The 66,966-nt window shown below is 27.7% G+C and overlaps 6 protein-coding genes across 7 annotated transcripts; 4 read left to right on the top strand and 2 right to left on the bottom strand.

The window, feature by feature from the left end:
- Positions 1-11,991: 11,991 nt before the first annotated feature.
- On the bottom strand, positions 11,992-22,168 carry LOC111041602 (actin-like). Its single transcript, XM_022325904.1, has 5 exons — positions 22,123-22,168; positions 19,757-19,872; positions 16,760-16,999; positions 15,232-15,623; positions 11,992-12,385 (listed from the first exon to the last, which is right to left on the bottom strand). The coding sequence occupies exons 1-5, from the start codon at positions 22,166-22,168 to the stop codon at positions 11,992-11,994; spliced, it is 1,188 nt and encodes a 395-aa protein (XP_022181596.1).
- Positions 22,169-23,180: 1,012 nt separating this feature from the next.
- LOC111041603 (elongin-B-like) lies at positions 23,181-24,888 on the top strand. Its single transcript, XM_022325905.1, has 5 exons — positions 23,181-23,329; positions 23,447-23,534; positions 23,621-23,714; positions 24,450-24,591; positions 24,648-24,888. Exons 2-5 carry the CDS (start codon positions 23,532-23,534, stop codon positions 24,694-24,696), a joined length of 288 nt encoding a protein of 95 aa, XP_022181597.1. The 5' UTR covers positions 23,181-23,329; positions 23,447-23,531; the 3' UTR covers positions 24,697-24,888.
- Positions 24,889-29,718: 4,830 nt separating this feature from the next.
- Positions 29,719-36,532, bottom strand: LOC111041605. The gene is made up of 3 exons (XM_022325909.1): positions 36,185-36,532; positions 35,323-35,403; positions 29,719-30,834 (listed from the first exon to the last, which is right to left on the bottom strand). Exon 3 carries the CDS (start codon positions 30,785-30,787, stop codon positions 29,822-29,824), a length of 966 nt encoding a protein of 321 aa, XP_022181601.1. The 5' UTR covers positions 30,788-30,834; positions 35,323-35,403; positions 36,185-36,532; the 3' UTR covers positions 29,719-29,821.
- Positions 36,533-36,639: 107 nt separating this feature from the next.
- On the top strand, positions 36,640-46,655 carry LOC111041604 (PHD finger protein 14-like). Of its 2 annotated transcripts, none has more exons than XM_022325908.1 (18): positions 36,640-36,909; positions 39,598-39,759; positions 39,864-39,979; positions 40,046-40,163; positions 40,223-40,351; positions 40,406-40,643; positions 41,205-41,309; positions 41,525-41,700; positions 41,759-41,930; positions 42,000-42,132; positions 42,215-42,371; positions 42,635-42,797; positions 42,865-43,003; positions 43,077-43,122; positions 43,291-43,454; positions 43,510-43,718; positions 44,232-44,340; positions 46,513-46,655. In XM_022325908.1, coding segments are annotated over exons 1-18 (2,358 nt in total). In that variant the 5' UTR covers positions 36,640-36,908; the 3' UTR covers positions 46,534-46,655. The 2 variants fall into 2 exon arrangements, with proteins under 2 accessions (XP_022181600.1, XP_022181599.1); XM_022325907.1 differs by having other exon boundaries at positions 36,641-36,909; positions 43,071-43,122.
- A 4,959-nt stretch (positions 46,656-51,614) lies between these two features.
- On the top strand, positions 51,615-55,654 carry LOC111041607. The gene is made up of 4 exons (XM_022325911.1): positions 51,615-51,711; positions 51,817-52,039; positions 53,140-53,402; positions 53,505-55,654. The coding sequence occupies exons 2-4, from the start codon at positions 52,008-52,010 to the stop codon at positions 55,307-55,309; spliced, it is 2,100 nt and encodes a 699-aa protein (XP_022181603.1). The 5' UTR covers positions 51,615-51,711; positions 51,817-52,007; the 3' UTR covers positions 55,310-55,654.
- Positions 55,655-60,196: 4,542 nt separating this feature from the next.
- LOC111041606 (microprocessor complex subunit DGCR8-like) lies at positions 60,197-65,426 on the top strand. Its single transcript, XM_022325910.1, has 3 exons — positions 60,197-60,714; positions 63,085-64,028; positions 64,128-65,426. The coding sequence occupies exons 2-3, from the start codon at positions 63,100-63,102 to the stop codon at positions 65,140-65,142; spliced, it is 1,944 nt and encodes a 647-aa protein (XP_022181602.1). The 5' UTR covers positions 60,197-60,714; positions 63,085-63,099; the 3' UTR covers positions 65,143-65,426.
- Positions 65,427-66,966: the final 1,540 nt, after the last annotated feature.

The following is a 66,966-nucleotide window of genomic DNA, read 5'->3' as shown; positions in this document are numbered from 1 at the left end:
TAAAACTCCTACTGCATAACCCAGAGACAGCTGCGAGTCAGAAGTGTATTTGATCAAATTCTCGAACACACGATCTCGAGAACCCTCCGACGATCAGGAGGAAGGTAGTAACGTAAATTTAGATCATCTTGAATATTAGTGTCGGCAGGCGTCGTACTAACATTTACGGTGATCGTCTATAATTTTATTTTATTCTTTTAATTTATTTTATTCTTTTATTTTTGCGTTATTACAATAATTTCACAATGAATATTTAGTAGCGCTAAACTATTTAATCTATTTTCTCCAATAGAATTTGGAAGGTATGTTTTAAGTCTCTTTAATGTAGAAAATGACCTGTCGCTGCTTGCTGTAGTTACGGGAAGTGTAGCTAGTATTTGGAGACGTTTATAAGTAGATGGAAAAATGATTGGTTTACATGCTATAAGAGCTTCTAATGCATTTTTTGGTTTCTCTGCTCCAACAAGCGTTTGTGTCCATCTCAATATACTTCTCTAATTACTGAATTTGAACTACATTGAAGATCTTCACTATACTTTTCTGCCAATTTTTTATGTTTTCTTCTTTATCTGGCAAATTATTGTTTGGTAAGAGACAGCGAAAATTGGCAATTAGATGAGATTTATGTGGAATGAATCTATCATGAAGTTGACTAATAAAGTTATCTAAAAATGGAATAAACAATGATATTTTATAGTGATCGTTTGGGCAGGTAGTTTTTACATTAAACCGATTTTTTATACAGCTCTGCTGTACATTAGGTGTCTAAGAGGTCGTTGTAATGGATGTTATTAAATTTGAATTTAATGATATCAAATCATTGTATACGAAAAACGATTCTAAGCGGAGACGGTATGTCAGTTTAAGATATTTTATATTGTTATTACTTATTATTAATAAAGTAGTCGGTAAGTTGAATTAATATTATTCTTAAATTATCAGTGAATGACAGTGATGCTGGAAAAATATTAAATATACCTTTGTATGTAAAATTGTTCTGTTTACAAACCGAATTACAACAAAATGATAAACGTTATTATTTGTACTAATGTGCAATTTTGTCCAAATTTGAACTTAAAATGTCTGTCAAAATAAATGTATTCATAAAATTTTTCGATTTCTTAGTTACGGAAAAAACTGCTTAAGCGGAACCAAATGTTCGAGGTTTTGAAGAATTTTGTCAAAAACTGAACTCAAATGCTTATAAAAATTGTCTGTACCTATGGATCTTTAATATTTTTCAAGTACTATTACAAAATTCACGACGAACATTTTATTAAATTGCCCAGATTTTTGTCCCAACGAATAAGAATTACTATCGATATTCAATATTTATAGAAACATAATTATAATGTCTGTAAATCAGCTTAAAACAAGTCAAAATATTTTGAGATCTATAATAATATTAAGGTGTTCAGGAATTGATGAAAAGGAAAATATAATAAAAGTATCTGCGGTTATTATATTATATTTGTTAACCTTTTTTATTTTTTATTAATTTAAGATTCTAACTTAAAAATGTAACTTTATGACGTGCTAACAATTTATTTTTACCTAAACCAATATTATTAATCGTAATTCTTCAATCAGGATTGCGAGTAACAGCAAAATAATAAATTATAATAATCCTTTTTTCAGATTAAAAATCCACTTAGATCGCACAAAATTTTTGGTTCAAAACCTTAATTTGACTTTTATAATAAAAACATTATAAAGTATATTTTATATTATGCGCATTATTTTGAATTTTAAGGGCATTTATATTATTATGAGCACTAATCATTATGTTATATTTTATATATGTATATTATTGTTTTACCGTGACCCTGCAGTGTTTGGAAGGAACAAGTTCCAAAAGAAACTAATTCCTGGAAAAAAATACCGAAATTATTAGGTCCTTTTGAGCTCCAATTTACAAAGATATGTAAATAATTTAAATTAAAATATTTTTTCTTAGAGTGTTTATTGCTAATTAGTGATCGTTATTGAATATCGAATTTAATCGTGTAATATAATCAGTCGATGCAATAGTTAGTTTTAATTTTTAATTGGTCAGTCTGGTAACAAGTTCAAATTTAAAGTCGTCTTTGACCACTTATTACTAATCACACATACCTATCTGATATTATACACACTTCAATATAATTATAACAGTGGAATATTGACAATAATTGTCTATAAGTTGTCAGTTGTCACAAGGTCGTGGTAATATTATACAGGGTGATGGCTTAACAAACTATAAAGTTCATAGTCCAGGGCTGGCGCTAAGTATTTTGCCATTATCAGTGCAATTAAAAAAAATGCCGGCTCTTTCAATAAATTGTTGTCAACATTTTCTGTTAAACTTTTGCCTACTGCAATTTCAGAAGGTACAGTGGCATCTATACAACTGATAAAGAGTCAAAAAACCTCAATGGGTTATACTACAATTACAGCATTTGAAATATTTAATGAAAACGAAGAATCCGTCAAAAATTTTTTGATAGAATTAGACTGTTTTAATTTCAGCTTCTTTTTTACGTTTTATCTTCCTATATTCTACACCCGAAAGTCGCTGTCTACCGTCCGACATCGTGCAGCTTTTTTACTTTTTACTATATAAATAAAAAATATGTTTTGTAAAATAAGCATTTCACTAAAACATGGACAAATTTAGTCTGTATTTAATATTTTTTGCCGAGAAACTTGGAAATTAAAAAAAAGGATACCTAACTTAAATTTTTTTAAACATCGGTTGAATAATACAAAATATTAACACAATGTGTGAAAATAATACAGTTTTTTAATACTCCTAACAATAAAATATTAATTGATTCAAGCGTAGGTTAAGAAGTACACTCAAAATTTAAAATCAGATATCGGGATGTATTCTTATTTTTAAATTGTCCATTGTATTCAAATAAATTACTTAATATTAATAATTGTACAACTATTTAAAATAAAAAAACTCACCAAATTATGAATATGAAGTGTTGAATGTTGGTCGCGACTAAACAATAATATGCATAATGCACAGCTCACTATACTACGACACACTGACAATAGACTACGTATGGTCCGATAGTCATCACTCGTCACAAATAAGCTAGTTTATTAGTTAGTTTAGTTAGTGCATTCGGGAGGTCGAAATTTAAAATTCCCTAGTAGTTTTCAAAGCGGGAAAAACACTAATTTTTTTCATAAAAAACCGGAATTTCTCGGCAAATTCGGTTTTTGATAAAATAGATTTTGTTTTTTGCTATAACTCTAAAAAAAAATTTCGTAGATACATGATATTTTTACTGAATATTTATATAAGAATTTTCTATACAGCATAAAATATAAATAAAAATATTTTGACCATTATTAAATGTAAATATACCTTATGAAATTTTCAATTATTATTAATTTTTATTAATGTCGAAAAAAAGTGACCGCACTGTAAAGAAATTTGAGAATTTAACAATAATAGTAATAATAATGATACTAGGGTCCTCGTAAGTTGTTGTAAGTGTAAATTAAAACAAAGTTGAGTCGTTGAGTGTAAATCCACAGTATTTTTTTACGAGTGTCTACAAATAGGATTTTGACAAAGTTCGTAAAAATCACGAAAGCTTACACATTTTTTCGAGTTAGAAATCCATAAAATGTTTTCTATTTATATCTAAGGTTTGAAAATGTAATACATTTCCCCTTTAGTTTTCCTACATTACCTTTCAAGTTATTTAAAAACTAACTATCCTATATACTTCAAATTTTTCTTCAAATATTAATTTTTTCATTATTTATGAATGATACAATTTTCATAAATTTCGACTTGTTTTGAGTTATTTATAGACATTTGAAATATGAAAATTTTTTTTTTATTTTCAAAAGTAATTAACAATATGTATCCATACTAGACACAATAAGAAAATGTGGCAAAGGTTAACATATCATGAGGTTTTGTTGAAAGAAGCCACCCATTGATAGCACTTTCTGTTAGCTTCATAATTATGTATTTATTTATATATTTTTTTAAATTAAATTAAATTTTATTCAAGAGATCTCGACACCACTTACGCTTCAGACGTATCGGAGGATTTTCAGGTATTGTTAATAGTTATCAAATCAAAGTTTTTTGTTAGTTGATTTGGATGATTATTTAGACGATAATGGAATCTTTTATAAAATATTTTAGCTTCATCGTTTATTGTGTTAAGTTTTAAGTCGGTGTGTAGTGCATGATTTGACACGTAGGGTGGAGCATTCATTAGTTTTCTAAGCGCAATATTTTGAAATATTTGAATTTTCAACATAATATTTGTCTTTTTCGCATTGCCCCAAAGCTTGAAGGCCGTATGTCCATAGTGGTTTCAATAGTGTTTCGTATATAAGCAGTTTAGTTATAATAGAGGTGTGATTATCATTGGATAATAAGGGTTTAAGTAAGCGAAGACGATGATTCAATGATAATCTTTTGATTCTGATATGATGAGCCCAAGTTAATCTTTGATCTAAAGTGAGGCCAAGGTATATGATTTTTGGAGAATATATTGAATTGGAATTCCGACATTTTTTTAGTTTTCTTTTCTCGAAATGTCGATACAATTTTTTTGTTAGGTAAAAATAATTGAAACTTGAATACAAGGTCTCTCATGAGTAGTTATAATAGCAGTTGAGATGTATTAAAGATCCATTGGCACAATGTTTTTTTATCTATGTATTTAAAGTTTAAATGTTGACAAAATCTCGAACATTTTAGAATTATTTTGTGGTTTTAAAATTATAAAATGTTCAATATTTAAATCTAGAATTTAAAATTTAAAACAAAGAATCTCATAAATCGTTCTTACTGTAACCAAAAGATCTAAAAATATTTAAACACAATTATTTTTTATAGACATTTTGAAGTTCAAAGTTTTGACGAAATTACAAAATAAAACCAAGAACTACGATTTTAATTATTTTTTTGTAATTTTGAGTTTTTGTTTATTATATCGTTATATTTATGAACACAATGACATTTTCAAGTCTCATTAAAAAAAAAAAATTTAATTTGACGAACGGTACCATCGCTACATTCTACATATCACTGTATACATATGGTCAACTCCATGATCACAGGCCTAGAGTGTGGCTACACTCGCTGAAACGACTAACTACGTCACTTTGCATATTATATTTAAATATTTATGGGTGTGATATTAGTTTACACTAAAACACACAACTCCTGCTTAACTTACTTTAATTATTATTCATATACGAGTAGTGATAATATTATAATATACTAGCTGATCCCGTGCACTTCGTTGCCCGTTGAAAATTCCAAATCTATACACGAGATTCGCTTGTTATAATGCGAGCAATATATTATGATTTACCTGATTTGCCCGATTAATAACCACTGGCAACCGTTAACAAATAAAAATACCAATTTCTACTAAATAAATTTGTATTTTACCTATAGGCTATAACCAATATATATAATAATAATACTATTATAATATAATAATTAATAATATATTAATATGTATCCAAAAATTATTGATAAAAATATAATTTTAAGACCATGAATTATATATATACGTGAACATTATAATATATATATATATATTATTTATATTATTATAAGCTGTATTGTAAATAAAACGATACTATATTATTTTATTAATAATAATATATTCATATATAGGTTAGTAATAATAATGTAGTAATAATTTAGTTTTTTCTTTGAAATAATATTATAAATGTATTCCAAATAAAACAATACTATACTGTTTTAATAAAAATAATATAGTATTATTTTGTTGTTACTTTGAAAATAATATTATACATTTATTCTGAATAAAACAATACTATATTATTATATTGATAATAATATTTTCGTAATTAGTTAATAATAATATAGTATGATTTTTTTTTCGATACTACAATATCATAACACATATAATGTTAATAAAATAAAACAATATTATTTCAGATATGATGAATTAATAATATTGTAGTATTATTATCATTACGCTTTTGCTATCTAGGATATTCAATACACCAATACACGACATATTTCTCCATGTTGATCCATTTTTTCGGTGTTGGCCGGGGGCCTCATTTTAACGATTAATTATGTCATATGGACAATTTTATAAGCAAAAGCTTGCTGTAGCTTTTTAAATTCAAAAAAACATTTCAGAACTCAAAAAATAAATCATCAAAAAAATTTTTTTAAAAAAAAGGGTTTTTCCAAAATTGTTTTTTTGTAAAAACTTTCTCCTGGCCATTATGAACAATTAAAAAAAAAATTTGAGCCAAATCAGCCCAGCCGTTCTTAATTGATGAATTGTTATACATTTTTGGCTCCATTTTTATATATCTAGATGTGTTGAGCGGTCTATTACTACTCGTATAATAGGTATTAGTGTATTACTTTATTTTGTATTTCACGGTTGCGAGATATGACTATCATTGTTTTAATATATTTTATATTACGCTGTTACGCTAATATTGTGGGCTTATACATGTATATTTACATCCTCATATACATACGTATAGTTACGTCACTGAGGCCGTATGTATTACAAGTAACTAATAAGCAGGGTTAGGATTTCTATACATTTGGACGTTTTTTTCTCTAGATCGAATTGATTGATTGTCAGATATGTCCTCGCTGTCCGAACAACTTTCTTTTGCGTATTTTGAACATAATGCATAGGTATAATTGCATTATACGATTTTTTTAAATCTTTTGAATTTCAAATGGTATTTATTTGTTGAACGGTCTATGTGTTGGGTTATTTGTAGATTTGTCGTAAATTGACTTTATAATTTTATCTTGGTCAAATGACTTATTATACATGGATACCTGTACATTATTTTTGTTTTTCAGTAGTGCGGCAACTGTAAGTCAATACAAACAAATATTTATTATTTATTATCATAAAAATATTAAATGTTATGTAGATGATATAAATAAATTGCTATTAATTATTAGGTATAATAATTTAATGTTCTATTAGGTAGTAATAATATTTTCAAAATATTTAGATTAATTGTATGCTATTAACTATTTATACCACGAACCTATTCACACTGTTCTACTGTAAGTGGTACTTATTGATTCAAAAGTTAGTATATTAAAGAAATACACACACTATTATAATAGTTGAATAATAATAGCATAATAAGTGCGATGTTTTCGTAAAAATTAAATATATGATTATGGGTATCTACCGTAATACTATTAGTAGGTAAAATAAATGACTTTTATGGTATTATATCCGAAAACATATCATGAATCAATATACTTGATATTATGGGCTGAGTACTTTAGGAAATCAAAATATTATAGGTACAATTATGTATAGTTAATATTTTAATAATATTATAGGCAGACAGACCATCTTCGCTCAAAATCGTTTTTCGTATGGATACAATTATACATTAATACAATATCATTGAATTTCAATTTAAAACATTCATTACGATGATCCACTTCACACTTGACACATATACGAGTACCTACTGCTCAGCAGACCGGTGTCTACTATGGCACCGTTTTATTCAATTTTATTTATAGAATTTTTGATTGACATTTCGCAAGTCAAATGTAATCAAGGTTCCCTTGAAGTTGCTCTCGCGTCTTACAAGTTACAATGTGAAAATGGGACAAGAATTAAATGTTGACATGCTTTCTGAGCGCAAAATTCGATTCGTGTATTAAAGAATCAAAAAATTCAACTTTTATCAACTTTTTTGATTTTTAGGGTATTTTAAAAATTTTAAATTTGGTTCCCGAAATATTATTAAAAAATGCGTATATTTAGATACATTTTTTTCTCAAACTGTGTACTTACATACCTACTTTACGTTTGATGACGGAGAATAGTGAATACAGTAGCAGACAGCAGTGAACTGTTAATTACAAAGAATTGTACCTACAATTTTAGCGAATCTTTTCGTTATCAATTGATAAATAACTTGGTTGTAAGTAAATCGGTACTTATAAAATTGTAAGGGTAATTGCGGAAATCCGACGATTCATAAGACTTGATTTAACTACGATAACATCGATTTACTATTACTATTGTGTTTCGAGCTATAAATTGAAGTATTGAACAATACGTTATATGTGAAATATAACACATTTCTTCACATATGTTTAAAATAATAAACATTTTTTCTTTTTTAAATTAAATCAATGCTTTAATGCGTTAAGTATTAAGTGCCTAGTATTTTATAAGGGCATTTTCGAGATTTCAGTTTTTGACTTGGAGGGGCTTTACATATTTAAATGAAACAGACTCGTGGGGGTCTTTGCTGTCCTCTTCAAACAACTTCAAAAGTTTAAAATATATTACTTTATGTCATGTATCTAATATAACATAATAGATTTATCATTTTTTTCTCACTCACTTTCCTACATTTATATACACATTATAACACATCTACCTATTACTAAAATGAAAAATATTTCTATCAAAACCAATTAACATTTAGGTACTTATTTATGTTTTATAATTGATAATAATAATTATAACTGTTAGATCGAAATTTCAAATGTATAAAAAAAAACTATGTTATCGAGTATTGACTATATTCTGAACATATTGAAATGTTATCAATTATCAGTAAAATGTATTGTAATTTGTTTATAATTTGTAATACTATTATATTAAACATAAATTATATTATGCTCTATGGGTGGATTCGATATCTACTATGGAAAACACACGAATAATATGAATCGTTGTTTAGACTAGAAAATAATTTCTTCAAAGAACTTTGACTGAATTATGTATATTAGATAACTAATGAAGGATTTAATATTTCCATCAAACTACAATTTTTTGGAGTGGCTATTTTTAATATTGGAAAGGCTAAGCCCCTCCAATAACCCCCCAAATTGCGCCTTTGTCTATTATTCTTTCAGACTTTTTTGGTTTCGCCTATTCGTTGTGCCCTCAATTTTCTACTCTCAATTGTCGGCAACTCGGAAACAATAACTCGCTACCTGATGGCTGAGACTCTGAGAGGTTAATATTAATATGTTTTTATAAAACAAAATAATTTATTATTATTATCTTGTAATGCAATGTCGGTATTGTAATCGATCGGAGCGCTGTTTGTGTGCCTGAACTCGGTGACAACTGACCATCTTCAGTTCCCTACTTTGTTGTACCATTACTTTTAATTATTATGGCTTCTTTCGAAGTTATCATCGCTCGTCTGTACTGCAATTATTATTATATTCCTCCTTCGTGGACACCGTCTCAATAGTAGATATATCTAGTGTGATTTTTATAATTTTGTTTTGCATAAAAAAGTCTAATTCAATTTTCAATTGAATCCATATAGGTTAGGGTACCATTGTTATTTTATATATGGACAATATGTGGACTATAGGTACATATACATTGATATACATACAGAGTGTAACAGAAAGAACTATCAAATAAAATAACTTTTGTTCTAATCTATATAACATTTTTTTTGTACAATGTACCCCCTAATTTATTGATTCTTGTGCTAAACTTATAACATACAATTTTTATTTTTATTTTTGAATACTGAAAATAAAAAAGTTGACAAGTGGGTAAGTACTGCTTTGTTGTATAGTAATTATCGAGTATGTCATTGTAATGGATGTGTTGGATTTGCATTCAAAGATATATTATTGTATACAAAAACGATTCTGAGCGGGGACTGCAGTGTCAGCTATTCAGCAATTAAAAAAATAATTAACAAAAATCCAAAAATATCATAACTCTCCGATGAATATTTTTTTGTTAGAAGTAGAAAAACTTGTGAGGTATCTTCTTTTAAAATTTCTAATATCAGCTATATTTAACATTTCGTGAAAATTTCAAGTGACAAATTGTTTTTGAATCACATTAAAATATCAAAAATCGATTGATTGGGAGTTCGTTAATTTATCAGTGAAAAGTCGAATATCCTAAAAATGTTATATTACTACTTTTCGGTAAAATTGTTTTTCTTGTTAACGGTATAAAAACATGGAGGGAATCTTCTATTAAATTATCTATGTTATAATGTTACCTATGAAAAGAAAATGTTGTATGAATTTCTTACTGAAAAATAATTTGCAATTTTTATGATTTTGAAGAATTCCGTTGAAATTTTAACTTCAGACAATCATAAAAATTGATTGTGGATTTATGCTCAAATTTTATTTTTAATAACGTTATTTACAACATAATATGTGAAACCTTGTTTTTATTACATCATCAAGTTTTTTAAGCACGCAAAATAAAAAGTTTATGATCTATAATAATTGAATAAATTGAAAATTTCTCATGGCTGTAAATAACTCAAAAAGAGTCTAAATATTTTGAAAATTTGATCAATGATCATGTATGGAAAATGGTAATTTTAAATAGGTTAAAAATTATCTAAAAAAATAAATGATGTCGTAAAAAAGTTTGTTGTTAGATTCCAGAAAAAAAATGCAAACGCTTCGAAATCCAAGCCCTAATGGTAAATAATAACTAGAGCTCTGATTTATATGTATTTACTTAGCCAAAGTATGTATTATACAACAAAAGTATGTGCTAAAAAAATTAAAATATGTAGGTATTATAAAAAAAGCGGGTAAGTGGATGTCACTCTGCTCTACAGTAGGTTATACGTGGTTTACTGCAATGGACTAATGGGTGTTGTTAAATTTGAATTTAATGATATAAAATCATTGCACACCGAAAAGATTCTGAGCAAAGACGGTCTGTCAGCCTATTATATTACTTAGTATATTTGATGATATTATTGTGTAATTATATAAAACTGTGTTTTTATATCTTTTTTAGATTTTTTGGTTACAAAATAATTTACGCATGTGATACCTTGGTATAAATTTGCAATCCTCAACTATATAAAAGTTGAACACTTAATACATTTTTAAACTACAAAACAACTTTAAATTTTAAATTTTAAAAATGTTATCAAAATTTAAACTTTGAATGCTTATAAAAATAAATAAATTTCTATGTATTTTAAATATTTTTTAACAGCTGTTGTAACAATAAACCAGGAACCTTGTATTACATATTCAAGTTTTTTGACCGATTAAAAATGTTTTTATCGACATAAGTTTTAAAAAACTAATAATAATTGAAAATGTTATATGCCTATTAATAACTCAACATGAGTCAAAATATTTTGAAAATCGTATGGTGTATAGAAAATGCTAACACAACAATTCAGTAAAAATGTCATGTACCTACGGTAATTTTTGTTAGAGTTACACTAAAAACCAAAATCGATTTTCTCGAAAACTGGTTTCGCGTAAAAATTCCCGTTTTTCTTTAAGTTTTTGTTTGTATTTCCTGTTGCTTTTGAAAACTATTAGGAATTTTAAATTTTGACTTCCTGAATGCACCAACTAGGTTTATTTTCCTACCAGAAAAGTTGCTATTAAAGAAAATCGAAGCACTTTTATTGTTTCAAACCTTGATGACAGACACTCAGACACACACAAAAAAAATTATTTATTTATAAAAAACACACATCATTGTTAAATCATTACATTCATCGCTCCTCTCAGAATCTAAAATGTTATTAGAGTAATAATATAATACGAGTAGTGCATGTTACAGATACCTAGGTACTAGATTAGTATTAGTGTATTAGTATTCACTATTCGTTATGATTTTTTCAAGTATCAATGCTTACATACGGGTGTACTTGAGGAACTTACGTATACCTATGCATGGTGCATACTCTTATGACCTTATGAGTGGGCGATTATTATTACCTACTAATTTCTTGTGGCCATGTATGGGAACTTACATTTATTTATACACTATGATTGAATTGCTTGACTACCGACTGGTCTGTAGACGGATTCCAGTGGGTACGCAAATGGGCGGCCCTGACCGATCGATAATAATATTATTACACGGCTCGACCACACCGAAATAGTTAGGATAGAGACATAGAGTATGTTATAACACATTGATGGAGAATCATTGTATTTACTAACCCATCATAATAACAATTGACATCGAAATTGAAAAACGTTCATTCTTGTATGTTTCGTATGTTCTTTAGTTGCACTATCTTCGAGCCTTGCTCGCCATAATCGGCGCGATTGATGCACACCCGTTGAAAGTACGACGACGATGCCACCACGGAGCCACCGATCCAAGTGGAATACTCGCGCTCGGGCGGCGCGGTGATCCTAACCTCCGTGCCGGGCAACCCCTCGTCGATCATCGCCTTTAACCGTTCAGGAAACGCCGAGAACAGCGTGTTGCCGCCGGCCAACAAGATGTTATCGTACAGGTCGTTTCGTTCGTTGACGTTACAATCGCCAATAGAATCTTGTACCATGTTGTGAATGCCATCCTTGACGGGCTGGTTGACGGCGTGTGTGAGCAAAGAGGGATTAAACAGCGCTTCGGGGCATCGAATGCTGAAGATTTCGAAGCGAAGAAGATTTTTTCGTTCAACCCGGTCCACAGTGGTCCAGAATAAGTTTACAATGGAACAAAATTTCATATTTCGATTAATCATATGTTTTTAATTTTTTGTTATATAAATATTACATATTTGTTTTTAACGTTTATCATCACATAATCTAATTACCTGTACTATTGGACAATTTCACGTTTTATTCATTGATTTCATTTGAATAAATTGTTATTATTATTAAAATTAATTTTTGTTCTTGATTTGGGTTTGTAAATGTCTTAAAAGTAGGTATTTACTTAAAAATAAAAATAAAAATAAAAACTTATTATTTCAATTTGTGTCTATTATCTAAATATATACTCATATAAATAAAATCGAAGTGTTTACCCGGAGATAATCTCTGAAACGGCTGAACCGAAGTCCATAGGACTTTCACTGTGAGTAAGGGTATTTTTCGGAGTATAATATAAGCCACATTTTATACCAATAAGAAACAAAAATGTAGGGCTAATACATTTTGTATAGTGAAATCTAATTGACAACTTTGATTGATAAATTGTATGATAACATAGTAATAGTGTCATTCTTCAATTATATAATGATTCACTCCTCTAGGCACTATCAAAGCGTAATAACAACTTGTCCTAATTAAAAAACAATTTTTTTTTTCTGTCCCATTATTAACTTATTTTCATGGCTATACTGTGGTATTCGAGTGAAACGACGATATTATTATTATTTAGTATTCAGAGCTTATTACTATAAAGCACATCTGGGCATATTTAGGGTTGGTTTGTAGGTACCTAGAAGTGAGCTAGTTGAGAATGCTACTGAAATTATTGCTCACTTCCCGTCCCAGACTAGAGGCCACACAGTAGACTATTTTGCAGTCTTGTATATAAAGTATATTTGAATAAAAGTATTCAAACACATCGCAAGTACTCGAATGCCTATTGTATATACTTTCTGAATGTATTCGTATTAAAATCAAATACTAATTTACAAATACTTATTATTATAAGCTTAAATTTTTTCTATTTAAATTTTTTATCTTCTAAAAATAAAATAAAAAGGTGGGCAAGTGGGTACCACTCTACTGTCTAAATACATTATAGATGTGTTAAATTTGAATTCAAATATATAAAATCATTGTAAATATGTAGCCATGTACATACCAAAAAGTAAAAAACGGTTCTAAGCGAAGATGGTCTCTCAGCCTATTTTACTATCAGTAAATTGTATGATATTATTGCTATTAGTCATTCATTTTACTATTAATACAACAGTAGGCAAAATTAGTTTTTGGTTATAATATGAAATAACTATGAGAAACCTTGTTTTAAATGTTTAATCTTAGGCTATCCACATTGAGTGAATTTTAACTTCAAAATAATTCGCAAATGTTAGAAGTTTTGATATGTGTTGTCATCATTTGAACTTTAAATGCTCATAAAAATATATTGTGTCTAAAATATTTTTAATCTGCTATTGTAAAAACTTTTAATGAACCTCATATAAAATTGTAGAGGTTTTTTAATGTACCAAGCAAAAAAATATTTATCGACCATAAATTTAAAAATACTATTAAAAATTGTACATTTTCTATGACTATAAATAGCTTAAAAATAGTCAATATATTTTGAACATTTTACTGAACAAAAAAAATCATTGAATATTTGAGTTTAAATTTAATACCATCAATTACAGTGACCTTGTACAGTATAGAGGGGTATCTATCTTTTCAATTTTCAATTTAAGCCCGTAATAACAGATATACCGATTACATAATGTCTGTAAGGTATCGCGTGACCAAAATTTTGCCACTTAAATATTGCGAAACCAATAGGAGGTACCTATATACAAATAATATTGCCAGTCAATAATCTCATTTGTATTTTTTGCATCTAATATTATTGAACGCATATTATTATCTTAACTATAAATTGTTAATTGCTGCATGTGTTTTTATATTATTTTACTTTATTGTTTTTTTAGTCTATTTTTATTTGAGTGAATTGTATTTGAGTTGAGTAAATATACAATGTTTCAATTATATATTTTTCTTTATTTTATTATAAATAAATTTCCATTACAATAAATATAGATGATTTAATGTCAGGGAAACTTTAATAAATAAAAAAAGTTAACTATTGAATATTATATATATCGTGGAATAATTATGTATAAGTATGTACTGTGTGTACAAATGGATACCAAACTTTTTTTGATCAGGTCACCTTAAAGAATAAAACAAAATCGATTGTGTATTCCTTGAATAGATGAAATACAATTGTTTATTATTTAAATTCTTATGACAAAAAATAAAAGTAAAAGAATAAACAAATAAAATGTATAAAAAAAAGTTCATTCGTCTAATTTGTAAAAAAATATATAATTTAATCATTTAACTCATGGTGTGAGTAAATCAAGTTTTAATTTATTTAACTATAATTAAAATATAAAATAATTTAGTACCTATCTATCTATACTCAGTGGTATATTTATATGGGGTCCAGTATCCCTGGACCCCATATAAAGAATATAATGTAAATTATGTTTGTACAAATATGTTAAGGATAACAATAAATAAATAACAATTTTCTGATATCAAATACCTATAAAATGTTAGAATTAACAACATTTTTGGATCCCCTCTTGGAGAAAAGTTGAAAATACGCCACTTTACATGATATATTATAGGGTACTAACAATCAAATATCTATTGAAGATTTTATATTTGAGTTATACCTATATAGTACATTATAGGTAATTAAGTTGCTGCGATATTTTAATGGCGATGTTTTGGTCACACGATAGTTTGTCGGTATTATGTAATAAAATACTAACGCTTCATTATTGATGTTTACTATCATTCCGTCTGGCAGCGTGTATCTCTGTTCCTTGTCCTTGCCAAAATTTGCCAGTTCTTTTTCAAAGTCTACAGCACTGTAGCAGAACTCTTCTTTTATGTGTTTAATTCTTCCCCAGTCTTTCATCGTGGTCAAGCTATAACCTCGGCCGTTAATCATTTCCTTGAGGAACTGAGTCAAGTGCCATCCGCCGATTGGCATACATCTTAAAGCGTGCGTGATCGGAAATCCTTCGTAAATGGGAACGATTTGTGTGCTCTGGTATCCGGAATCGACCACCAGACCAGTGGTCTTGCCGATGCTGTACAGGGCAAGTGACGACTTGTTTATCAATGACATCTGGGGCACGTTGAACACTTCGAACATGACCTATATAGATAAAGCAATTAATAGGTAAAACGGATATCGAATACCATAAGTATTCATAACACGTTTAGTACATAACTGTGACCATCTTATAACGATGCCGGTCATAACTAACTACATAACAGGGTAATCGACGTTAATTTCGAGGTCTGCAGTGCAAAATGCGGTTTATTTATATGTACATTTATTAAACGACAACTGGTTTTAACCTGCATTTGTACGGTTCCTTGGCCGCCGTTATAGATGATACTGACTGTAGTAATAAATTATTACTAGGCACTGGATGTTTATGACTTGTGTATTTCTTTTGGAACACCATAAATGATGATTTACAAGTTACAACCTATAGCTTAACATGTGTTTAAGCAACAAAGGTACCTACAAATGTCGGAATGTACATACATAATTTTAATTTTGCATTTTTTCCTTAACAGTTAATTTTGTGACTTTTAAAGTCATGATGTGAAGTTTTCCGGAACTTACTGTTTTTTTTTAACAATGACGAGTTAATTTATATTTGTCATTATTACGTTTTTATATTTTCCATAGATAAAAAAAAACCAAAACTACATTACGTATGTTTATAACCATAATTTTAAATTTCAAGATTAATCAATAGTTTTATAAACTTCAACATTTTAAAAATATTTAGTTCATTAACAAATTAAATTTTTCGGATCATTTTTATAGGTTTTCTATGGCATCAACATCCGGAACCTAATTGTTACTAATTATTAATCTGGTACGATTCAACAAAATGAACAGTGTACAATTTCTTAAATGTCTAGACATGATAGTGCCATAGTGGTATATAAGTGTTAATTTCATTTTGGAAACATACCTATATAGGTATTGTATAAAAATATTTTGATTTGAAGTACGAAAAAAATTTTTGGTTTTATATCCGCTCAATTTTTTTTAAATATTAGAAAAATCATTTTATAGATAACCAACAACAATTTTAATGTTTGAATCAAGTTTTAATAATTAAATAAAATTAAACCTATTTAAATAAATATACTTATCATAATCAATCTCTTAGTGTAATCTTGTTATGTTTTATATGAGTTAAATATTTTAAATACAAATGGTCTTAGACTTTTAGGTATACCTAGATATTTGAATAATATGATATTGACCTCATAAAGTTTTTCACGACTCGGAATTGGATTATGAACCGGCTCTGTGAGCAAAATCGCATAATTTTCTGGTGGTATCATTAACTGTTCGTAGAACATATGAAACCAAACGTCTTCCATAGCATCCCAATCAGTAATAATGCAATCATCTATCGGAACACTGGTTTTTAAAATACCCTGGTTGTCTTGGCAAAACTGACCACCATAAACGGGTCTTTGTGAAGATCCCAGTAGGACAAGCTATAAACATAAATGATAATATTATACAAAACCATCCAATACTTAATATATTAAGAATTATTTTTTAATTATGATTTAAAAAAATATATATAATAGGTAATTTAGTTTTTTAATATAATGTGGGTGTATTTAAAGTTTATTTTAATATACAGGATCATTCACCGAGCATGCACACCCACTTTTTTCTTCAATAATGCAGTTATACAAAATATGATTTTTGAAAATTTTAAATAATATTCTTACATCGTAGGTATTTTTAAATTCATGAGATTTTTTACTACTTAAGGAGTATTCTGTACTCCTGTCGAAATCCCTAATTTTGAACTGTAAATTATTCAGTGGATAATTTTTCTACAAAATTTGAGGTATCAGAATCAAAATTCGTACGAGTAAGTAATTTTTGAGTTATTTACCTTCGTGTTCTAGGATAAAAAGGTTCATGATAATGATCAATGGCTTATAAAATATAGAGGCTATGATTATTTGAAAATATTGGTCATTAAAATGTGTTTATCAACATTGATAATTTGTAAAAATAGCCCAAATATGATAAATCCTAGTTTCAATATTATGTACGTGTATTTTATATTCTTGTAAAGCAATTTTAAGGACTATTATCCTTAGGATAGACATTTAACTAATTAAGAAATAACTAATTTGAATTTTAAATTAGGTTCATACAATTTTAAAAAAAATTATGCACTAAATAATTTACAGTAGTTAAAATAGGGGTGAACCACTCTTTAATTACATAGGTAATTATTATAATATTTATTTGTTGAACCTATTTAAAATATTGATATTTTACCAGATTCTAGGCCATAATAGCAAAAAAAAAAATGCCAATATATTTTAACCAGCCAATTTCTATGAACCATATAATTTTCTAAATAGTGCATAAGTTCCGAGGGGGATTAGTCTTTTTAAAATTATTGTCGATACAAATTTTTCGCCTGGTCAAAAAACTTTGAAATATAATGCAAGGTTTCTCATAAGCTTCTGTTGGTATAAATTAAGAAAAAATTAAGTGCTAATCCACAGTCATTTTATATGAACGTCTAAAATTAAAATTTTGACAGATTCATCAAAACCGCGAAAATCGGCAAAACTATTTCGAGTTAGAAATTCATAATAAGATGTTCTATGTATAACTGAGATTTGAAATTTGTATACAAGATTACGCTCAATTATTCCTACATTTAACAAAAAAAGTTGAATGGAAAGTCAAATTAATATTATTCGAGCTTTGAAGTTATTGACATTAGATATTCACCCGTAAATTAACAAATCCTCATACAACGGTTTTCTTATTTTTTTTTACTTCAATTTTTTATTTCTATATTCTACACTTTAAAAATATGTTGACTAGTTTTGAGTTATTTATAGACATCTAAATTTTTTTAAATAATGAATATGAAAGTAAATATATGAATATCAATGAAACTTTTTTTTTGAATCTAAATGATTGAAAATGTAATACAAGGTTCTTCATTACTCATAAGTAGTTTTAATAGCACCTGTGAAGTATTAAGCATCCATATCATGGTTTTTTTTTATAAGTATTTAAAGTTCAGATTTTGACAAAATGTATCAAAATCTTAATTTTTGTAGCTAAGAATTAAAAATTTAAAACAAGAATTCTTATAAATTGTTTATAATATAAACTGTTTCTTTTTTCGACATTTTAAATTTGGGTGATATTACTTATATTTATATTAAAATCAAGAATAACGATATTAACGATTTAAAATATTTTTCGTGGGTACTGAACACTTTTAAAGTTCATATAATTATATTGTATACATTATACATATTAAAACATTTTCAAATGCAGTTTTTTTCGGTAAACATTTATTTAATTATTTAAAGTATTAATGTAAATAGTAAAATGTATTATTTAATTACAATGATATCATATAATTTACTTAGAAATATTATAGACTTCCAGAGTAGCAATCTTCGCTCAGAATCGTTTTTCGTATACCTACAATGATTATTGAATTTAAATTTAACACATCCATCACAGTGACTCTGTAAACAGCTTATGTTCAGCAGAGAGTTACCCACTTACCAGTTTTTTAAAAATTTAATTTAACGAAATTTAAAAACTAAATTTCTTAAAAAATATTAATTTTATTACAATTTTTGCATCGTTGTGATTTCTAAAGTTTTTTTCTTTTTTGAACGACACCATACATTTTTCACTTTTTATTTCATATTCCTAAGTAGAGTATTGTTTGGGGTATTTTAACGTATAAAAATCAAATTTCGGGCAAGTAGGTATTTCATTAGTTTTAGTATTATTTAAAGCTTAGATGAGCGGAGAAGTGGACAGCATGGTCCAAGATTTGATCTTTACAGATTGAAATACTTCGAATAATATTTTGTGTCGGAATATGAAATTCAAAATGAGTGATGGCCTTCAAAAAAAAAAAATACTTTAAAAAGATATAACAAAAAAATATATTAAAAATATAATATTTTTCAGAAATATTGTTTTGAAATGACATTTTTCAAAAAAAATTTTTTTTTATAGTTGAAAAAGTTCTAAATAATAAGTGTAATTAAGTCCATTTATACTTTATATTATATATAATATTACATAATTACGTTTAATACAATCTATACAAAAATCCTTCAGTAATCTAAAGTCGATTACATAATAGTAACCTGACGATTTTTACTTAAATTTAACATATTATGTAGGTAGGTACGAGAAATTAATTACATTTTGTGCTCTACAAATTGTTCGCTTACTTCTTCCCGTTGTTCTCCATGTCTAGTTGGAATTAATATTTGGGGTAAATGTTCACCCGCAAAACCAACTTTCAGCGTATGAGAACCATTATCACATACTATTGCAGAGCTATCAGCTAGAAACGAAATTTATTCATATATATCAATAACTAATGACAAGTGACATATTTTTTTTTTAACTATAAAATATAATATAGATAGGTACTGTATGGACGTGTTCAAGGCTGGGCATTGACGAGTAAAAAAGTTTAAGTTAACTAGTTATAATGATTACTTTTAACTAAGTTAGGTACATATAACGAGTCATATTCCCACGATAACTATATCTTGGCAATTAAGGAAAAAAATAAGAATAATTGGAAGTATCAAATATTATTCATGAAATTGTTACTTGATATGCATTGTAAACCAAAATTGTACTGTCGAAATGTCACTATTTCTGATTACCATAATATACTTTTCAAAGTAACTTAGATAGTTGTATAAATTACAAATACAAATTTATATAAAATCTGTGAAACGAATAAATTAGGTATAGTTGTATAATGATTAATGTTTATTATGTAAATAGAGTGATAAGTAACGGATATGACATAAAAATATCAAAAAATACTAAAAAAAGCCAAAAATTTTACTTTATCAACTCAATAATAATGACTAAAAAAATGAACAATATTTTTTGTAGTCACGCAATTACTCAACCGATAGGAAAACTCGATGGTTGAACTTTTGATTTGAGTACACCATAGAAATACTTTATTAAATTACCTAACCTGAGAATCAGAAATGTTAACGAAAACACAGCATCAGTACATTCCTGCTTTCGTTTGGAACCTTAAAAATATCTTTATTGCAACTTTGACTAATGCCTGGATAACCAAATTACGAATCTGGCACAATCACAATGTATTAATATGATTTATTATAGTGTACAAACGACGTACCTACATCATACTAAGTAAATGACAAACGACATAATAATTAATAGTACATTTTATGATTTAACATTTTGGTAATTTTGCACTATTTTCGCTATATCTCGTAGTAAGTAATTATTAAAATAATGATGATTATTATTTCATGCTGTACTGTGTACTTGTATGATTTTATATTTTTATTTTTCTTTCCTTCAAAAGTTTCCATCGCCACGTCATAAACAATTTATGTGAAGTAGAAAATATAGTGTTCTAACATCTAACACCAAACACTAAAGACTAACCATAGGCCCATAAAAGTATTACGCCCACGAAAATTGTACGCTCGGGGATCAATCCCCGCCTTCACCTCCAAGTTCTGCCACTGGGGAAAACCAAAGGTATAGTTCTTAATTTGTTTATGAACAAAAGAAATTCATTTTTAACCAAGTTAGATGACTCTTTTTTAGTTAATTTGTTTACAGTTTAATCATAACCTTTTTACTGTTCAAAGTTACAAAATATAACTGTCTCACTTTTAATTTTAAATTTAACTTAAATTTTTGAATTTATCTAAATTAACTTGACTCAATGAGTTAAAAAAATTAGTGATCTTGTCCAGCATTAGAAAAGTATGCATCTCAAGAAACCATCATAAAAGTTTCACATTTGAATATACGTATTATCATTAGATATTACCCAGATGGCTAGATACAAAACACGATTTTTAGTTATGCAGATAGATACATATTCACGAATTTATGGTAATATTAAGACTTAAAACATGCCAACATAACATATAATTAAAAAAATCTATTTTAAATAGACATTCGTACATTACATTAAACGTGTTTATAAAATGTTTAGTTGCATTTTATTCTGCAAATACAAAATTGATACTAAACATTAGGTATTCATGCTTTTCAGAACCATAACATTATTTTTTAATTTCATAATTTGTTTTAGATTTTAAAAAAAAATACAAACACTTTAACCTTACCTAAGTTAAGTGCGAAGCAATACAAATGTCTAACGCTTTTCTCGGCACATTTTCTGGTGAGCTTATTACGTACCTATCTATTATACAATATTTTAGTTACAGCTATATAAATAGTTGTTTAAAAACTAAATACAGTGTTTAAATTCCACTTACCAGAAAAATCGAAAGAGATGTCCGTCATGGTTTCAGTAATTACCGTACTTAAAAAAAAAAAATTAAGTACTAACTGAAATTGTCACGTTTAATATTGAACACTGTGAAAATTAAAATTAAACTTAAATATAATCCATCATACATTGTTTATCTTCATGTGTGAGGTGTTTCTATGCAAATCATATTATTTCCAAAAAAGTATTTTTTTAAATAAACACTTTCGTTTAGGACCTTAGTGGTTAAATTCTACAATAGACCTTATACCGGAGTATATACTATACTAAATACCCATGAATTACAGTAATCTGCTTTGCTCTGGCCGGTAGCACATTGGAGATTATCCATTGTTTCATGTTTGCATACATATTAACAAAACTGGGCAAGTTAACCAATTTTTTCAACTAACTTAAGTTCAGTTATCTTTAATAAAAAAAACCATTCTAAGTTAAAGTTAATTTTAAGATATAAATGAATTTGAGTGACAAAGCTAAGTTATAAATCTTCTGAAAACAATTTAATATTACAGTAAAACCTCTTTATAATAGAATGGCTTGGTACTAACTGATTTTTCTGTTATAAGGAGACTAAAATATACGGTGTATAGGTCAGGGGTGGACCTGAATCTTGTTTAAGGGGGGGGGGGGGGTGGGATATTTTTGAATGATATATAATGTACAATGATGACTTGACCGCAATTTATCCAAGTAATTTATGAACAAATATGCACAAAGCTTATAAGTTATAATTAACTGCAGGTTCCTTTATTTAATTATAGAATAGTATAAAAATTCATTACCTATTCAAAAATATCAAGTATTTATGTATATATAGTACATTTAATTATAATTAAATAAATCTTCTTTTATTTTTTTAATAAATTTTAATAAATGTAATTATTATGGAAACATGGTAGTAGTACTAGTTATAATCACGGGATTCGAGGTGCTAGGGTTAAAATTCAAGGTGCTCCCCTGCAAATTACGCCAATGCGTACAAGTCTATGTAACTATTATTATATAATTTATACTGAAAGTAATTGCAGACAAGGGGACATATAAGCAATTTTCTGGCCTCAACTCGTATAATGATTAAATAATTTATATATTATATTTTCTACAACCATAGTCTGTATAGTCCGTACAACAGTTTGCTGCAAGCATTCACAACAATCTAGTACTACTGGGAGCTTTTTTATATTCTTTTCAGTCTTTTAGCAATATAGCATAACATATTGAATGGTCCATGTCTTATAAGCAATTGGGAGTTGTGCAACCAGTATAATCTTCAACCGTGATCATGGTTCGTACAATACTACATTCATTACTGATAAGTGATAAGACGTTATGTTCTTAGTTCTTTCCATTTCTTTATCGTCCATCTTAAAGTAAAAAAATTATTAATTATTAATATTATTATTTATTATTAATTATCTACATAATAGGTAATTATTTACAATTTACGGTAGATACTATTTAAGTAGTAACTGCATACTATACCTAGTACCTAGTAAGTTGATGTTACATTATTGCAATTATATATAATAACATTAACTTATAAAGATTGTATCATTGTATTATGTAAACTTATGGTTATTTCGCCTTCTCAATATATTTCAAATTTTAGTTTACTTTTCCTCGTGCTTTCAAAACCAGTGTATAGAGAAAACTTGACAATCAATAAAATTCGTGAATTTCAGTTTAAATTTAAAATGGTTAGTACATTTTTATTACTTAATAGTCTAGGGATTGAACATCTCGTTGTAAAGCATAATTTGAATAACATTATTTTACTGTCTAGGATGTCTTTATGATAATACAAAGAAAAAATCAAACCATATTTCTAGATGCTAAAGACAACATATTGGTTAATAAACTCAAAAACAAGATTGGAAGTATGTATGAATTTTTTTTATTTTAGGTTTCTAAACATAAGCTGAGATTTTCAAACTGTAAGCATGCATACTATTGAATTTTCGCTCATCGCCTACCAAGGTGGCCGAGTTGCGCATATAGCCGCTCATCGGTGTGTTCGCAATTAAAATAAATATAAAACATATTATTTCAATAATACACAACAGGTAGGCATAATATACTGCTGGCATTATCACCATTGAGTCTCATATAGAGTTGGCATTTTTAATGGGCAACAAAGTGCACGGGATCAGCTAGTAATATTATAAAATATATGCCAATATAATTTGAAAATTACCAAATTTTTTTGAATTTCTTATAGAATTATAGTTTAGTGTGTTATATTAAAATACGATTAAAAATAGGGAATTGTTGCATGCTCATTAGTCATTATGGTATAATATATTATAATAACCGACCTTACAAGTGTAAGGATAAAAAATATAGTCTAAAATATAACTCTTATATAACTTATAAACAATTTTGGTAGTAAAATATGTACAATTGCCAATCTCTCCTATGTAAAAATTATATATTTGATCTTGTAGATAGACCAAATGGTGGCCATATCATTATCATGCAACTTGTAACTCAAAATTCTGATAACCCCTTTTGTGTAAACAAAAAATTGTGAAAACAATAAAGACTAAAATTTAATTATTGTATTTTTTTTAAATGTAGGTAGTACGTAACTAATTACTGTGTTACTATTTTAGGTATCATAAAAGTAGTACCGTCAAGTCTACAACTTTACTACAAAGATAAAATTATGGATGGCACAAAAACTTTGTCAAATTGTGGTTTGAATTCTATTACTGCTGAGGCATTAAATCCAGCTACTATTGGTTTAACACTGAAGTAAAAATAAGATATTAAAACATTTATAGATTTTTAATTTTGTTTGGTATTTTTAGGTTGGATAATGAAGAATTTGAACCATTGGAAATAGTACCATATCCATGACATGAAAACCATAAAACTACTATCCAACAAACACCCATTAAAACTGCATTCACTAAATAACATGTTTCAAAATAGATTTTTTTTAATCGTTAACGAGCAAGTGAAAATAGAATGTCATGCTAAATATTTTTTTTATTATATAACCTTATTTTTTATTTTGCTTATAATCAATTAACATGTCATAAATAATAAAATAAACACTAAATAAATTAAACAATATACCAAGTTATTCAAATTTGTTGCTTCAAACAATACAGGTGATTCTTTTATCACAAACCACTCATCGTTTCAAAAAATATTAATTATTTTGAAAATATTTTATTACAAGGAATTTAAGTTCTTGCAAAACAGTGGTTTTTAAAAAAAATATTTTTTATAGCTACATAAAAATCTACAAATTTAAGTTACTGACCTGCTCAATGTCTATTGGTTGATAGTTGTCTTATTTTAAATAGCCTGTTAACAGTTTTTACAAAAATGTTTTTTTATTACCTGTCTTGTAAAAAACATTCAAAAACAATTTTTTTATTGACGAATCTCCACCATTCTGCTTGCAACTGTCTTTCAAGAAAATTGATCGCTCCAGTAGTTCTGATTCTATACTTTACTTTCATGTGTTTCCATAAGCATTCAATAGTCTGTGTTTGAGCACCTGTACGCGGATCTATAAAGTTTTTGCTGTGGTTAACTGTTTGGTGAAGAAAACCATGTTCATTAAGAGTACTGTAAGCTCTCCATTCATCTGAATAAATTGTGGTTTCAGCCTTTCAGGTTCTAATTATTGGACAATTATGGGAAGTAATGTTTCACGATCTCTTTTATCAACTATAAAATAACGGAGCTCCAAAATATTATTTTGATGCAAGGAGCACATACCAAACACCCAAGGTTCTTGAACGCGATTTCCGTAATTTCTGCTTTGGTTTTCAATATTTTGATTTTCTTCGTCAGAATCGTTTTCAAAATCATAACAAGAACTTGTATCAGAATAGGAATTTTCATTATCATTAGGTCTATAATCGCCGAGGCGTAATCTGCCTATATTTTACTTTTGTTTGCCTTGGAAAATATTAATTTTAATGATAACTACATATTTGGAATATACTAGTCCAAGAGAGACATTTTAAAATTCTTGATATTTTTTTTACTAGGTACTTTAGAAGTGTGGCGATATAAACTTTTTTTCATATGAGAACCCCCTTTTTTACTGTAATTTATAAAGCCAATGATTTGTTTGAACATTTTGATGCTTCTAAAAAATTAGCATTTTAAAAATTCACTCTATACAATGTAGTATGTACATCTATGGCGAAACACTAAAACTACAACATTTGTATTTTACATATCGGAGTTCTATATAATCTTGTGATGCAGTGTTTAAATTGTTAATACATACATTCAATGTTGTCAGAATATAATTCCCACATTGAGTTTTTGGTAAGTATATAATTCATTTGTACCCAAATAAAGCATAACATTTCATTTACAATTTTTTTAATTCAATGAATATTTTTTATGTTAGAAACTTCCCAAGTGTCACAATTTCTGTTTGAAATTCATCAAAATCAAATTCAACAATAGATTCAGATGATTTAGTGTGATTTAGTATTGATTTAGTTCAAGAATACCAATTTTAGGTCTCATGCGATTAAAATTGGTTATATTTTCTAACAATTTACTTAATTTATATTATTAAGAACCTCACCCTTTGTATGTAAATCATTACATAATATCAGAACTACAAAAAAATTATTTTGGTGATTATCAAATTTGAATAACACCCACTTACACAACGGCTTGTAACAGCAGCTGTTTAATCAGAGTATCAGAACTGTAGTGTTTTTTATGTTCAATACTTTAATATTATTTACAGATGTGTTTTGGGTACCAAACTATGTGACCCACCACCATATAATTTCACTATGGAAGCCGTCATACTTAGGGATTTGGATCTGCGCCACTGTATAAGATTAAACTTGAATAACAAATAAAAAACAAAATAAATGTAAAGCTCAATTTTGAAGCAAATATGACAAATTAATGTTATCATTTGTAATTGTTTTTTTGGTAGGTTTTTTTCCATGATTTAAATAAACATTCGAAGAAATATATGTTATAAATTGTATTTGCAGTCCTTCAAGCTTGTAAATAAATTGTACGAAATAAACCTAATCACCACATTATAATATGTAGGTATGTAATAACTTTTATTCAAAATGTGAATGACAACACACAATTTTAATTTAATTTTTTGAAAATGGAATATTTTTCTGAGTATTTTGAAATGTTGATGTATAAAAATCAAATTTTACAAAGATTTATTAGTTATAAAAAGAGTGCGAAATTAAATACATTTAAAAATTATCAAATATGCATACAAAAAGTGGCTAACTATGCAATTATATACATAATATTATACTTAATAAAATTTATTTGAAAAAATAAAACACCATGTTTACACCAAGAATTATGATAATAAGAAACTAATAAACTACTAAACTTTTTATTAGAAACCAAACTAATCAAATAATTAAAATTGTAATAAACATTAAATAGATTAAAATATTTTATTCAGTATTATAGAATATTTAAAGATAAAATAAAAATAAAAATAAACTGAACTTGGCTGTAAATACTTATTTGCAAATCATTTAAAATATAAAATTTAAAAAAAAAATCTCAGTAAACATAACAATTAACTTTCAGACCAAAATCATTTGCCATGAAAAAATATTTTGAACATAAGCAAATCTTAACTTTTAGACTTGTCATTATAATATTTAAAACTAAAATAAAAAAAAACTTTTAAATAAAATAAAATATGAAAATGCAATATTTTATAAGTTACAAAATTTAACAAACTAAAATCTACTGTTTATAGTTATATAATTTTAAATAATGTGTCTTGAACTCTCAGAAAACATGACAAACTGACAATCAAAATTAAAAAACCCACTGTGACGCATGCATTAACATGGCCTATCAATCTTGTCAAATATAACAATATTTTAACAAAATTTTGAGATACAATGTGAACAACTTTTTTTACAGTAATATTGATTCATCATGAAATACACATTAAATATGCATGTTATATGCTTTTATGAAGTAGTATGAAATAATCCTTCACATATGCAAAATATGCAAAATCAAATTTAGTATTTGAATTCAGTGTTATATGGACGGTGGACGTTTAAAACCCTATGGACATGTATATACTATGTACATACATGCAAATGAATATAATTCAGAGCTCAATTTAGAATTATTTTTAATTTAGATAAACACTCCACACGTCAAAATGTTTAAATACTTATGACTCATAAATTATTATTCCTAAATTTGATTTAAATGTATCAATATAAAAATATTAAGCTTTCAAAAATGAAATTAAAACTGCATGTTGTCATTCAATAAAGAAAAAATGTTAAAATATTTTTGGTAGATAGCATACGGCACGTATGCCAAAATCATAATTGGATAACATTGAAAAATATTTAAGTATTATAATTATTAATTTTTATCATAGTTTTTTAATTTTATCCTAAATTTTTAAATATTTTTTTTTCCAGATTTATATTTTGTTGTAGTATTAATGCGCTATATAATTACATAATTTTATAAGGACAACATTGTACAATTAATATATTTTCTCTAAGCTTAAAACCGTTTTGTACAATTGTTCTATTCTATATATAATATAAAATAGTTCACATTTTATTAGGTATTTGCATTTTTGTTTGGGAAATATATTATTTTTTAATGGGCTAAATTTTTCCTGGTGCTTGGTAATATGTAAATCTATTTTTCTAAAAACGAGATAACCCGGAAGTACCATTTTGTTATAATTTGAAAATATTATTCATGACCTGTGGGTACTTGAAACTTTTAAAGTATATTATTATATTGTATACATACGATAATTGGGAACATTTTTAATAAATTTATTATATTTGTGGTGAATAATTGTTTTTTACATTGATAATAATAATTTTTTTTTGGATATGGAAGTATTTCCTTTCAACCACTATATTATTAGCTTTATCACTTGACAATAAATCTCAACCATCAGATTTAAATATTCCAACCTCTCCTTTAAAAGAAACATTTAAATAGAGATACAGATATACTAGGAAAAAGAATTGTCAACATTTCGCATTTATTTAATGCAATTAAATTGATTGATAATCATAAACCTTTTGACTGTAGTTTTAAAGACATGCGAATTATTAACAAAATTAAATATGGTTTTAAATCCACTTTTGTATTTTAATGTGATATTGTAACACTATAGGCAAAATATCAATGGAAGATGAAAATATGATGTCAATAAACACAGTAGCCATCGCTGGAATTAAAAACATTGGCTGCGGTTTCTAAAACTACTGGCAATATTCAATTTTGACCTCTAAGCACCAACTAGATTCACTTCTCTATTAGAAAAGATACTGATGTCAGAGTTGGAGCATTCTTACTACCCCACATGTTGATGGCAGACAGGAAAAAAATATACATTACTGTAAAAACCACGGTTATCTACTCGTGTAGATAACCGTGGTAAAAACAAAACATTAATTCGCTTTGCTCAGTATTAAAATATTTTTATGGCATGGAAAACCCTAATATTAATATTTAGTGAAAATTTCGTGAGTCTACGTAATTCGTTTTTGATTTACAACACAAAATAATGAAGTAGTTCCATGAAAAATAATGGTTGAATATCTAATATTAAACAATTTTAAACTTTTGTAATTTTGACTTGTTATTAGTTATTTATAAACATTAGAAATTTTTTTTTCTATAAATGTCAATAAAAATAATTTTTTTGCCGGGTTGATATGCTTGACAGTTGACTGCAATAAGGTTCCTCATTAGTAGTTGAAAAATATTTTAGATCCATATTCCAAAACCATGATTTTGTTTTCATAAGTATTTAACAAATTTGTATACGTAAAAAGTAATACTTTAACACTGCACATTATATTAAAAAATAGGCCTAGAATCATTACATTCATTGTTTTATTTTTTAAAAACATCAAATTTTACAATTTTAACTCAAACAACCATAAATATGAATTTAATTACAAACATATTTAGAAGAAGAATCTACATCGGGCAGGCACAGTCAATTGCTTCTAGGCGGAAAGAATTGTATTCGTCGCGCAGACAGCAGTTGTCTAGAGCGTACACGATTATTCCGAGTTAGATGTCGGCCGCCACGCAACCGGTTGGCCAACCGCCGCTTATACAACTTCTGGAGTTCGGGTACTAAGTCAGCGATCAGGTACTTTACGCAGTCTATTTGTTTCATCTCTATTGCCCGTTTTAGGCACGCCGATCGATTCATTTCACACCCATTACGGTGTGCGTAACGGAGACAGTCGACTGACCCATAACCCGCGGCTGCTTTGGTTGTATTCTTGTCCCATTCGACACCGCTCCTGTGCAGGTACATCAGGCACTCCGTATGGCCTCGAAACGCTGCCACGGTGCACGCCAATTTGGTACGCGGACAGCCGTTCTCTAACAAGTACTTGAGTATTTCAAGTTGCCCCATGTCCGCGGCGCCCCAGAGTGTCATAATGTCCCAGGGACACGCATTTTCATGCGCATACCTGAGACACTCCATGTGCCCATTTTCCGCAGCTGCCGTGCACGTTTTAATGTTCCAGGGACACTCATTTTCACGTAAATAGATAAGGCATTGCAGGTATCCTTTTTCCGCTGCACGAAAGGTTGTATTCACACCCCATGGGAAGCCCATCTCGTGAGCGATCCTCAAGCAATCGAAGTGCCCATTTCTCGCGGCATGGCTGCATACTAGTTTGTATACTTTGCGCCGTTCATTGTTATCAATATTTTGAACGATGTTCAACACCTTGTTGAACATGGACCGCCTGTCTCCGTGAGGGTCGAACTCGCCACCATTCGTGTTCAAAGAGATGATTTCAAACAGCGACTTACAACATTTTTTTATATCTTGCCGCTGCACGTTCAGTTCGTTGTACCAGTGCTGCTGTATCTCATTACACGCCTTAAACGCAATCTTCACCAGACTGAACACGGCGAAAGTACTCTCGTGGTTAGCCATGATCACAGCAGTGAACGTCACAATCGAAATTACAGCCAGAAGAAGTCCTGTAAATGAATAAAACACAAAATATATAGAACAACAATCAATATTATAGAACAGTCAGAATTACAATTTAAAGTATATAGTCAATGTAATAAATGACAATAACTTTAAAAATATATCTTTAAATTTAAATACTAGGTATGTCCATAAAGTAAGTGCGCTAAGGCTCTCACGGTCGTAGGGAATAAATTAGGTTAAATAATTGTATTTCAATATTTATTAGGTAATACAAGAGTGGGATGGGTGGGGCATGCAATCCACGCATTTATATTGTAAAATATATCCGTAGGCACTAAGATTTAAAAAATATTGTGAGAATCTATTGTTTATAGTTAATTTTTTTATAACTTCCCATCTAAAAATGTATTTCTCATTTATTATCAGTGTAAGGCGCTTTTTGGGGCCTCCGACTAATGGTGAATACATTTATATGAAAGTAAATGCATTTCACAAAATTTCAAAAATGATACTGGGCATGGAAAATAATTAAGCAACCGGCCACATCAAACATCAAGCCGTCACTATGTATGATATTTATGTAGTACTGTATAAACAAATTGACATTTTACCATGAATGATAAAAATACAAATACAAATTAAAATTAAGGGCAGACAAGTGGTACACTTACTTCTGCTATACAGTAGAGGAGTCAATGTAACACATGTTAAACTTGAATTGAATGTTATAAAATCATCGTAAACGAAAAATGATTCTGAGCAAAAACGGTCTGCTAGCGTATATATTACTAAGTACATATAGTTTATAAGATTAATGTGATTCATTTTACTATTGGGTACTAGTACAACAATAGGTAACAATAATTTTGGACAAAAATATTGCATTTTAAAATGTCAATATGTGTATAAAATATAATAATATATTTTAAAAGTTTATCAGGTATCAAGGAATAGTATTTTTAAATTACAACAAAATAACAAACATTGTTATTATTTGTTTAAATATCTATTATCGTCGAAATTTCAATTTAAAATTTTTAATTTATAAGAATCCTTGTTTTAAATTTCCAATCTTTAGCAATAAAAATGTATTATTTTATACATTTTTAATATAACATAATAACTAATAATTTTTTTAACTGGTTTTATAACGGCATTTAAGTGGAACAAAAAGAGTACCATTTGAAGTTTATTAGGACAATGGGACATATTGACCAAAAAAGAGAAAATCATGTTTTAAACAGTAAGAATAGTCAACCTAGTCACCTATCTATTTAATTGGAAAAATATATAACCTGAAGGAAGCATGTCATAAACTTTAAACATTACTATACTATTTTGGGATGACAGAGGGCTCTTGCAAACAACTAACATGTTCTATAGATTTGTTGTAATCGGTATATTTTGGTCACTAGCCCTGGAAGTATAATTTTCAATGACAGTTATAATAATATATATATGTAAAGTAGGAAGAATGAATCGGATTCTGTCATAGTGGAACAATTAAAAAAAATCATTAAAATTTGGTTCTATCTATAATCTATGTTATAAAGAAATTTAAGGTAGAAAACCATTTCTCACAAAGTATACATTAAAAAAAACTTCACAGAAAGAAACAAAATTTCAGAAAAAATTAAAAATGTAAACTGATATCACTGCACAAGAACAACTACATACTTAGTATACACTACGATTTCTATGAAAAATGTCATAAATATAATTTAGCTATTCATAATTTCATTTTATAACTCTATAAGCAAGAAATGTGTGTTAAAGCATACATTTTTCATTATTGTTTTTATTACATTTTATTGTGTGATTTATTTATTTTTCATCAATAATAATGATACTATAGTTAAAATAAAATATGTTATTTGCATTATGATTATTTATTCATCTTATACTAATGAACAGAACTGCATAATTTAGTTTTATTCAATACTCAGTTAAAGTACACATACCTATAAACAAAAATGAATATTTTAGTCCCGAATAGTGACATAAGTAATTATGTCTTAAAACATATGATAATAAATAACATTTATAAAATATATCTATCAACTACATCTAGCAAGAATATTTAAAACAATGATTTCTATCCAAACAAAATAGTAATGTAATTTGTAGTGTCTTTTTTGTACCTCAAATAGCTAAATGGCATGTTATTAAAATATAACAATATACAATTTCAACATATTTGGTATTAAATAACAGCTTATAATTTATTAAATTCATATTTGAAAAATAGAAATAAACATCAGAATCAACAATGAATCAAGTGAAGAAACCTCCATAATGTGGTGTACATCAACCTCAAAGAATTACTCTATCGGCTTCATTTTTTGATATACAATGTATATTATACATTTAAACCAAATAAATGATTGGAATACACACCGAAAACTAGTTGCACAAACATACAGTACATTTTTTTGGAGGCCTGTTCTGGTATAAGGAATATTTTTTATAGAGTAAAATCTATAAGCGTCTGTGAAAATAATTTCTTCTTTTGATTACAAAAAAACTTAAATCATACCCATAGATATATAAACATACTAGATAGCGGACGACCATATACTAGATGTTATTAAACGTGTGTCTGGGGCAGCCATTTGTGAAGACGACAATGTTTACATTATGCAGAATTGATAACGAATGAGTAATCAATAATCATAAAACATAATGACTACAGACCACAAGAATTATTAAACATACCTAAAAACATACTTCATAGCTTATACAAAATATATTACATCAAATAGGACATAGACAAGTTCCAAATTCGAATATCCACTTTTTTTTGTAAGTTGATATTTACTATATTGAAATGTCCATATTATTTAATACTTATATTATCAACTCACATTTTTGTTATTATATTACCTTGAAAAGGCTCAACGCACAAAATCTGTTAATTTTATTAAGTCCTTTACTTCTCTCCACTCATTTATGATTAATAGTTATACATATACATATAATATGTACACAGTTTTTTGTATAGTTATTTTAAATTTTAAGTTTAAATTTGGACGAAACTGCATGTCTACCATGAATAATGATTTTAGTTATACAAGTATAATATGATCTAGTTTTTTTAATATGTATTTTGTATTTATCAAAATTATAATTTATCATTGGCTGTTACCAGTTAATATTTGTAAACATTGCCGTGGTTGCATATGGCGGAACAAGACACACTTTACGGATTGTCGTGCGCTATCTAGTATGTTTATATATCTGTGATCTTACCACAGTATATAGTTAATTCTTATCAACAAAATAAAAAAATGTACTTGAACATATAATGTGTGTTTAAATCAAAATATATAAACATGCCAAATATTTGTAAAAAATGTTAAAAACTGTAAATATTTAGGTACAAAAATGTGCCATAATCTTGTACCAGATTAAACTTAGAGCAAATTAATTTATTCAATTAAGAAAAATAATAGTACATATAAAAAAGCACCAGATGCAAAGGCACAAACAGAATAAGAAATATGACATATACATAAAAAACAATCCACCTGCAGGTGGAACAGCTAGTTAATAATAATTATATGTGAAAAATGTAGAGATATAATTAATATATATTATATTTGAAAAATGTTTTCAAAGAGAAAATTACACAAGTGTGCTGGGAATGGTACATAAATATTACCTATATTACTGGTATTGATTACTAGTTTTGTCTATACTTAAGGAAATTATTTTTCTAGAAGTTTAATTCCTATCTGATGGAATTTATGGGGTGGGAAACTTAAAAATAAAATTGGTTATTTTATAAGTCATGCTAAATTGATTTGTTATTATTTAACTTTTTCATTGATACACCATTTATGCTCTGCAACCTCTCTATGCCACATAAAATAAAATATTTTACATTTTGAAATCTAGATGATCTAGGTAATTATTTAAGTTTAAAATAGGGTTTGCTAAGATGAAACAGTTACTGGAAAATGATAACAATTACAAATTGCATAGTTTCAAACATTTTTTGTTAATTATATTATATATTATCGATGCATTAATGCAATTAAAGAAAATGATAAAACTAAAATAATTTTACAAATTATATCATATTAGGTAGCAGTATTTGACAAGAGATAAACTGTATGTGTCGATATCAAGAAATCGACAAGTGGTATCGTGTCAAGGTAATCTCAATAAGTTACAAGCAGGGATGGATAAGATACTTAAGGCAATGTCAAAGCACTGTATTTTCTCTCTGGCCCAAGAGCATCATAGCAAAAATGTGTCCACACATAATCATAGTGCAGCACTACAGCTTGTGACCAAGTGATGTTATTTAAGTGATAACCAGTGTTTGGAAAGCACACAGTTCATAAACGCACATTCATATTTAGTAAGCATTAAGCGTAGAGTGTAGATCACTCTTTTTTTAAATTGAAAGTGATAGAGTGCATTCAAAAAAAAAAAACACATTGTGAATGTTCCTAACACTGGTAATAACACACTTACAATTTGCATTTCTAAGTTTGACTAAGTAAACTTTTTTAACTATAACTAACCTGATCACTGAGAAACCCGCACACTTCAGTAGCAGAAGAATTTCGGAAACTATTTGGATTCTTTGGACAATATTTTTTCAGCTGAAATAATGATTAAATCAATTGAATCATTAACAAACAGCAATAATACAGCGGAGGCCAGAATCTAATTCATCACATGAATTCTAAAGGCCGTTTAGTAGCTTGAAGCCATAAGCATTTTATATTACAATAAATAATAATTTCAAAATAATGATAATTATTCTTATTTTTTCAACCCCCCCCGAAATTTTTTCCTGCGTCCGCCCCTGGGCGTGTACGAACCTTCGAAAATATAAATTGAAAAATGGGCATAAGATACACAAGTGTACAGGGCCTGTTAGGAATCTTAAGTACAACTTAAGAGGACGTGATACCTGCATGTGTTGTCTCTGTCTTACAAGTGCGTAACATAGCAAATTTTACGCTCAGCAGAACAAGTGTAGCACCGTTAGTTTAAAAATTAGTGCGAATTGACCTCCTATAAAATCTAAAGGTAAGATTATTATCTAGTCAACCTCACAGATTTTGTATTATATTTTAATAATGAGTATTTTAAAATTGTAAATTTTTTATACATCTTAAAATACTTATAACTCTATAATAAAAATATAATAAAAAGCCTATGAGGTTGCCTAGATAATAATCTTACCTTTAGATTTTATAAGAGGTCAATTCACATTAATTTTTAAATTACACGTGTTCAGAAGTGTACAATTTGCTATGTTACGCACTTGTACGACGGAGTCAACACATGCGGGTATCACGTCCTCTTAATCAATAATATTAAGTTGAAATTATTATCTATTGTGTATAATGTAAACAATGTTATGAAATAACTTACGTAAATAACTACTAGAATGGAGAATGAGTATAACAACTAAAAACCCATCATTGCGGATTGACGCACGAACCCGCGAAAATAGATATCAGAAATGGTTATTGCTCATAAACAGCCAGCTATGATCTTCCGTGTGTTGCAACGATAATAATAATAATAATAGGCGCATGCGGTACGCGTATTCCACCCTTATTTCATAACCTTCGTTCGTCTTCAACTGTTGATACTGTGAACGTGGTAGATGCCCTACAGATTCGTGACCACATCTTTTTTCTTCCACTTTATTTATCGGCTTATCACGGTATCTCGGCGTGGGAAGAACAGAGTAGGGTGCAGTCCATAGAGTAATACTCTATGGTGCAGTCTGTTGTCCGAAAAATGATAAGGAATTTTATATCACGACTTATGCCATCATACTTATACCAACGAGCCATCAGTGACTCCAATCTTGAAATTATTTACAGTGCGTGCCCAAGCGTCAAGGCCTGCTCCCCACCGGCCAACAAGTCCCTTTGTTACTTTTCAACATTCCGTTGTACGCACACGCGCATTCCACAACGTCGCGACGGTCGACTGTCACGCACGTGTGAATGACGCGCATTTGATTTTCACTAGGAAACGTCATGTTTTATTTACAAACTTATTGAAGTCAATCGCATTGTCGTTCGCCATACACTCGTGTTTTAATGTCGATTTAATACGAATTGTGAGAACTTAAGGACGGAAAAGTAAGTTTACCTATTTGTATCGCATACTGCAGTGGCATACGTGTTTGTAGGGTTCTTAACCTGCCATGAAATTTCTCCCTTCTACAAAAGAAATCTTATAGATGTAGGTAAAATAGATTATTTACAACGGCAATAACGTCGAGAATTATAATAGGTAGTTTCAGTTTTTTTTGATCGATTATAATGCCATTGCTATAATTTGAGCGTCTGCCGTAATTAATTGTATGATTCATTGTTATCGTGTTTATTACAGTCTGTAGAGACTATATCATATTATGACAACTTAAATATTTTTGACATAGACTAAATTCAAGAAATTTTTTTTCTTAGTAATATTATGTTTTCTACCTATTATATAAAAACCGTTAAGTAAAAAGTAATGTTAACACAATGATTCCCCCCCCCCCTTGGTTCTGTGATTAATCTTCGATAAAACCATGACCGAACTAAATCCTCCTTATATTACTTTTCTACTTATCATATACTTACATAGTACTTGGTACTTCCTACTCGTACAGTTGTTATTATTTACATCTTCTAATGATTTCTGTCGTGTTTTTGTCTGTTTTATAAAAGAATATTTAGTTGTATTCATTTTTGGTGTTGATGTCATTACTCTTTTTTGGCTTTTCTCTAATTAAATGAATTGTCATTCTGTAAGCAAGATATCAATTGTTTGGCCACAGTTCTAGTTTTTCTTATTGTTATATTTTGGTAAACGTTTGTGTCTCACACTAAATAACATATGCTTGGAAAAAACTACAATTAGAATTAAATTAAGGTTAAAGAGGATTAAAATTGTTATTAAAGAGGATTCTAAAAAATTCTACATAATGTGTTGTCTCAATATCACAAATAGATTATTTATGCTCTCATTCCTGCTTTAATTGATAATTTAATTTTAAAATGAATTATAACTAACATATTACAATTTTAAAATACTTATAACTTATTTAAAGATTAAAATATCGATGGAGGCAATGAGTTACCGTAGAAAATACTCAACCTTTCCATTTATTAATAGGCCGATTCCCACTGATAATATAGGTAGTTTCAATAAAATTAATTGTACAGAACACAAATTCACTATGATGTTTATTTATAAAATTGAGATGACATATGCGAATGTAACAGTTATTTAAGTATATTCAAGAACGCTGCTAGTAGACAAAAAATACATTCTCCAAAACAATTTTATTTTTATCAGACTCGTAATCAGTAAAATGTATTGACCTACAATATTTCCACAAAAAATTAAACTTAAATGTCTATTGCCAAGGTAATAATAGCTATAATATTTTCAGTATCCTGCGCTATTATATTTTTAATAGTCTAAAATCACATGGATTGAATACTGTACTTGTCTTTAATTAATTTTGCATACTATACATATCAGGTGGATAACTGTTTTCTAATAACCTTTATAATATGTCTTAATTATGTTTTTATGTGTAACAATATAATAACTTATTTAAAATAAATAAAATATACATAAAATATGGATGGTTATATAATAATATGTACTAGGATTGATTTGGTTAAGTAATAGTTATAACTAGGGAATAGACTTAACTGTGATGAAAAAATCTGATAATGTAGTTATGTTGATCAAAATATGCAAAAAAAAAATTTTAAATATCTAACAAAATTTGGTGACAATTTGGTTTAAAAATATTTTTGTACTCACTGAATGTACGTCCTACATCGACTGATGTAATAAAGGCATTCTTCATATTAGCTACATGAGATGGTATGAATTCATTTTCAGTGATTCTGTAGGATTTAGACCTGTATACAGTGTATGTATGTCTAACTATTTACATATTTTTTAGTCCAGGATACATGTGCAATTTTTTCTTTAACTAAATTTCTTAAGTGTCCTTGTATTTTTTCTAATTTATTTTGTGCTTCAACAATGCATAAGTTTTCTGACAAGAGGTTTCCAGTTGTTTTATTGTATCAAAAAAACTAAAATTTATAGCAATGAGGGTTAGATTATTATTTAAATTAGGATTTTCCATTAATTTGTTGGATTTCTTAATAGTAGTGAAAGTTTCTAGTTTTGAAATTATTTGTTTAATTTTTTCTAAATGTTCATTAGAATATTGAGTGACTTATAACCACGTACTTGTTAAAATAGGCTCTGAATGGTTTAATTATTTTAAATACGCAGCTTCCTCATTATTTAATGGCCTTCCAACTTAAGGCATTTTACAAGAAATAATAGCTTCAATACAAATTTCACTTTTGCTAGAGTCTAGACGTAATATTATACTGAATCATTACCCAGGTAAAGCTAGGCCTTAGATAAAGCAGATAATATTTGTCATTGTCAAAAATCACTAAAATATGTATGAATATGTTAAATAAATTGGGTTCATTTCAATTTGAATAATATCAATCGTACACATATTTCATCAGATTAAAAATATTTCATTTCAAGAAAAATATGTATTTACAATGTATTTCCGTTTCGTTGTTATAACTTATAAATAGGTACATTTTATAGGTCTAAAAAATTCAAACACTTGCCTTATAAATATAATAATAATATTATTTTACAGTCTTGATTTGTAATTTTCTATACAATTTAGTATACAACTATCTAATACTTAGATCTTAGAAACTTAGTAAGCTGAGGCTATACATTAAATATTTTGAATTTGAAATTAATTAATTTTTTTTTAGTGGACCGTGGCCCCAATAAAAGGAAAATTAAACCTCCAAATAACATGGAATTACTTATGGATTTGTTTAGTGAAAGTTCATCAGATAGTGATTTTAATATTGAAGATCATTATGTTAATAGTGAATCTGATTCTGGAGATTCAAATTTCTCTTTCACTGAGGGTATGTTGTCTGTTAAAAAATTTGATTTTTTGATGTAATATCAATTTTTTTAAATTCCATGTACATTTTTGAACATTTGAATTCATACACATAAATTTCAAAAGATTGTGGTAATCTAAAAGAAGCTAAAAAAGATGATGAAAGCGATATTAAATGTAACAATGGTAATACGACTACTGATTTAGGTGTCATGACAACCAAAGAAGATGATTCTGTAAAAGTAATTCTTTTAACTGAGTTTCACATGATCAACTTACTATTTAAAACCAACTTTTTAATTTTTCAGGTGAATATAAAAGAAATAATTGATACCATTCGTATTTGCAGTATATGCTTAGGTGATGCCAGTGATGATTTAAACGAATTAATCGACTGTGACGAATGTGGTATAACAGTTCATGAAAGTAAATATCTTTTACTTAAATAGTAATTATAGTAAATAACTAAATATTTTTATTTTTAGGTTGTTATGGTGTTCAAGATTCTGAAAGTGTTAATTCATCCATATCATCATATTCTACGGAACCATGGTTTTGTGAAGCTTGTAAAGCGGGCATTCAAAATCCTACTTGTGAATTATGTCCTAATTTTGGTTTGTAAATTTTTGTAAGGTCTACAAATTTAAATTAATACATTGTTTGTATAGGTGGAATATTTAAAGAGACAAGTTGTGGTAAATGGGTACATTTAGTATGTGCTCTTTATATACCTGGTATATGTGTTGGTGAAGTTACAAGTATCATTAAACTCGAGTTATTTAAAAATACTACACCTCAATGGGGTAATAAAAGTTGTACATTGTGCAAGGATTCCAGATTTAGTAGCACTGGAGTGACTATTGCATGTGATGCTGGGATGTGCCGAACTAGTTTTCATGTTACTTGGTATGATATAATATATATATATATAATTACAAATTAGATTTTTTAATTTATCATGTTGTAACTTCTTCTCACTTGCACTAATACAAATTTTCTTTCTATTTAACAAAATATTGGCCCTGTTGTGGTACAGTTGTTCAGCAATTAGAAATAGGTTAACTTCTATAATATAATGATTGAACTAAACATAATAAGCTATATTTATTAATTATATTTTTCTTCATTTATTACTCAACTTAACTTAATACTAATTACTTATATTTTCAACTTTCAACACTAGATTTTGCTCAGGTATTGTAGCAATCATTAAAACTACTTCCTAAATGCCTGTTTCATGATTAATCTTATTTTCCTTATAGCTTAAACACACTCATAGAAACAAAACACCTCCTCCACTATAACGCATCTAACAATGTTACAATGCTTTATATTGTTTTAGTTTCTAGATTTCAAAATAGAAAAAAATTTTATAATTTTATCATGTCGACTATATTATATATTTTACATAGAATAATCTACTGATGTAAAATATAGTATTAATAAGTATTTCAAAACATTATTTAGTGCTCAACGAGAAGGTGGATTATCAGATTCAACAAGTCCGGATACTGACCCAACAGATCCATTTTACGCTCATTGCAAATTGCATGTAGACAAACTGATAGTAAAGTGAGTACTAATTTTTTAATTGTTAAGTACATTTTCTAAATTATGTTAATTATTATAAAATAAATTATTTGCAATAAGAAACTTTATTCAGTAACTTCCTAAATTTTTTTAAAAATTATTTCCCAATCTTATATAATAATATGTATTGTTTTATTATAATGTTCCTTTTTGAATTTCTATAATAATTAATATACCCTATATTTTTTATTTTCAAGGAAAAAGAAAAGAAATTGGGAAATACTTCAATTAAGAACAAAACAAATGAAATTAAAGCGTGAACAACAGTCTTTGGAAAAATCACCGTCATGGCAACGTAATCAACAATGGCTTAAAAAATTACAATTTAAGTATGATGAGATGAAAAAAGTCAGCAAAACACCAACAGAATCAAGTAAGTTACTTAATATTATTGATTTGTATTCAAGTTAAAAATTTTTATTTTTTGAAAGCATTTATATCAAAAGTTCCTCGTCCTATTACAACATCAGCTTCATCATGTCGAGCACTTTGGTTAAAAGCAGACTTAATGGGTATAAATATGAACTCCCAAGAGACTATTGAAAATCAAATAAAGGAATTGCGTGATGTACCAAAAAAATGGTATATACCACCTGCGTTTAGGTTAGATATTATTACCAATATATATATTTTTTCTTTGTTGATATTAATATTTTTATTTGTCATTTTTAGTTTGGAATTTGTAAGTTATTTTACAGATAGAAAATTAAGGTTGGCAGATTTACAAAAGGAGCTGAAACATTTTACGGAGCAAAACAACATACTCTGTGGTAAACAAAAAATTGTACAAGAAAAATATAATCAAGTAATACAATTGTTTAATAATATACCTATTTCAAGTTATACAATATAATATACCTATATTTTAACTCTTATGTTTTTTGTAGGATTCCAAAAATAATGAAATACTAAAAAAAAAACATTTGGAACTCGAAAATATTATTAAAGCATACCATTATGCTATTAATTCGTGCAATCCCAATTCTAATATTTTGGATTTAGATATACTTCCTAGAGAAGTTCAATATGGTCATAATTCTTTTAGTGAGTTGAATAAATTTTTCTTTAAAACTTACTAACCAATAGTTTGTAAATAAATTCTGAATATTTGTTATATTCTATTTTTCTACAATAAATCTTTATGATTTGTATTATACTACTAACAGTTTTAAAAAATGTCTCAATGAGACATAATGATAATTAAAAAATTATAGTTATTAAATTTATCATGTTATTTTAAAGTCTATTATGTAATAATATATGTTATCATTTGGTATATAATTAAACTCTAATATTCGGTTTTTCAGATAATGTGACCCCATTAGGTTTGTTTAATAAATGTGGTATTTGCAGTCATACAAATGATCAACATTTGCTAGCAAAATGTGATACATGCTGCTTATACTACCATTTGCGTTGTTTATCTCCACCACTAACTAGAATGCCCAAGAAAACAAAATTATGTGGATGGTAAATTAAACTATTGAATGTTTCAGAAGTATAATGTAAATTAAATGTATTCAAAAATATGTTACAGGCAATGCAGCGATTGTGAAAATACCAATTCAAACTCTGATCAAAAAATAGTAGATCCAATTGCTCCTAGAAAATCAAAATATAGTGGAATACAGCAGTCTATTTCAGACAGTCGCAGATCTTCATCTATTGTTAATGATGTAAATAATATTTTTTAATAATAAAATCATACTTTTGTAAATTCAATTAAATGTATGATTACATTAGTTACAGGATTTCAATGGTTCGTCAACACAGAATAATATATCTGATGCATCAAGTAAGTTCTTTAAAATATTTAAGAGCTACGATTTTATTATGTTGGTTTATTTAATGAATGTATTACAAAATTGATGTGAAATACTTATTTTAACATTTTAATAATTTAATAGTATGATCAATTTATATAATTATGTATATATAATAATTTATACTAAACATTTTTCAGAGAGAAAAAAAAATGAACAGCACAGCAACAAATATTCTTCCGAAATAAAAACTAAACGAGTTAAGTATTGCAAACCCAAACATAAGCACCACAAAGGCTCAGAATTGAAGCCAACTGATAATCATTTAGCTAATGAATCTCCTCAACATGCAATCAAGCTCTTTGTAAGTATTGATAACTTAAAGAATTTCAGAATAATTGAAAAAATGTTGTATTTAGATAAAATCCACCCCGAGTGCTAGTGGGCTAAAGACAATATCATCAGAATTACTCATTGGTCCACTATCAGATGGTACACGTAAAACATCTCCAACTAAACCAGAAAAGAGTGTTACACCTATCAGAATCAAAAAGACTTCGACAGATATTAAACTAACTCCTTTGTGCTATACTTGTAAGACAACTGGAACAACAGACATAATGGTTCAGTAAGTATAATAATTACAATTCTATTGTAGTAATTAATTTATGATAAAAATAAATGATTATATTATATATAATTTTCTATTTTAGTTGTAATGTTGTAATGTGCAATTTAAAGTTCATTGTTCTATTAATTGTTCATATTTTTAAAGACACTTCCAATTGTAATCATCTTTTAGTCTCCATACAATAGAATCACCATCATTCTGCCAAGCTAAAATTTCTGTTATAACACCAATATTAGTTTATCGTATTGTAATTTTATTTAAATGAAGTAACACAGAAACTTATATTTTGTGTTGTCTATATTTTAGTAATTTGTTTTAAGTTTTTTTATACAAGAGAAAGAATAATATTAATTTATGCTAAAAATAAATGTTTAAGATTATAAATGTGTTTTAAGTATCATATAATTGTTGAGACTAATTTATCATATTTTAAAATCGAATTGAAAGCAAAAGCTATAATTAGTTTAAAAAATCAAATTTTATGTATATTTACTTATTTCATTTGTACAGGTGTGAAGATTGCAGCGACTATTTTCATTTTAGCTGTCTTGATCCCCCAGTGAAAAAAACACCAAAAGTTTGTGGCTACTCATGGCACTGTGAAAAATGTGATCCAACGGTACATACATTATTTCTTTAAGTATAGCATTAGTCATTAGGTGTTCATTCTATTTTTAATAAGAATAAACCAATTTTTAAATGAAAATTGATCTTAGTTTAAATTTGCCTAAAATAAATGTGACAGTAAAATTTACTGTACTGATAATGATGACATAATAATATGTCAAACTAAGTATATCTGATGTTATTGCTCTAATCATATTGGGTCAATTGATTTATACTTATTAAAAACGATATATTATATTAAGTTCTGGGTTTGGATCTTTGTGTATCTGCGAATTGTATTTAAAAGAAATTGCATAAGAATTACTCATACCTAAGAGTTTTGACAACTCATGTTGTGTTTATCTTTATGAACTTTGATTGCACTGTATATTATCTACGTTGTCCGGAGACTGGCATTGCTGGTACTACCTTATAATTATAAACATAAAAAATGTATCTCACAGCCAGTGTTTTACACATAAATCTTTAGTTTCATATGCAATTATTTGTCATGAGTACAGCGTCCGTTGGTGTTCAGGCTGTTGTACTGTTAGAGTACAACAGCACTCTACGTTATTTCACATCATTAAACGTAAAATGCAAGTTGGGTCCACAATTTACTCAGACAAATAGAAGGTCTTATCAACTTAGTGACCATGATTATATACATGTAACTGTAAATCAGGCCCTTCATTTCATTGAGTCAGAAACAGTGGCTAATACTCAATCTATAGAATTTATATGGAGTCGTGTCAAAGTCGAATACAGTCTAAAAATACCCACCATGGTGGTAATGGTAGTTGATGGAAGAGTGGTGGTGCTCACTCAGTGCCTCCTAACTTTTTTGAACAACTCTTTGGAGACGCGAAAAGAACCTCTTTGATGTAGAAATGTCCATATAACATATTGCTTGGTGGAAGATTGTACATATGACACGAGTTTCGATTTTTCTAGTGGATATGCATATATTTGTATGCAAATATTTCATTGTTTTTAATTCCTAATGTTTTGACTCTTGAACAGCTAGTGGTGATTCCGTTGGTTATTGTCAATAAATAATACTATTAATTTTTGTCAATAAATTATTGTTTGGTTATTGATAGATTTTTGTTTGAAATCTTGAAATGTACAAGTTTAGTAAAGTCTCTAAGTTTGTTTTATTGTTTATCTATTCATTTCAGCTGTGACATAATAATTTGATACAATGGTTTAATACATTTTAAGTATTTTGCTCTATCTTTGCGACAAAAGAGTAAATATGTATAAAAAATTATGCTTATTTTGCTTACTGCTTCCAAAAAAATAGGTTATTTTAAATTAAAAAAACTTATAACCGTTTCTCTACAGATAATTTAAGCTTAAATTTTTAAAACCACTGGTAAATTGTTTTGATTACTTGTTACCAGTTAAAATATTATTTTATTTTTTCAATTATTCACATTTGTTTTATAGTTATTTTTTCAAAGTAAAGTGTATATTAATTATATCATTAAACTCCAAGTTAGTAGATTAATAGAATTCTCAACTAAAACATTACTGATTATATATCTAGTGAATAAATAATAAAACCAAAATTATCTAACTAACTAATAAATTTCTCATTTTTTTTTTTAGTCTTCATTATACAAAAATATTATCACTATTCATGAGAAAAAATTGTTTTGATTAATATTGAGGCATGTGAGTAGGCTTCAACGCTAAACAGATTATAATAATATAATATACTCAACAGATAGACAAGCACATTATCACTCTTAAACACAAGCCTCCTCGCTGATTTTATTACTAGTATAAAGATTACGAATACTATTAAGTAAATACTCAAGTTAAATACTAACCATAAATAAAGCAGACTTCACATTTTGTAATTCTTATGTATATAGTGTATAGTACTATATAAGTGGTTAGTGTATAAACATAAACTAATATACTAAATTGAAATGTGTAAATATAACATTTTGCTTATTTTGATTTTAGTATTTATTAAAAAAATATTGTACGATTCAATTTTCAATAATAGCTTACTCCAATTACTACCAATTCTAAATTTTAAAATTAATTCATAGCTTTTTACCTAATCAAATTTATGATATAATACAATTGTGTATTTAATACGTATTAGAAATTAGAATATAAACTTAAATTTAACTAATTTGTTTAATAATTAATGTTTATGTTTTTATAGGACAGTGACTTCTCGTCTTGAAATTATTTGGAAGCAAAGTTCTGCCACATTGTTATCAATGATCTTAAATTATTATTTATACTCAAAAAGGTTTTATCAATTTTACTACTATTGTATTTTTTATTTTTTCCATCCTAATGGATTAATATTATATAATACTCTTGTGTTATTAATGTAAGCATTACATTTTATTATGTCAATAAATTTTAAATTTTCCAAATAAAACTAACTAAAAAATTGTGAATTGTGGTGTATAAATTCTTAAAAATAATATAAATACCAGCGCTATAGAAATGTATAGTAACTATTTTAAATTATCCTTATAGTGTGAAACTATTAATTTCCTTAATTTCCTTTTTAAACTGTGGTTACATGTAAACTAGCCATGTTATGTGTTCCTATCCATTATTTTATGATTATGAATAAATATAGCATTTATGGACTCATCGGGAAACATATCTTTAACGGCTTATGTAAAAACAAATTAAAATAAATTGTTAATTATATAAATTTTAAAATACAATCATTGATACAGCATATTACTAGGTTATGTTACTTATATTGAATGTAAAATAGAATTTGATTTTTTTCATTTAGTTACACACCGATTAAAATATAAGAAATTTCTAGACGACCAAAAGCCAATTTATCTCCTTCCTCTATCCATATTGATTTTTTCTGCTATTCTAGTGTCTATCGTCAACTTTATAATAAGGTACGTAGCACGTTTAGCATCAAATGATTTTCCGTGTCTACATAACATATCCTTATACAAAAAAGTAGACATACATTAGTTAACAGACATTTTCTTAGATAAATAATGACTCAACTAATATTTTTTTTGCTCTGCATCCTCGTCGAGTTTTTTCAACTCCTCCAAATTCGTGACAGGCACTTTGAATAGTGAAAAATCATATGGATTTGAACTTGTGGTTGTTAATTGTTGAATTCTTATTGTATCTACTATTTCTATAAGTGTTTCTTGATTTTTATTGACATCAACTTTAATAATATCTGTCCCTTTTGTATATTTGACATATTTCTAGTAACTTAATCACAAATTGTGTCAGGCAAGTTTAAAATATTGTTGTATTACATTTTTGTTTATATGAAAAATTGAATATAATGAAATAATTACCATTCATCAGAACATGGCCTAAATGCTGAATAGTGAATACTGTTCATTACTTCTGATAATTATAATTTGTACATTTTCCATACCTACCACCATCTGTATTGCTTATAATTGAGTTGTGTATTAGCTTTAAAAATAATATTACAAATTAAATCATTAAAAGCAGAATTTCAGTAATTTATCAGCTCAATAATTATTAATTTAACATACATATCTCATCAGTGTCAGAATCGATCTGAGTTAACTGTTTTTTATTTTCAAACATTCCAGTAGAAGTAATAAAGTGGTTTTCATTCATATTAAACATAACCAAACACAATATAATGTAATCATATTATTTATATACTATTAATTTGTTATAAGAAGCCATCTTGTAAAATTAAAGTCCCCACACACTGGAGTGGTAGAGTTAAATCCTATTGTCTTACCTTCACCTGCATTGATTTAACGCCACCGCTCCAGTGCAACATGTGTGGGGACCTTAATACTAAAATATATTGTTTTTCTATTCCTACATCAAAGAATGGGTGAATCCAATTTTTGTGTAAATTTAATCAATCACCAATAAAAAATAAACAAGTTAGGTATGTAAAAATGTATTATAACTTAGTGGAAAACATGGATCAGACAATTGAGTTATGAACCAAAAATATTCAAGAATTTTTATGATAAATCAAAATAGTAGGCAAGTTTATCGATAAACTAAGCAAGCTGTTACTCAGCAATGTGTAATAGACTTTAACCAATAATCACTCACATAATTTCCATATAAAATATGCAATGTATTACATGACAATTAAAAACTACTTTTAGGCTTCTGAACATCATTTAGTTCTAACATATTATTTGAAAACAAGGATTGACTTGTACGCAAACCACTGTTTGAGAACCACTGGTTTAATGTATCAAATACTAGGTAATAAATAATTAGTAAATAATAACCAATAGTAAATAATAACCAATAGTTAATATTTAATCAATTAAAAATCAATTAATAAGTGATAAAGTTATCGATGATGTAATATCTTGAGAATTGAATACGAACTTCTTTAAAATTTGTTATTAAGTTATTAAAAAGAACACAAGAGGGCAAATCCATAATATAATTTTTCATTTTATGAACATTTGAAGTTAGAATTTTGTCAAAATTTTGAAAAATTCCAACTTATGTTTTAGTTAGAAACGTACACAATTTTCACATTCATGAATACCATTTTAAAATTGATCACAAGGTTCCAAATAAGTCGTTATTGTAGCTAATTAAAAATATTATAGATACATAAATCTTTTTTTTATAAGCTTTCAAATGTTGACTATATCAGTTTAAAAAAACTGTACTAGAAAACTTTTCGACATACTGTCGAACTGTCGAAGTTTTGCACTGGTACTTTGTATTTTTGGCATTTTATTATTGAATGTAAGTAAGTACGCAACGAAATCAATACAGTCCGCAAACAACACGTCACCGTATCACTACACACGATATTCGACGATGACTGTCAAAATATTTGTGAAACATTTAATTTCTTTAGGTCATGGTCATGGCACAACAAATGACGGTAACACAGCACAAACAATTTTTAGAAAACCTGATATTTCAGCGGCTCGCACTGGAATTAATGTAGACTTAATACAACGATGCAGGAACATACTTTTGGCCATGGCAAGTGGACACATAATAAATATTGACTAGGTACTTTGAAGAGTACTGTTTAATAACAGCAAAAATGTTTGTGTCATTGTATCCATGGTAATGCATGCCTGCAAGTGTACATAAAGTTGTATTACATGGTGCAGCCGTTATACGCAGTGTCGGCCTGGGCTATGTCATGTTTTGACACTAACCTAACCTAAGTCATGTTTTGTGATATCTTACATAAATATAAAATATATACATTATACATGAATATTTTTGTAGCATATTAATTAATGTATTATTGTTATATACAACATAATTTGACTTCATACATACACAACATTATATTATAGAAAATATATATTTAAAATTAAACTATTATTTTATTATTATAACAAATGTGTACATAATATTTCTTAATTAAAAAATAGATGAATTTTATACAAGTTTGAATTACATACTCTTTATTAGGTATTAAAATTTACTTTTTCTTTTTTAATAAAATTACCTTAAATTCACTGATACACTATTTAAATAATTATATTCTACTAATTAACCGACTTGGTTAATTTTATAATAACAACGTTATATTGTATGAGCGTTAACATATTATGAAAAACATGTAGTATCCAAAAATAGAACAAAAATAATTTACGAAAAATCATAAATACTCGTATTTTTAAACCATTATGATGCGATGAGAGAATTTAATGTTGCATGACAACAAAACACCTAGAGAATACTTGCATTTTAAAAACAAAATTATTCCTATAAACCGAAAGTATTCAAATATTCAATGTTAATAAGTTTTTATCCTTTAAACTCTTTTTGCTCATTAATTGTATATATTTGTGCGAGACCCAATTATCAAAATTTAATCGCACATGTGTGTAATGACCTAAAGAGCCTTTAACAATACTTAGCACCCTGGGCTATTAAGTCCCCGTCCATCACTATTTGAGGCGCCTATATGCTAGAATAAAAAAAAAAAGTGAGGGCCTCGGCAGCGTTCGCTGACTCGCTGCCCTGGCCAGGCCGACACAGGTTATACGATTTATACGATAATGGCCAATATTTTAAACGTATAAGAAGCTCAAGGAAGTCGGAATAATGAGTACAAGGTGTAGAGGGAGCATCATACGAGAAAAAATTCTAGATTAAATACGAATGAAGATTTAATGCATACTTTATTATTTACGTCCGATCCATATATATAATCCTTGAGAAATATTCCTAAAAAATATGCACAATAATTTTCAGAGGACATTAAAAAACTTTTAAACCCGATCGATTCAAATATTAATGAAGAAATTATGATTGATTTAAATCAATCATTAACAGAAATTAATTTGTCAGATTAAAGTAGATTTAGTTGTTGTATTTCTATATAAATGATGTACCTACGTTCTGTATATTATATTAATAATCTTTGTAGTTCAATAACGATTTAAATAAAATTATGTAAAATAAAAACGAAAAAAAAATTTCTGATTAAAAGTGAGTACCTATTTATTTTAGGAAAACTTAACGTGTACCTTACAAAAGCAATTTGGCGCAAAATATTTTTATTTTTTATTTTTGCTGACAACTTGTGCTATAAAATGTATGCATTGAATATTACGTAAAATTGCGTAATTTTTAGTTGTAGGTATACTGTGGTACCAAGCTCTTCCAAAAAGTCATTGTCGTTGTGACAAGGCGGAGGGTATCTTCACGACAACTAAGACTCCAAGAAGGATATTAAAATAAAAAAGACAAAACAAGTTGTAGGTTGAATGGTAACACCGGATTGAGGACGACTCGGTCGGTGCAACTTAGACACGAGGTATCACGATGTTAAGACCAGACAAAAACGGAATGTGTACGCTAATACAACCGTCCTGTTGGCTGTTGGTAGGTCAGGGCAAAAGAGATCGACATTCGTTTTGCCGTTGGCGTCGTAGCCGATGGTTAGGGAGACAAAATATTAAAATAATTCACGACAGCTGTGACACTGTACGATTAAAAATACAATGTAATTTGTAAAAATGACAATAAATAATTGGTACAAAACAAAATGATACAATTGACAAATGACAAAATAGTAGGTACACGACATAATATCGGTCGCGATATTGGTGAGAAACCCTTTTGTGATAGCAGCGCGTTCGCGGCGACCTCATAAGTCATAACAGGTATGGAGGAGAGGCATGTGATGAGAACACGTCCGTTGTCTCCACAACCTCTTAGTTAAGAGGATTTCGGCAATTTTGTCGGTTTCATAATTCTTATATTGTAGGAATAATAATAGTTAGTCATCTACCTAGTATTTTTATAATATATTTGTGATTTGGCCGTAGAGTAGTTCCATGGATTCTACATAACGAAGGCTAACAACAATGATAATAATGATATAAAAACCAAATATTCAAGAAGGAATATTTTTGCGGTAGGTACAAAAAATTATTGCATGATAACAGTGATACTGAGGGTCAAAGTGTATTATCTAATATCTAAGGTTTATGATTTCATTTTTTGTTTCATAACTCGACAGTTGATGAAACTAGTGCGAAGCTTGCAAACTTCTAATTGAAAATATATAATTGAGAAATTAAAATTACTTGGGGAGTTGGATAATTACATGACACAGTTGGTTATTATAAAGGATTTCAAAAAAACTGGATTAGTTCCAACATTGAGACAAATCAAAATAATTGAAAACTGTTGCTCATTATTTTTGCCATTATGTGGAACATTGATTATGAAAACATTAAAAAGTAAGTTGACAGAATATAAAACTTAAGTAGAGAGAATTATGTCTATAAGTATATACAGTTCACTTTTTTACTTTGACTGCAAAATGTTAAATGTTATCACAATATCTTACTATGTTAACATGTTATTAGTTATGATTTCTGATTAATTTTGTAACAGCACATAAAGTCAAATTAAAAATAAATATTAGATATTTATGGTCTTGTTTTACTTACAATCAGTCTATATTTATTTGTATATTTCAATACATAAAGCAGAATTTCACTGTAAACTTGTACTAAACATATATGTGTTTTTGAGTCTCCTACATCTTTTTAAATAATCACTTTTAATGTTTAAGTATAATCAACCTTAATGTTTTGAGTTAACTACTACTTGCCACTTGGCATTCTCTTCACCTACTAACGAACATCATTTTCAAAGTTAATATCCATTTTTACCAACACCCAATTTTTTTTTCGGTTCTCACTTTCTCAACAAATAATAATTCAAAGTAACCATTACATAGTATTTCTATAGCCAATTATTGCTCTCCTTTTCAATTTTGTAAATACTTGAGTGTTTTAAAATATTACAATATCGTATTTTAAATGTTATTAGTTACCTATTTGTTATTGTATTAATGTTGTGTTTACACAATTTATGTTTTGAATATATTATTTTCTTTCGAATAAGTGTATCATTGTTTATATTCAAATTTCTTGTGTTTGAATAGTTAACTTTTACTTAAATATCAAATTTCATTGTAAGTACAAACCAGTTGCTTAATTTTATTTGTAATAATTGTTGCCCAAATATTTAAAGGCCTTTTTAATGATGTTTTTTTTTTTAAAGTAGATTATTGATTATTTAAAATTAGGATATTGTATTTTAATTTAATTTTTAGTTGAAATCCACAGTTCATGGAAAGTTTTTGATTATTTGATTCAGATACATTGTAAGATATAATAATAACTTGTATAATGAATAGTTTAAAGTTTAAAATTTAAATTAGTTTCTATTAAACTATAAGTAAATTTTTATCAAGTTAAAAAAAAATAGCCAGCAATATAATAGTCATAACCATAACAATATTATTTTAATTTTTTTTTATGTTTTCTAGGTATCCTTCTGTGAAATGTGCTTTATGTGGATTTTTTTTTCGTCATAAAGCAAGTCTGAAAATCCATCTAGATTCTATGCATAATAGAAGTAAAACCACATCAGGCAGTATAGCAAAAATACCTAGAAAATGCACTGATTTTCTATGTTTGGAAAAAGGATGCAAATGTAAATTTCATGATAAACAGCTCTTTATTAGTCATTTAAAATTTGACCATTGTTTTGAGTTTGACATACGCTCTTTGAAGTTCGCATCAGAAGATGGTAAGACATTAGACTATGAATAATGTATACACGTTTATAATCTGTTTTGTGGATTAAGAATTGTGTTGTTAACTTAGTAATTAATAGAAAATACATTTTCAGAATTTCTTACATGGAAAGAAGACTTTGAACAAGAAAATAAAAGTTGTTACATCATCACAACTGGTAGCAAAATACTTCAGGATGATAAAAAACTTACTTATTACAAGTGTAATCGGTCTAAACATTTCATTAGTAAGTCCAAAGGAATACGAAAGCGAAGTACTCCAGTTACAGTAAATGGATTATGTACAGCATCTATTAAAAAAGTCCAAAACAAAGATGGCTCTGTTGAAATTTTGTTATGTGGTACACACTATGGTCATGACATATCATCTGAACATATGAGAATGACCAAACGTCAACGAGAAGAAATTATTGAATTAATTCAACAAGGAGATCATCCAGATCTTGTCATCAACGCTGCTCGTGCCAAGGCATCAGATTCACTGGGAGGTGTTAATATGTTAAACAGAAAAGATATTAAAAATATTGAACGTAAATTGGGAATTAGACATCCAGAATTAATAAAACAAAAGACAATTATTGATCTTAACGCAGATGAGTGGATTATGAAATTACAAAGTACTCCTGATAATCCTGTATTGTTCTATAAGCCTAATAATGTAGCATGTGAAAACTTTCAACCTCAGGATGTTATGTTAATATTTATGACTCAAAGTCAGTATAATTGGATAAATAAATTTGGAACTGATGGAATATTCATGGTGACTGAAATGAGTATGGTTTCTGCTCAATTATACTTGACTGTAATGTGTGTGTGTGATGAATTCAATGTGATGGTTCCAGTTTGTTTTATGATGTGTAATCGTAGTAAAATGTATCAATCATTTTTTTTAAATACAATTTTTAATAAAATGGGCCCCATTTATGCTAAAGCATTAATCACTGATGACAACCACGACTTGTATGAAAGTTGGTGCTCGATTATGTCACCAGTTAAGCATGTTATTAATCAAAGATACATTGATAATCAAATAATAGAAAAGCTTCAAACTGATATTGAAGATCAAGATTTACAACACGAAATTTATGAAAAAATTTGTTCACTTTTTAATGGATCTGATGAAAGCATGAAAGAAGAAATTATAAATTATACTAAAAATAACCTTAAGATGAACAATGTTACAAAACCATTTGGAATATTTTTTGATGAGGTGTTTGTTAGTAGAGCAGATATGTGGGCTTTCTGTTATTTAAAAGAGTCTCTAAATTTAAATCAAATGATAAACATTAACTCAGCTTATAACCAAATGATGGTACTTTGTGAAAACAAGAAAAAACGTTTTACTAACAATTTGTCAAATAATATGAACATTTTCTTCACAACTACCTTAGAAATACAGAAAAATAGAAAAACAAAAATTGAAACAATCAATAATAAAATTTACAGCAATCACAAAAATGCAATGTGTTATCCATCTACACTTATTTCCCCCCTCTCTAATAATAAGTGGCGGGTTGCATTACAAGGCGGTATAAATAATGATCATGTGATTATAACTCGAAAGTTTTGTAAAATTATTGATTGCACAGTCAAGTGTCCAGCATGTTATAACATCTGTGCTCATATTTACGAATGTTCATGCAGACCAGGAGAAATTACTATATGTAAACATGTTCATATGTTAGGAATCTTAAACAAAAGGTCCTTAATTGATATAAACAAAAGGAAAGAAAAACAACTTGATGTCGTTAACAATATGCAAACAAAAATTTTGTTAAAATCAAAACTAGTTTTTGGCAATATAGATTTTGTGAATGATGAAGAACTGCTCAGAAAAATTAGAGCTTTATTAAGAAGGGTAGAAAATATTGTTGATGAAGTAAAAAATTCTGATGATTAATTACTAGAAATTACTCAGTATTATTAAGCATTATCATAAGTTTTATAAAATTAATTGTATTAAAGTGATTCAATTCTAATCTTTAGCTTTTGTATGCTTTTAAAATGTCAAGTGTTTCCTATTTCCTTTGGGACTTCTGTCTTTAAATGTCTTATTAGTTATTTACGGTCTACAAATGACTTTTTTTTGCGAATAATATTAGCACTATGATATAGTCATCAACAGTTGAGTTTTCTTGTGGCATAAACCTAGAATTTCAATATCTATGTATAGTACCAACTATCAATAATAAACTATGCAAAACTTAAATAAAAATTATGTATTATTTAAAGAAACTCATTTACTCATCCCGTTTCATTATTATATAATCTACTTATAAGAATATTATTTAAATAAATAAAATATGAACTTAAATTTATTTTTCAATTAAGTTTTAATTTAAACTTAATGCATGTATTAATACTATAACCTTTGTATCAGTTTATAAAAAAAAAATAATAGTAATTTTGTTTGTCAGATATCAAATAATAAATATGGTATTATAAATATGCATTTATTCTAATCAACGCTGTTAAATCAGTGAAAAGTTGTGTATGATCACTTTATTAAGTATTGAAAATCATTCTAATTAAAACTCGGTTCACAGAGCAGTTGATACCATTATTATATTTTAAAAATATTCTATGGTTGTCAGTTTTTCCTAATGTTTTAAACTAACTAGAGAATTAAAGAAACAGTTTCTTCCAAGTGTCTAGGTGCGTATTGACTGATATAAACTTAAATCTCATGAACTACTTGAAACTTCTTAATGGAAAATCAACAAAAAATATATTTTACTAATTAATAAATATTAATAGCACAACACACCGACATTATTTGTACCCGTCTTACAAATGCACAACACTGAACATTTAACGTTCCAAATAGTCAATTCCACTAAGTTAATAATAAAGTTAGAGTGAATTTACATATACAGTTTAAAGGTATGATTATTATCTCTGGCATCTCTGAGACTTATTGATATTATTATAATTTTAAATTGTTCATAACCGGCAGAATCCTGACTGACAGTGTTCAGAATCTAATGTATTATGCATATCGGCCTAAACCCCAATCATAATATGTATTAACAAATTAGTAGTTAGTTAGTTAGTTGTCGGAGTACCCTTAAAGCAAGTACAAATAAGTAAATAATTGCGTATATCGCTAGTAGTATATGTATAGTAAGCTAAAAATGTGGCCTACTATACTTATACTAATAACATTGAGTGGATCGAGCAACATACTTTGTAATAAAAATTAACTAATGCTTCTAAGATGCATTGGATAAAAATCTTACTTTTAAATATGTTAAATACTTATAAATTATAATAGTTTAATAAAAACAATTTTATAAAACTTTTATTTTAAAAATAAGAGAATTATATTAATTATTGTAAACGTACAATTAGATATGTTGTACGACTGTATGGCAGAGACAACACATGAAGGTTTGGTGTCTTCTAAATAATCTATAACAGTATAGATTATATTTATCCAGATAAATCAAACAAATTTGCTTTTATTAACCAATAGGTATACCTTGTAAACTGTACTCAACACAATATGTCTACTCAATGTCTCGTGAGACCAATCCGGAAATAGTTTTTGTTTAACTATGCATTGTTAAATACTTTAGTCTTTAAACTTCATGTTGATGTTGGGCCTCCGATATATTTGTTAATAATTGATAAGGGATAACATCATGTCGGTGGTCGATCTTCTAGAGAAATAAAACCACTAAACAAGTCGAGTCAAGACTCAAGATTGATTAGCCTCCTTTAAGTTATAAGTGTGGCTACTAAGAGTACTGTTTTGGCTTTCATAATCTATAATATTCTATAATATCAGCTAGGTAAGTGTAAATGTATTCAAATCATTTTTTTGCTATCAAATATATTTTTTAATATAATTAATTTTAAATATTTAAAAAGTATTTTAAACTCCTTTTATTTTTATATTGAATAATCGAAAAGAAAGCACATTTAGATATTAATAACTGCTGGTTACTGCATTTAGTGTCATAGGTATAATACATTTATTATAATAGATTTACTAACTTAAAATGTCAATAATCCACTATCCAGACTATCCTAACTCTAAAATTCAAAATAAAGATTTAACAAAATTATATTTATACATTTTCAAATCAATATTATATTATGCTTTGCTTAAAATTAATTTTTATAGTTAAAAGTCATTGAGTAACATTTCAAATACTTCAAAAATTATTTGACTTTTACTGAATTATACTGCCTAAAAAAATATTTGATTAGTATGCTGCTTTATTAAATGTAAGTATATTTTGCTTCTTAGCTATAAATTTTGATTATTTTCAGATTTGTTTGCAAGTAGGTGAGAGATTTTCCAAACGAGTGATAGATTTGTTAAAGTTATTTGTAAATTTTAAGTTCTAGTAATAATTTTTTCAATCATTTGAAAATGTCATTGTGTGTATACAACATAAAAATTTACTCTAAGTCTCCAGTACCCAGGAATATTTTTAAATTGCATCAAAATAGCTATAATCGGTATTCTTGGTTTTTTTAATGGAATTTCATCTAAATTTTAACTTAGAATGTATGTCAAAAATAACTATGTTTATATATTCTTTTAGATTTGTTAGTTACAATATGGACTATTTATGAGAATATTCTTGTCTTATATTTTTAATTCTTAGCTATAAAAATTGGACATTTTATAGCTTTTAAACCACAAAATAATTCGAAAATTGTAGACATTTTGATAAATGTTATTAAAATTTGAGCTTTACACTTATGAAAAAAACATACTTATGTATCTTTAATATTTATCAAAAATGCTATTGTAACAATTTTTAAGGATCTCCCTGTATTACATTTAAAGTTTTTTGAACCAACGAATAAAATCTTATTGGCATTTATAGTATAAAAAACTAAAAAATTTCAAAATTCAAACGGCTATAAATAACTTAAGACATGATATTTTGTGTACATAACATTTTATCATGGGGTATAGAATAAAATAAACATTTGATGAAACATATGAAAAACTGAAAAATTATCTACGATTAGTAGTTTGGAATAACAACAAAATAATAAAATTGTTGTACGAGTATTTGTGGATTTATTCTCATTGTTTTTCCTCTATCGACTTATGAGTTATGAGGGACGTTGTATTACATTTTCAAGTTTTATAACCAAGCAACATTTTTTTTATCAGCAATAGTAAAATAAACTAATACAACTTGAAATTGTCTTATGCCTATAAATAGCTCAAAAAAAACGCAAATGTATTGAAAATGTTGTGGTATATAGAAATTGCTAATATTAATATTCAGAGAATATTATTTTAACGTATCTAAGATTTTTTTGTTTCAGTTACACTCTTCTCTCTCACGGGTTTTATAAAAGTGGTTTTGCGGAAAAATCTCAGTTTTTCCTTAACTTTTCATTTCTTTTAAAGCTTTTGAAATTGATTGAGAATATTTACTTTTAAATTAAACATTATTTATCATCCTGATGTTACCTGTTTATTAATGATACAAAGAAAAATAGCACTTCGGGTTATGTTAATAACAAAAATAAATAAGGAAAATTTAAACGTTTTTTTATGATGCCGTGATGGGTCGTTACTGCTGTATGCGTTAATCGTTACAAAGTAAGTACCTAATAAATAGTGACGATACAATTGGTGGAGGTGAATCGAGTAGTAACCAGTACTTACCTACGTTACCTATACATTATAATGGTCGTTACACGTTCGTTTCATCGGTACAAACATATAAACTACCTATTAAATGGTCTTCGACAAACATTTGTTCACTTTGTACAACAATTACTTGGTCAACAACAAGTTACAATTTATTACTACCTAACCTACTTTCTTTTACTTAAACTCGCAATAATTATTAAATCCAATAATAATTTTATAATTTTGTAAAGTAAAAATAAATAGTATTATTTTATTAATATGTAAGGTATTTTTTTTTCAAATCTGTTAGTTTAGCTTACATTGTTTTAAAGTTTATTATTGCATTATACATTCATAGTTTATACGCAGCAAAAAAAAAAAAATTAATCATTATAATCGTTTCATTATTGTAACTTAGTCGAATGTAACGAAACTTCCCAAAATCCCAACACTACTAAGGGGATTCGGTATCGTGATTTTCTGTCTTTGTCTATCACACGTGAGACATAAGATTTTAGACGTATTATTTTCCAAACGCGCCGACTGATATAGTAAAGCGATAAGAATTCTGAAAACATATTTGAATTTGTCGTCAAGTCTATTTGAGATCGACTTTTCCTCATTTTTGATTTTTTGATTTTAATTTCTCAAAAAATTGAAACGCGAGAATTTGTTAATTACTCTTTTTTAATATAACGTCCCTAGAAATTAATGGAATAATGGATGATATTAAAAATGTGGGAAAGCTGATCTCAAGTAGTCATGACGAAAAATTCAAATCTGTTTTTAGAATTGTTATCGCTTCATTAGATAAATTGGTACGTTTGGCCAAATACTATAGTATTTGGTTTGGCAAAGGACACGTCTAAAATCTTATGTCGCGGGTGTGTTAGACAAAAACAGAAAATCACGGTATCGACTATCGAATCCCCATGAAACTGTGTATAACCACAGATATCTATATTATACATTAATATAGATATCTGTGTGTATAACTCGCTGATAGTTGATAAAAAAAACACCTCGTCGATGATAACAGGACGTCGGAATATCTGCGCGTCATGGAGTAATCAGAATAATGATAACACTATTTAGTATATTTTACTTCATGACAATATTGTGGCGAGCCGCCGCCATATAATTTCCCACCGGCGTCAGTGGCATAGTAAGACGGTTGGTCACAGTGATCCCTGGCGGGCGACGGCTGCCACGCTCGGCGGCTGCCGGTCTCGAATATTATCCTTTCCGATCGCGCCTGCGCAACGCACGCTCTCCTCCGTCGTTTAACGCATCGTTCTGTCCCCGGAAAATAAAAGTCCTTGTGACCAACCGTCCATTTTCGACCGTACGTATCCGACACTACGTCACGTCTGTTGTAAGCTATTCTTTCTTGCAAATAAATTAGCATTGTATTCTAACCTAGTCTAGTTCCCTTCTTTCTCTAGAGTCTACACTCAGGTGCTTCGTGGGTAACGATCGTAACGACGACGTTGGAGGTCTCAAGTGATAGTACCTCCACAATATCGTATTATAATTTATCAGTACTCACGACTGCAGTATGGAATTCTGCTAGTTCGTTCATTATTAAAACCGGACACTTGGCGTTTACTGTCTACGATTCGACTATATAGTTCATTTTGATTATTCGTTGATAGGTACATTGAATCCTGTTTATAAGGCCAAAATTGTTCCAAGTACGTAAATAACATTTTAATTTTTTGAAATTGTTGTTTTAAAAGTAATTTATTTCAATGAATATAAATACTAGTGGTGTTTTTGAGGGTATATGGAGATATATGGCATATGGTAATTTACTATTTGGTGGGTTAGCGGATAGTAAAAATAGTGAAAATACGCATGTATACCTATTTCCTAGCTATCTAAAAATCTGTAATTCAGTATTTTGGATTTGAGTATTATTATTTTAGGTTTTATGACATTTATGAATTATCTATTACGTATAACCTTTTAGATTGGTTGAACGGATGATATAAGTTTATACCCATAGTTGATCATCGTTTGTGACCCTAGATATTGCAGTTTTTTTTTGATTAAATGTTCAAGTTGCTGCCATCACAAAGTAATAAATATTGACAAGAGATTGCCAATTTTATCTAGTCAAATATTATAAAATGTTAAATCTGACCTGTGAATAATAGTTCTTGGCTTTTTGAAGGGTTGAATCTTATTAATTTTGCACTTATAAAATTACAATATTCGTTGCATGTTTTCATCATCACCTTAAATCAGAGGTTTCCAACCAAGGTGCTTCGAACTTAGATTGAGGAGGCCATGTAATTAGTTGAAATATATTTTTTAAGAAATAAAAAATTTAATGAAACAGTGTATGTGAGTAATTTCATAAATTATATTAAACCTTATATTGTGTTTCAAATAATTTATAGTTATACTGCAATATTCAATCTATTTTAATTTTCATACCGGTTTGATAGCTATCGGTTTAATGTGGATTGTTATGAAGTACAGTGAAATAGTTGTGACTTTATCTTATTTCTATTTTATAAGATATTTAACGATAAAAGAACAATAGTAATTTAATAATATTCTAACAATTTCACTATGATTTGTCTGGTCTTTCATATTCAAGGCTTAAATTCATAAATGAAATGAACCCTATAGATTTTTTTTTCGGAAACACCACTTTAGATACTAGTTATTAGGTATTGAACTATAGTAATATTTAGTAAATTGTTCAACATCCTTTATATAGGTACTTTATATACTTACCACAAATTCACAACAATATGACTAATACAAATATAATAATATTATTTATGCTCAATAATATTAAATATTATACCTAGCTTATATTAATTATTATTTACTATGTTTATGTATTTATTTTTATACTTTTGAATCGTTCACATGGCAAAAATATTTATGATTAATGAAAAGATTGTTATACAACTTACCTACTTTCCAAATCTCAAAAATAATTTAGTTCTATAATATACATATAAATTACACATGCACCTTGGGGGTTTTTCCTTAAAAAAAAAATTGAGACAGATAAATCTTATATAAATATAATTTTTCAACTAAAAAAAAACATTGTTTTGTTGTGTAACATGCAAACTAAAAAAAATATTTTAAAGAATACAGTGCAGTGAGCATGAGTATTACTATTGATAAAAACAATAATGGAACAAAAGGTTTTAAAATATAACCAACACTGACTATTTTGAAGATATTTTTACTTGAAATATTCAGTTAGTTAATTATTAGTTTCTAAATAATAAAAAGGTAGATTTTTGTTTTAGTTACAGACAAGAAATTGTAGGAAATAAAATATATGTACCTACAAATCCGCAACCTTCTTTTTTGTGGTTCCCAAGCTTTCCAGTTCCTTGTTTACTCTATCGAGCCATTGGGCCTTCCTCTAGGCCTCTTGCTTTTGGGTTTATTGATTAGTACTTTATGAATTAGCTTATCCTTTGTCCTATGTACAAGTCCACTCCACTCCAGCCTTTTAGTTTTCAGACATGCTTGTATGTTTGGTTTATTTAAAATGCTTTCTTTGTCCTCATTTTTTCTTCTTTCATAACTTCCTATTTAGTGTGGGACCATATTATGTCTTCCTTAATATTTTCCTCTTGAATATTAAATGTTTTAGTTCATCGCCTCTTGTCGACCAGGTCTCATAAGCGTAAATCTCAATAGGTCGTAGTAGGCTATATAAAGCTTCGTTTTAGTTTCTCTTGATAGTAACATGCTACTCATTTGCTTGATATCCTCTATTTACCGAACCAAGTCTCAGCCTAATTTCAATGTGCATGACATTTTTTTGGTTTATATTAACTCCCACTTATTTAAAATCTTCAACTTGTTAAAATAAGTATTGTCCAACCCTGAGACTTTGCATAACTGTTGGCTTTCTCGTAACTATCATACTTCATTTTGTTTTAATTTCATGAACTCAAAGTCACATTTTTATTACAAACTAAGAGTAATTATTGTTGTTAACTCAACCTACCATTGTAAAATAATAGTAAAAAAAAAATGTTAAAAATTAACTAAATGGATTTTGTTCATTTTTGTTTCAGATTAAAATTTTGAATATGCTGCGTGCAGATCGCCAATCTGATTCTGATGAAAGTCTAGATTCCTTTCCTAAGAAAAAAACCAAAATGTCAGGCATAAATGAACCATCATTTGATAGAGATATTTCAGTTGATGAAGATAGTCAAAATTATGAAGAAATTGAAATGGACAATTATTTTGATCACAAAAACCAACATTTGAACAATATTCAGAATGTATCTTCTGGAGTATCTGATGATGATGATTATAATTTTTATAACTATGATGATAGTGAAAGTGAAGATTTTGTACATATTTCTGATGGGGAATTTGAATTAGAAAAGCATGTAAAAAATGAAACAAATTTTTATACTAGAGGTGATGAAAAAACTGATGTCGGATTTGTCAAAGGTGTTGATGGTGGTGTCAACTTTTATAATAATGGTGAAGAAAAAATGACTAAGACTTCTAAATCCATAGAAATAGATAATGATGAACTATATGATTTACTAGACAAACCATATCAAGACAACAGTAAAACCCACAGTGAACTTAATAAGAAAGCTGTTACTCAATATGACTTTGAAGATTACGAAAAAACTGTACTGGAGGAAGTGTGTAAAAATCCTTTTGATATTTTGCCTGAAAATTGGATTGAAACAATTCATAAAAGTGGCATGCCTATTTATTTACATACAAAAAGTAGAGTTGTAACATTATCTAGACCTTATTTTTTGGGACCAGGAGATCCTAAATCACATTTAGCCCCATTATCAGCAATTAGTTGTTTACAATATCAAAAAGGTCTGGAAAATAAAGAAATTATAAAAAATGAACCTGATTTTCAGGTTAGTAAGCTTGGAGATATAATTATACCAAATGCTAAAGTGGAGACTGTACAAGAAAATATTATTAAAGAATCTTTAACACATATGGAATTACGAGTATACTGTCAATCACTGTTTAAGTAAGTTAATTCTTGTTACTTATTTTAATCATCATATAATTGTTCTGATTTAATCATTTTTATTTTATTTAATGAAGTGTAATTTTACTTATTTTTCAGGTTCAAGATTAAAGAATCTCCAAGTAAAACACAGAAAGAACAAAACATAAAAACAGAAATTTCTAGTGGCACTCTAAAAAACACCAATGAAAGACCTTCGCTTCCAGCTAGCACTAAATTTATATCATTTCCAGTTCAAAGCAAGGACAGTGATAAAAGATATAATCGTCGTCGAGAATGGATAATGAATCCGAATGGTAAAAGTTATGTCTGCATATTACATGAATATTTACAACAAGCATTGAAAACCCAACCTTGGTATGAGTTTAAAGAACTTGAAAATACAGATACCCCTTATTCTGCAACTGTTGTGCTTAATTATGTTAAATATGGTGTTGGTTTGGGTAGTAGTAAGAAACAAGCAAAACTAAATGCTGCCCAAGTCACTTTAGACATACTCCTACCTGAAATGAAGAATAAAATGGATTCAAATATCAAAAACCAACGTGATTCAGTAATATTTGACCAAATTAAAGTCACGGATCCCAGAGTTACTGAATTCTGTTCTAAAACCACAGAACCAAGTCCATATGCTATGTTATTAGTGTGCTTGCAAAGAAATTTTAGTGAATGTGAAATAGGTATAGAATATAAATTGAACAATCGTCGTTTGATGTTTAACCAATGCACAATGACAGTTGGTAGACACACAGCTTCTGTTGCTTGTAAAAATAAAAGGGATGGCAAACAAAAAGCTTCCCAAATAATACTCGGCTTATTACATCCAGATATTGATAATTGGGGTTCGTTGTTACGGCTTTACGGTAACCAGAGCATTAAGAATGCTAAAGAAAAAAAACAAGAACAGCAAGAAATCACTAAGCTCCAGAGGAAAGCTGCTAAGAATCAACCGAATTTTGCTATACTAAATAAACTCAAAGAAGAAATGTTAAAAATTAGAGACCAAAGAAAATTAAAAGAAACTAATGAAATATTAGGATTACCTCAGACATTGCTTGATACAACTTGTCTATATACCGTAGCAACTCCATCATCATCCACAAGTCCTAACTGACCAATAATTTTGATTACTTCATTTTCTATAATGTAGCGCTGCCAAAGTCACTTTATACACACCAAATAGGGTACACAGAACATACCATGAAGCCGATGATGTGATTATACCTGGTTATTTTTATCATTTTACTAATCTACTACCTTAGAGCCTACTTAATAAAAATTATTCCGTAATAACTAATAATTTTAATAATAAAATAAATACACTAAGTAAAATATGTACGAATCATAGTAGGTACTTTTTCCAGATTAATGTAGGCACACATCCATTTAAATGTATTTTTTTTTATGTGATTGAATTCAAAATAAATAATATTGAAAATGAAAAATTAAAGTACTTGACTTTTTCTTGTATTGAAAGAAACATGTGTATGGTTGTATCTATTTCCTTTAAGAAAAACTTATGTTGGGAGTAGAAAGTCACATACTACAAATTATTAATTTTACATATACTTACTGTGTTAAGGGAAAAGGGAATTATAACATTTATAAATCACTTAAAATTAATAAACAAGTGGATAAATTCATATTAAAATAATTTATAAAAATTAAATATTGCTGAACAGCTCAAGTTATAGTTTCAGTAGAAGCCAATTAAGTATAGTTATTTTTTTGATTAGTTATATGTAGAGCAATGACTTTCATGCACTAAAAAATCATCAAATATGCATTTAAAAACATAAACTTATGCATCAAAAAATTAAAAATATGCGGTTAAATATGCCCTTAAAAAAATTAATTTCATTATTATTCACTGTAAGTAAATTCATTTGAATTTTTTTTGAATGTCGGATCCCATTCTTCTTAATTATTATCCGTTGAAAATACAGATTCACTAAACTCGATTACAAAATTACACAAACAATAAGCTTTTGTCGAATTTTTCTTTTGGCATATTACTCACGAACGTTATATACAAATTAAACTCGCGGGACTTACACACCTACTAGAACTAATCTAATCCACCCACTGACTATGGATAGTTACTCGATACTATAAAATTTATCTCTATCGTCTTTATAAGTTTATAACAAATTGTTGATCTTGATTCATGGAAAATATTCACCAAAGTGCTTGATTTTCTATAAACCATCAAAATATGCACTAAAAGCTTAAAATATGCTTCTTCAATCAAAATTATGCCCCTTTAACCAAAAATATTCAAAATATGTAAAAATATGCACTAAAAACTTAGCTTTTGGTCACAAACGTTGTGAAAGGTATTGTGTACTTACTCTGCATACATTTAACTAAACCAGAAAAACATGCAAATGCATGAAAGTTCTTGCTCTAGTTATATGGTTAGATCTTAAATATTTTTTATATTGAACAGCATTGAGTCGAAAATATTGCGTCCTAAACAGTCGGTGAATCTTTTGCCAATATTTTTATTAGTGTTATTTTTTGAAATATTTTAATTTCATAATTACATTGGTACTATGTTCTATTATTTTTTTGATGTATATATATATATTATATATATTATTACTTTTGCTAGGAATTTATAGGAGCTTGTTTGTTTTCTAATATTAATTAAAAACATACCTTAGTGATAAAAAAATCAGTTTCATATTACCAGAAGTCAAGAGTAATATTTTTTTTAAATTTTTCGTATATTGTACATATTATATTAGAATTTAAATTTTCTTTAAATTAATTAAAAATAAAAACTGAATGTAGGTGTACCTAAAAGAATATTCAAAGATGTGGGTTATGTTTTTCACGTTTGTGGTACCATTTATATAGTTGAAATTATGGATAAAATAAAATTAGATTAACCACAGACATGCTTTTATGGATTTTAATCAGTATCATACAATGG

The sequence above is a fragment of the Myzus persicae genome, unplaced genomic scaffold, assembly GCF_001856785.1.
Source record: "Myzus persicae strain clone G006 unplaced genomic scaffold, MPER_G0061.0, whole genome shotgun sequence".
NCBI classification, from domain to species: Eukaryota; Metazoa; Arthropoda; class Insecta; order Hemiptera; family Aphididae; genus Myzus; species Myzus persicae.
The sequence above is the reverse complement of the archived record's forward strand: the minus strand, read 5'-3'. Positions and strand labels throughout refer to the sequence as shown.

What these genes read in the sequence shown, in the direction of transcription:
- LOC111041603 (XM_022325905.1), top strand. An exon ending in ACTCAAAAACAAGATTGGAA is followed by an intron (nt 23,715 to 24,449) that starts GTATGTATGAAT and finishes TTACTATTTTAG; the next exon opens with GTATCATAAAAGTAGTACCG. An exon ending in ACTATTGGTTTAACACTGAA is followed by an intron (nt 24,592 to 24,647) that starts GTAAAAATAAGA and finishes TGGTATTTTTAG; the next exon opens with GTTGGATAATGAAGAATTTG.
- LOC111041602 (XM_022325904.1), bottom strand. Translation starts at nt 22,168, where the DNA reads ATGGATAATCTCCAATGTGCTACCGGCCAGAGCAAAGCAGATTACT. An exon ending in GTCGTGAAAAACTTTATGAG is followed by an intron (nt 15,624 to 16,759) that starts GTCAATATCATA and finishes TTATCTATATAG; the next exon opens with GTCATGTTCGAAGTGTTCAA. An exon ending in GTAAACATCAATAATGAAGC is followed by an intron (nt 12,386 to 15,231) that starts GTTAGTATTTTA and finishes CGAAATCTTCAG; the next exon opens with CATTCGATGCCCCGAAGCGC.
- LOC111041606 (XM_022325910.1), top strand. Translation starts at nt 63,100, where the DNA reads ATGCTGCGTGCAGATCGCCAATCTGATTCTGATGAAAGTCTAGATTCC. An exon ending in TACTGTCAATCACTGTTTAA is followed by an intron (nt 64,029 to 64,127) that starts GTAAGTTAATTC and finishes CTTATTTTTCAG; the next exon opens with GTTCAAGATTAAAGAATCTC.
- LOC111041605 (XM_022325909.1), bottom strand. Translation starts at nt 30,787, where the DNA reads ATGGCTAACCACGAGAGTACTTTCGCCGTGTTCAGTCTGGTGAAGATT.
- LOC111041607 (XM_022325911.1), top strand. Translation starts at nt 52,008, where the DNA reads ATGTGGAACATTGATTATGAAAACATTAAAAA. An exon ending in GATTATGAAAACATTAAAAA is followed by an intron (nt 52,040 to 53,139) that starts GTAAGTTGACAG and finishes TATGTTTTCTAG; the next exon opens with GTATCCTTCTGTGAAATGTG. An exon ending in GAAGTTCGCATCAGAAGATG is followed by an intron (nt 53,403 to 53,504) that starts GTAAGACATTAG and finishes ATACATTTTCAG; the next exon opens with AATTTCTTACATGGAAAGAA.
- LOC111041604 (XM_022325907.1), top strand. An exon ending in AAGAAGATGATTCTGTAAAA is followed by an intron (nt 39,980 to 40,045) that starts GTAATTCTTTTA and finishes TTAATTTTTCAG; the next exon opens with GTGAATATAAAAGAAATAAT. An exon ending in GTAGACAAACTGATAGTAAA is followed by an intron (nt 41,310 to 41,524) that starts GTGAGTACTAAT and finishes TTTATTTTCAAG; the next exon opens with GAAAAAGAAAAGAAATTGGG.